The sequence below is a fragment of the Hyperoodon ampullatus genome (assembly GCF_949752795.1).
Source record: "Hyperoodon ampullatus genome assembly, chromosome: 6".
Lineage (NCBI taxonomy): Eukaryota > Metazoa > Chordata > Mammalia > Artiodactyla > Ziphiidae > Hyperoodon > Hyperoodon ampullatus.
Genome location: NC_136919.1, coordinates 56,428,303 through 56,500,391, shown reverse-complemented (window position 1 = coordinate 56,500,391; position 72,089 = coordinate 56,428,303). Strand labels below are relative to the sequence as shown.

Genomic DNA, 72,089 nt, shown 5'->3' with positions numbered 1-72,089 from the left:
GCAGCCACGGGGCTTGGAGGCCTTCGGGGTGCAGCCCAATAGAAGCCTTCCCATATTTAAAGAGGGATGAAGTAGATCAACCTCAAGTTGGTGAGAAATGGCATAGTTTTCAAGGCACACATGGGGTGGGAGACAGCATTGTTGCTGTCCTTGGAAGATAAAATCTGTCAGAGTCTCGCTCTATTTCTCTTGCTGTGTGGTTTTAAGTTGTGTGTTCTGCTCTTAGAACGAAGAGTATGAAATATGTTTTTGTCTTCCAGGAAGTCTTCAAAATCAGTGCTTTTGATAATCTTCTTTCAAGGGACTTGGGTACAAGATGTGTTAACGTTGCTGAGGTTTTTTTTTATTTACTTTTTTTTAATGCTTTGATGCCAGTATTTCTTTTTTTTACCATCTTTATTGGAGTAGAATTGCTGTACAATGTTGTGTTAGTTTCTGCTGTGCAACGAAGTGAATATGTCACATATATCCCCTCCCTCTTGGATCTCACCCCTCCCTCCCCCATCCCACCCACCTTGGTCATCACAGAGCACCAAGCTGAGCTCCCAGTGCCAAAGAGCAGGTTCTCCCTAGCTATCTGTTTTACACATGGTAGTGTATATACATCAATTCTAATCTCCCAATTTATCTCACCCTTCCCTTCCCCCTCCGCCATGTCCACACATCTGTTCTCTATGTCTACGTCTTTATCCCTGCCCCGCAAATAGGTTCACCTGTACCATTTTTCTAGATACCACATATATGCGTTAATATAGGATATTTGTTTTCCTCTTTCTGGCTTACTTCACTCTTTTGCTTTTAAAGAGGTGCAATGTGCCCTTAAACCTTCGGTCACCCTTAAAATCCAGAAGGCACATAAATAGTTTCGTTAATTCTCTTTATGTTTTTGCCGATATTCCAGTAAGAACTGAAAGGAAATGCCATTTTTTGATGCCATTTCTTTCCTGGAAACTTGAACTTGCCACCATGGGAAACCACAACTTCAGCCAGCAAACATGGAATTGCCACACAGAGCCTGTATCTTCTCATGTTTCACTTCTGGATCAAAATGTCACACAGGTGCTTCAGACTGGCAAAGTCTTATTCAAGTGCCTTCATTCTATCTGCAAAGGAGGCTAGAAAATTGCATTGGGTCTCCTACATTGGTAAATTAGTGTTCTATTGATGCATAATTAATAACCTAAAAATTTAGTGGTGTTAACCACTAGTTTATTACCTAACAGTTTTTATGAATCAAGAATTGGAGAGCACTTTAATTGGGCTCCGGATCTCTCATGAGGTGGCGGTCAAGATGTCAGCTGGCCTGTAGTCACCTGAAGGCTGGACTTGGGTTGGAGGATCTGCTTCTAACATGGGTCATTCATGTGACCACTGGCAGGAAGCCTCAGTTCCTCATCACAGTCATCTGAGCCCCTCCACTAAGCTCTGTGATGTGTCCTCACAACATCTGGCTTCTACCAAAGTGAGTGATGAAAACTAGAAGTGGAGAAGGCAATAAGTTGTTTTATGACATAGTCTTATAAGTTACACACCATCACTTTAACCTGTGTTGTGTATTCATTAGAGGGAAGTTGCTATGTCAAGCACATAGTCAAGGGAAGGGACAGGAAAGAGTATGAGACAGTTTGTGAAAATATTTTAAAACAACTGCAATGAAAGAAATAGGATTCATAAGGTAGGCATATCCCTTCACGTAGAAAGGCTGTTGTACAGATGATGGGTGACCATGAGTATGATGTCAAAAGAACAATCTGTGATGATTTATTGGCTATGGGCTTTGAGGAAGTGGGGAACTCAATGATAATGTCCATGTCTCTGTCTTGGGCTGCAGAATGATTGGGACCCATTCACACAAGGAACATAGAAGGGCAAGAAAGTTTGAAAAATATGTATTCAATTTTGAACATGTTAAGTGGAGATATTCTAGATATTCTAGCATGTAGAAATATGGATCTAATGTTTGGAGATGTGACCCTGGGGAAAGACATGCATATGGAGGTCACAATCATAGAGATGACATTTGGAAGTATTTGGGAGGTTGAGACTATATGTGCCGAGAGGATGAAGTGTGGGCCTAGCACAGAATTTTGAGGAGCACCAATTCCCCAAGATGAGAGGGAGCAGTCAACAAAGGAAGGAGAGGAGGAGGAGCAGAAAAGCAGAGGATGGTGGTGACACAGAGACCAGGTGAGCCTCAGAATTTAAGATGGAGGGCGTGGTCAGAAGTGTCAGATGCTTCTGAGATGTCAGCCATAGCTGACTGGCTGATCTCTGACCTCAGTAAGTTGTTTATTGTAAACCTTGGCTGAGCGGTTTCAAGAGAACAAGGGAAGCTGAAGCCACATTATAGTGAGTGGAGAAATTAGCTGCATGTGAAGACATAGGGACAGCTAATCCAGAGAACGTTGAAGAAGTTTGGGTGTGAAGAGAATAACAGAAGCAAAATAATACTAACAAGTGGTCATAGGGCTGAGGAATACTTATGTTTAGGATAAAATGAAAATTAAGCACATTTAATGTTGATCAAAACTAGCCCATAAAAAGAAAGATGTTGATACAGGAGAGAGAGGCTGTAACTGATAAAGCATAAACATCTTATTGAAGTCCCCTCTGCTTTTCTATCAAAGGAATCATTTTGAAGAACGAAGCCTTCTGGAATTGTCCCTCTGGTGTCACAGAGGTTTTGCACCCTGAGGCAGTGCGCCAGGCTGAGGCTTGGAATGGGTAAGAAGGACTTTATTTTACAAAGCGATGTAAAGTCTAAATGTGAGAATGGCGATGGACCAAACTTCCATCTCTCTTCTCTGGCTGATCAGTTTCATCAAGGATGTTTATCGATGCTGAGGATATAAAAAATGTGTTCTTAAAATCTATGTGCCTGCATGCCCCTGGCTAATAATCATGTACCCTCAGGGATACCAATATCTAGGTTTGAACACTGATATATATATATATATTTTAATATTTGTTTATTTAATTTGGCTGCACTGGGTCTTAGTTGTGGCATGTGGGATCTTCGTCGTGGCATGTGGGGTCTTCATCGAGGCATGCGGGATCTTTCAGTTGCTGCATGCGGACTTCTTAGTTGCGTCATGGCATGTGGGATCTAGTTCCCTGACCAGGGATCGAACCCAGGTCCCCTGCATTGGGGCTGTGGACTTTTACCCACTGGACCACCAGGGAAGTCCCACTTATTCTTTATTATTATTATTTTTTAATGTGAAGGCCATTGAACCAACGGTACCCTAACCATGGACTGGTCTAAGTATTTGCATCAACAATTCCTTTAATCAATAACCAGTCTTAAAGAGGGCAGTGAACATAACCACTTGCTGAACTTCGTGACCAGTGAAAGTCTGTGAAGTTCTGTATCTCAAGAGACAAAATATTTTTTCCTTAATCCCTGAGTTTTCCTGTCAACTTGTTAACGAAGAAAAAGACCCCACTTGATTCAAAGGTCTAAGTTATATATTATTTATTTTCCTGTTATCCTTGAAAAGGTCAGAAGGAAGATATTTCTTTTAAATGTAATCTGCTCGGACTTCCCTGGTGGCGCAGTGGCTAAGAGTGATGCTCAGAGTGATAGCACTTCTCGTGTGATGGCTCGGTCAGCAAGGCAGAAGCAGCATTACCTTTTATGACCAAGCCTCAGAAATCACAGTATCATTTTTACATATTGTAGATGTCACAGACCCATTCAGATTCAAGGAGAGAGGAAGTAGACAATATATCTCTTATTGGAGGATTTTCAACATTCTAGAAAAATATGTGAAATGAGGGAAATGTTGTTGCTGCCATCTTTTAAAAGTACCATCTGCTACAGTCCATAAAACGTCACATCCTTTCACATGTAAAATACATTCATCACTTCTCAAAACCTTCCAGAGTCTCATGTTATTATGGCAAAAATCCAGGTCCAGAGTTTCACCATCTCCATCAGATGAAGGTGTGGATGGGGTTCCTCAGGCACAGTTCCTCCAGCACTGCTCCTTGAGTGCCATTCTTCTCCATGTGAAGCCCTGTAATCTAAATAGAGAGGTTATTTGTTCCTTTACTCCCAACATACAGTGGTGAAGCAGGCATAAGATATTATAATAGTCCCATTCAAAATGGGGTAAAGCAGAAAGCACATAGCAGTCACCGGCCTATTGCAACGCAGCTACCTATTAGGGCAGGTGGTGTCAATTTTCAGATTAGGGCTCAGTTCTAAGGCTCTGGGAGTTATTCTCCAAGGCTGATTTTTTCTCCTTTCTGCCTTCTTGGCTCTGCCTTTTAAGTTATCCTTCCTTTCCCACAAGAAGTGCTTATGTTTTACATCGTGTAGACTTCTCATCCTGCTTCCTTTCTGGAAAAGTTTGGGGATCTGAAGCCCTCTTTATTGTGTATGCTATTACTTTCAGTCTAAACTGATATAATTACTGTAAACATTTACTGGGTTTGCCGTATATCTATTTATAATGAATGCCATTGGATAAGAGGCAGACCCACTAATCTCTTCAGATATATACCCTTTTTCACTTTGGGCTACCCATGAGTCTCCAGTGAGACAGCAAGTTGGTGTTTTAGAGCCCTGTCACTTAATGGAGAGAATCTGTGAGGCATTCCCTAGGATCCTCAGAAGGCCTTTTGTTTGTTTGAAAGACTCTCTGAGACACCGCCTAGATCTTTCTGAAGTCTTAAAGGATTTTACACTCATACTCAATCTGATCTGATAAATAGGGCTTGTTTGTTTATTGTTGTAGACCTCCACTCACAATACAAACAAACATAATGTCCCCAGGACTATAGCTTTGAAAGAAATTACTCCAAAATCTGTCACCCAAAATAATAAATGTCTCATCTCACAGATTGTGTGAGCCAGGGGTTCCCACAGGGCACAGAAGGAATGGCTTTTCTTTGCTTCACCATCTCTAGGGCCTCAGGAGCACACTGCACTGTGTGGCTGGGATTGACCTGGCATGTGGTAGGCACTTTCACTTGCCTGTCTGATGCTAATAAGTCTCAGCTAGGACCTCAGCTGGTACTGGGTACAGAAGCACCTCACAATGACTCTCCTTGTGGTCTGGTTTTTCTGTGAGCGTGGTAGACTCAGTGTAGTTGAACTTTTTAAAAGGGGCCTTGGGCTCAAAAGTGAGTGGCCCAGTGAGCAAGCTATTATGACCTAATCCATTGGTTCTCAGTGAGGGCAGTTTTGTCCCTGAGGGGATGTTTGGCAATGTCTGGAGACATTTTCAGTTGTTACAACGGGTGATGAGGGCTGATACTGGCATCTAATGGATAGAGGCCAGGGATGCTGCTAAATACCCTACAGTACCCACAGGACAGCAGCCACAACAAAGAATGATCTGGCCTCAAGTGTGTGCACTGCCAAGCTTGATAAACCCTAACCTACCTTTGGAAGTCATAGAATATTATTTCCAACAAATTTTTTTGAAAAAAATTAACACTCTGTATGGTTAGTCAATTCAAGATGGCTGTTCTCTTGCTCTTTGTGCATCCCGTGCTAGACCATTCCCTGCTTCACTCACACCCCGCTCACACCAACATGCTTGCCCCCTGCCCCACCAAGTGATTGTTCTAAAGCTTAGGCCAAAACAGCTCGACCTGCTAGTTCATAAAAGGGAAATATCCATGGTGGTGATGGTCATTAACCTGAGGGGTTGTGAGAGACCTGCCCCAGCTGCTGGTGTCCTTGGTAACTGATGAGCGAACCTGAGGTCAGTTCTCCCTAGAAATGATAGTCTCCTGTGTCCCGGAGGAGTAGCAAACATGGCTATCAGATCCTGCCGGCAGATTGCTTTTCAAGGCTGGGTGTTCTTTGAGGACCTTTTAATACAGACTCGTAAGACCCCTGTCCAGTAAACCACTGATGTCTCTGCCACCGTCTCTGGGCTCTTTCTTGGGTCTGGAGATTGGGCAGCTATAAGGCTTGCAGGCCTGCAGGGTGCAGCTCAACAGTTGGCGAGCCAGCCAAGAAGCCCAGAGGCCGAGGATAGTCTGGTGAGTGCTGAGATGTCGGGTAATAATGATGGATAACGGGGTGGGGTGGGGTGGGGGATAATCCTAAGGTGGCCATCCACTAGCAAGAGGGACCTGTGGCAGCTGTCTACTATGAGGCATGTCTTTCTCGACCCTTATACTGATGATATCCTGTTAACATCAGAGGCTCTTTCCCGTTTCAAAGCAGCAGCCCTGTGCTTGTGGGTGATCTGAGCGCCCGGGACTGGCTGGTGAAGGCAAAACGCGAGGACCTGGGTTTCCTATCAGATACTTTGGGAGTTATCTGTTTGGGTAATGGAGCGTCCTCCCAACCCAAAACCCCTAAACAGTTAAAAGCCGCAGGCTTTAGGGATATTAACCGAGGACAGGCTTGTGAAGTGCGTGTGGCCACTTCCCCGGCAGGGTGTGGTTTGGGCCTGTGGTGATGGCACAGCTGTGGCAGGGGGCAGAGCCACGATGCAGTGCGTTGGAACAACAGCTCTATGCAGTCTGCAGTGTCTTACAACAGGTGGAAGCCGTTACAGAAGGCTTCCATGATGCGTAGAGCAACGCAAAAGACCACTCTTCAGGACCTAGAACAGCTGTGGGAGAGAAACAGGACTCCCACTGTTACCGGGCCCTTTCCAGCTTCTTGGGCAGCAATACCGTAGAAATGATACCACTTGCACAAGACTCTTAGGCAAGCAAAGATTTTTATTAAAACAGAGAGCTTGTGCACAAGGGAGAAGGCTGGGGTGAGGGGCGGAGGACAAAAAGCAGCTTCCTGAGTGGAAGGGGCGAGTTGCTTTTACAACAAAAGGGAGGGTTTGCCTCATGATCACTGAGCATTTCCAGAGATCCTCACACTTGTTTGTGCAGCAGCAGGAGGCTCCCTGGTGGCTCTCAGGAATAGGGAGCGCTTCTGGGAGGGGAAGGAGTGCGTGGGGAGTTTCTGCAAGACAGCCCTGGAACAGGTAAGGTTGAAACCTGCAGTTGAGCTTCTTCCCTTGTGGCAACTAGGTATACTCGTTAGTGAATCAGAGATGATCTTTTATTCCTGGCAGGCTGTTACCCCCCTCTCTGATCCCACCCCCAAGACTCAGGACCCCTTGGCCTTTGTTCTCTAGCTTGCAAGGCCTGTTTTGCCCAAGGCCGTTGTCTGCTCTTTTTTTCAAAGTGGCTGTACTCTTTCTTGTCTTCCTTTCTCACCATAGACATCGATAGCGACCAAGGAATCCCACTTTCTTGGCCATGCAGTTCAGGAATGGGCTGGAAAACATAAGCGCTGGTATCTCGACCTGCCTTACAACCCTGCTGCTGCCTTGCTAATTGAAAGGCTCCAGTATTTGGCGCCGGCTGTGGGGACTGAGGGTGGACAGGCGGTATGGTACTGCAGGCCAGGACAGAAACCACAGGTACGGGTGGTGTTATCTCAGAATGCTGTTAAGGCTTGTATTTTGCTTACTGGTCAGACCTCCCTGTGTTGTATTGCTAGACTTCCTCGCTAGCCTGAGGGCAGGGAATCGGCTTGCGGACTGGGCCACCGTGGTGGCCAGGCTGCAAAATGAGTCTGATGGCTGCGTGTGCAGCGAGGTGCCATGGGAAATCCACCTGGCTCATGCCACCATAGGGGGGGCAACTGAAGACTCTTGCCTTCTTCCTGCCCTGTGTGCCAAGGGCCTAGCTTACTCTTGACACTTCTTAGCACCTGTTGTGTGTACTGCATTTGTGGTATCTGGTTTTGGTGCACCGCTACGTACCTGACCCCGGGGGTGTCTCGGAAGAGGGGCGGACGGAGATTGTAAGGGTTGTGCAGGGTGTGTAGGGGTGGGGTGTGTGGTCAGGACGCTCAGGACGGCTCTTCTCTTGCTCTTCGTGCACCCCCTGCTTTCCTCACACCCCACAGCCACAAGCCCCCGCTTCCCTCACACCCCACGCCCACCAGCGTGCTCGCCCCCGGCCCGCCGAGTGATTGTTCTAATGCTTAGGCCAAAACGGCTGCACCTGCTAGCTCATAAAATGGAAACCTCATTATCTGCTCTGATGTTGGTCATTCACCTGAGGGGTTGTGATGGAAGGGCCCTGGTACTGGTTTCCTTGGTAACTGATGAGCCAATCTGATGAAAATTCCCGGTATAATAGTAGCTTCCCTCAAATAGGTAAGATGGCTGCCACGTCTTGCTTGCTGTCTATGGGGTGTCGCTGCAGGACCTTTCTCTTAAGATTCCCTGTCCAGTAAGCCATTGATGTTTCAGCTGTCTCTGGGCTCTTTCTTCGGTCTTCATGCTGGGCAGCCACGGGGCTTGGAGGCCTTCGGGGTGCAGCCCAATAGAAGCCTTCCCATATTTAAAGAGGGATGAAGTAGATCAACCTCAAGTTGGTGAGAAATGGCATAGTTTTCAAGGCACACATGGGGTGGGAGACAGCATTGTTGCTGTCCTTGGAAGATAAAATCTGTCAGAGTCTCGCTCTATTTCTCTTGCTGTGTGGTTTTAAGTTGTGTGTTCTGCTCTTAGAGCGAAGAGTATGAAATATGTTTGTATCTTCCAGGAAGTCTTCAAAATCAGTGCTTTTGATAATCTTCTTTCAAGGGACTTGGGTACAAGATGTGTTCACGTTGCTGAGTTTTTTTCTATTTACTGTTTTTTTATGCTTTGATGCCAGTATTTTTTTTTACCATCTTTATTGGAGTATAATTGCTTTACAATGTTGTGTTTCTGCTGTACAACGAAGTGAATCAGCTATATGTCTACATATATCCCCTCCCTCTTTGCCCTCCCCCACCCCCTCCCCCATCCCACCCACCTAGGTCATCACAGAGCACAGAGCTGAGCTCTGTGTGCTATACAGCAGGTTCCCCCTAGCTATCTGTTTTACACATGGTAGTGTATATACATCAATCCTAATCTCCCAATTCGTCCCACCCTGCCCTTCCCCCTCCACCATGTCCACACATCTGTTTTCTGTGTCTACGTCTCTGTTCCTGCCCTGCAAATAGGTTCACCTGTACCATTTTTCTAGATTCCACATATATGCGTTAATATACGATATTTGTTTTTCTCTTTCTGGCTTACTTCACTCTTTTGCTTTTAATGAGGTACAAAGTGCCCTAAAACCTTCAGTCACCCTGAAAATCCAAAAGGCACATAAATAGTTTCGTTAATTCTGTTTATGTTTTTGCCGATATTCCAGTAAGAACAGAAAGGAAATGCTATTTTTGATGCCATTTCTTTCCTGGAAACTTGAACTTGCCACCATGGGAAACCACTACTGTAACCAGCAAACATGGAATCGCCACACAAAGCCTATATCTTCTCATTTTTCACTTCTGGATCAAAATGTCACACAGGTGCTTCAGATTGGCAAAGTCTTATTCAAGTGCCTTCATTCTATCTGCAAAAGAGGCTAGACATTTGCGTTGGGTCTCCTACATTGGTAAATTAGTGTTCTATTGATGCATAATTAATAACCTAAAAATTTAGTGGCGTTAACCACTAGTCTATTACCTAGCAGTTTCTATGAATCAAGAATTGGAGAGCGCTTTCAGTGGGCTCAGAATCTCTCATGAGGTGGCGGTCAAGATGTCAGCTGGCCTGCAGTCACCTGAAGGCTTGACTTGGGTTGGAGGATCTGCTTCAAACATAGGTCATTCACGTGACCACTGGCAGGAAGCCTCAGTTCCTCATCACAGTCACCTGAGCCCCTCCACTAAGCTCTGTGATGTGTCCTCACAACAGCTGGCTTCTACCAAAGTGAGTGATGAAAACTAGAAGTGGAGAAGGCAGTAAGTTGTTTTATGACATAGTCTTATAAGTAACACACCATCACTTCAACCCGTGTTGTGTATTCAAGAGGGAAGTTGCTACGTTAAGCACATAGTCAAGGGAAGGGACAGGAAAGAGTATGAGACAGTTTGTGAAAATATTTTAAAACAACTGCAATGAAAGAAATAGGATTCATAAGGTAGGCATATCCCTTCACGTAGAAAGGCTGTTGTACAGATGATGGGTGACCATGAGTATGATGTCAAAAGAACAATCTGTGATGATTTATTGGCTATGGGCTTTGAGGAAGTTGATAACTCAATGATAATGTCCATGTCTCTGTCTTGGGCTGCAGAATGATTGGGACCCATTCACACAAGGAACATAGAAGGGCAAGAAAGTTTGAAAAACATGTATTCAATTTTGAACATGTTAAGTGGAGATATTCTAGATATTCTAGCATGTAGAAATATGGATCTAATGTTTGGAGATGTGACCCTGGGGAAAGACATGCATATGGAGGTCACAATCATAGAGATGACATTTGGAAGTATTTGGGAGGTTGAGACTATATGTGCCGAGAGGATGAAGTGTGGGCCTAGCACAGATCTTTGAGGAGCACCAATTCCCTAAGATGAGAGGGAGCAGTCAACAAAGGAAGGAGAGGAGGAGGAGCAGAAAAGCAGAGGATGGTGGTGACACAGAGACCAGACGAGGGTCAGACTTTAAGATGGAGGGCGTGGTCAGAAGTGTCAGATGCTTCTGAGATGTCAGCCATAGCTGACTGGCTGATCTCTGACCTCAGTAAGTTGTTTATTGTAAACCTTGGCTGAGCGGTTTCAAGAGAACAAGGGAAGCTGAAGCCACATTATAGTGAGTGGAGAAATTAGCTGCATGTGAAGACATAGGGACAGCTAATCCAGAGAACGTTGAAGAAGTTTGGGTGTGAAGAGAATAACAGAAGCAAAATAATACTAACAAGTGGTCATAGGGCTGAGGAATACTTATGTTTAGGATAAAATGAAAATTAAGCACATTTAATGTTGATCAAAACTAGCCCATAAAAAGAAAGATGTTGATACAGGAGAGAGAGGCTGTAACTGATAAAGCATAAACATCTTATTGAAGTCCCCTCTGCTTTTCTATCAAAGGAATCATTTTGAAGAACGAAGCCTTCTGGAATTGTCCCTCTGGTGTCACAGAGGTTTTGCACCCTGAGGCAGTGCGCCAGGCTGAGGCTTGGAATGGGTAAGAAGGACTTTATTTTACAAAGCGATGTAAAGTCTAAATGTGAGAATGGCGATGGGCCAAACTTCCATCTCTCTTCTCTGGCTGATCAGTTTCATCAAGGATGTTTATCGATGCTGAGGATATAAAAAATGTGTTCTTAAAATCTATGTGCCTGCATGCCCCTGGCTAATAATCATGTACCCTCAGGGATACCAATACCTAGGTTTGAACACTGATATATATATATATATATATATTTTTTAATATTTGTTTATTTATTTTGGCTGCACTGGGTCTTAGTTGTGGCATGTGGGATCTTCGTCGTGGCATGTGGGGTCTTCATCGAGGCATGCGGGATCTTTCAGTTGCTGCATGCGGACTTCTTAGTTGCGTCATGGCATGTGGGATCTAGTTCCCTGACCAGGGATCGAACCCAGGTCCCCTGCATTGGGGCTGTGGACTTTTACCCACTGGACCACCAGGGAAGTCCCACTTATTCTTTATTATTATTATTTTTTAATTTGAAGGCCATTGAACCAACGGTACCCTAACCATGGACTGGTCTAAGTATTTGCATCAACAATTCCTTTAATCAATAACCAGTCTTAAGGAGGGCAGTGAACATAACCACTTGCCGAACTTTGTGACCAGTGAAAGTCTGTGAAGTTCTGTATCTCAAGAGACAAAATATTTTTTCCTTAATCCCTGAGTTTTCCTGTCAACTTGTTAATGAAGAAAAAGACCCCACTTGATTCAAAGGTCTAAGTTATATATTATTTATTTTCCTGTTATCCTTGAAAAGGTCAGAAGGAAGATATTTCTTTTAAATGTAATCTGCTCGGACTTCCCTGGTGGCGCAGTGGCTAAGAGTGATGCTCAGAGTGATAGCACTTCTCGTGTGATGGCTCGGTCAGCAAGGCAGAAGCAGCATTACCTTTTATGACCAAGCCTCAGAAATCACAGTATCATTTTTACATATTGTAGATGTCACAGACCCATTCAGATTCAAGGAGAGAGGAAGTAGACAATATATCTCTTATTGGAGGATTTTCAACATTCTAGAAAAATATGTGAAATGAGGGAAATGTTGTTGCTGCCATCTTTTAAAAGTACCATCTGCTACAGTCCATAAAACGTCACATCCTTTCACATGTAAAATACATTCATCACTTCTCAAAACCTTCCAGAGTCTCATGTTATTATGGCAAAAATCCAGGTCCAGAGTTTCACCATCTCCATCAGATGAAGGTGTGGATGGGGTTCCTCAGGCACAGTTCCTCCAGCACTGCTCCTTGAGTGCCATTCTTCTCCATGTGAAGCCCTGTAATCTAAATAGAGAGGTTATTTGTTCCTTTACTCCCAACATACAGTGGTGAAGCAGGCATAAGATATTATAATAGTCCCATTCAAAATGGGGTAAAGCAGAAAGCACATAGCAGTCACCGGCCTATTGCAACGCAGCTACCTATTAGGGCAGGTGGTGTCAATTTTCAGATTAGGGCTCAGTTCTAAGGCTCTGGGAGTTATTCTCCAAGGCTGATTTTTTCTCCTTTCTGCCTTCTTGGCTCTGCCTTTTAAGTTATCCTTCCTTTCCCACAAGAAGTGCTTATGTTTTACATCGTGTAGACTTCTCATCCTGCCTCCTTTCTGGAAAAGTTTGGGGATCTGAAGCCCTCTTTATTGTGTATGCTATTACTTTCAGTCTAAACTGATATAATTACTGTAAACATTTACTGGGTTTGCTGTATATCCGTTTATAATGAATGCCATTGGATAAGAGGCAGACCCACTAATCTCTTCAGATATTTACCCTTTTTCACTTTGGGCTACCCATGAGTCTCCAGTGAGACAGCGAGTTGATGTTTTAGAGCCCTGTCACTTAATGGAGAGAATCTGTGAGGCATTCCCTAGGATCCTCAAAAGGCCTTTTGTTTGTTTGAAAGACTCTCTGAGACACCCTAGATCTTTCTGAAGTCTTAAAGGATTTTACACTCATACTCGATCTGATGTGATAAATAGGGCTTGTTTTTTTATTGTTGTAGACCTCCACTCACAATACAAACAAACATAATGTCCCCAGGACTATAGCTTTGAAAGAAATTACTCCAAAATCTGTCACCCAAAATAATAAATGTCTCATCTCACAGATTCTGTGAGCCAGGGATTCCCACAGGGCACAGAAGGAATGGCTTTTCTCTGCTTCCCCATCTCTAGGGCCTCAGGAGCACACTGCACTGGGTGGCTGGGATTGACCTGGCATGTGGTAGGCACTTTCACTTGCCTGTCTGATGCTAATAAGTCTCAGCTAGGACCTCAGCTGGTACTGGGTACAGAAGCACCTCACAATGACTCTCCTTGTGGTCTGGTTTTTCTGTGAGCGTGGTAGACTCAGTGTAGTTGAACTTTTTAAAAGGGGCCTTGGGCTCAAAAGTGAGTGGCCCAGTGAGCAAGCTATTATGACCTAATCCATTGGTTCTCAGTGAGGGCAGTTTTGTCCCTGAGGGGATGTTTGGCAATGTCTGGAGACATTTTCAGTTGTTACAACGGGTGATGAGGGCTGATACTGGCATCTAATGGATAGAGGCCAGGGATGCTGCTAAATACCCTACAGTACCCACAGGGCAGCAGCCACAACAAAGAATGATCTGGCCTCAAATGTGTGCATTGCCAAGCTTGATAAACCCTAACCTACCTTTGGAAGTCATAGAATATTATTTCCAACAAATTTTTTTGAAAAAAATTAACACTCTGTATGGTTAGTCAATTCAAGATGGCTGTTCTCTTGCTCTTTGTGCATCCCGTGCTAGACCATTCCCTGCTTCACTCACACCCCGCTCACACCAACATGCTTGCCCCCTGCCCCACCAAGTGATTGTTCTAAAGCTTAGGCCAAAACAGCTCGACCTGCTAGTTCATAAAAGGGAAATATCCATGGTGGTGATGGTCATTAACCTGAGGGGTTGTGAGAGACCTGCCCCAGCTGCTGGTGTCCTTGGTAACTGATGAGCGAACCTGAGGTCAGTTCTCCCTAGAAATGATAGTCTCCTGTGTCCCGGAGGAGTAGCAAACATGGCTGTCAGATCCTGCCGGCAGATTGCTTTTCACGGCTGGGTGTTCTTTGAGGACCTTTTAATACAGACACGTAAGACCCCTGTCCAGTAAACCACTGATGTCTCTGCCACCGTCTCTGGGCTCTTTCTTGGGTCTGGAGATTGGGCAGCTATAAGGGTTGCAGGCCTGCAGGGTGCAGCTCAACAGTTGTCGAGCCAACCAGGAAGCACAGAGGCCGAGGATACTGCGGTGAGTGCTGAGATGTCGGGTAATAATGATGGATAACGGGGTGGGGTGGGGTGGGGGATAATCCTAAGGTGGCCATCCACTAGCAAGAGGGACCTGTGGCAGCTGTTTACCATGAGGCATGTGTTTCTCGACCCTTATACTGATGATATCCTGTTAACATCAGAGGCTCTTTCCCGTTTCAAAGCAGCAGCCCTGTGCTTGTGGGCGATCTGACTGCCCGGGACTGGCTGGTGAAGGCAAAACGCGAGGACCTGGGTTTCCTATCAGATACTTTGGGAGTTATCTGTTTGGGTAATGGAGCGTCCTCCCAACCCAAAACCCCTAAACAGTTAAAAGCCGCAGGCTTTAGGGATATTAACCGAGGACAGGCTTGTGAACTGGGTGTGGCCACTTCCCCGGCAGGGTGTGGCCACTTCCCCGGCAGGGTGTGGTTTGGGCCTGTGGTGATGGCAAGATACTAACACCCTGGCGCTTCTGGGCCCAGCTGTGGCAGGGGGCAGAGCCACGATGCAGTGCGTTGGAACAACAGCTCTATGCAGTCTGCAGTGTCTTACAACAGGTGGAAGCCGTTACAGAAGGCTTCCATGATGCGTAGAGCAACGCAAAAGACCACTCTTCAGGACCTAGAACAGCTGTGGGAGAGAAACAGGACTCCCATTGTTACCGGGCCCTTTCCAGATTCTCGGGCAGCAATACCATAGAAATGATACCACTTGCACAAGACTCTTAGGCAAGCAAAGATTTTTATTAAAACAGAGAGCTTGTGCACAAGGGAGAAGGCTGGGGTGAGGGGCGGAGGACAAAAAGCAGCTTCCTGAGTGGAAGGGGCGAGTTGCTTTTACAACAAAAGGGAGGGTTTGCCTCATGATCACTGAGCATTTCCAGAGATCCTCACACTTGTTTGTGCAGCAGCAGGAGGCTCCCTGGTGGCTCTCAGGAATAGGGAGCGCTTCTGGGAGGGGAAGGAGTGCGTGGGGAGTTTCTGCAAGACAGCCCTGGAACAGGTAAGGTTGAAACCTGCAGTTGAGCTTCTTCCCTTGTGGCAACTAGGTATACTCGTTAGTGAATCAAGAGATGATCTTTTATTCCTGGCAGGCTGTTACCCCCCTCTCTGATCCCACCCCCAAGACTCAGGACCCCTTGGCCTTTGTTCTCTAGCTTGCAAGGCCTGTTTTGCCCAAGTCCGTTGTCTGCTCTTTTTTTCAAAGTGACTGTACTCTTTCTTGTCTTCCTTTCTCAACATAGACATCGATAGCGACCAAGGAATCCCACTTTCTTGGCCATGCAGTTCAGGAATGGGCTGGAAAACATAAGCGCTGGTATCTCGACCTGCCTTACAACCCTGCTGCTGCCTTGCTAATTGAAAGGCTCCAGTATTTGGCGCCGGCTGTGGGGACTGAGGGTGGACAGGCGGTATGGTACTGCAGGCCAGGACAGAAACCACAGGTACGGGTGGTGTTATCTCAGAATGCTGTTAAGGCTTGTATTTTGCTTACTGGTCAGACCTCCCTGTATTGTATTGCTAGACTTCCTTGCTAGCCTGAGAATCGGCTTGCGGACTGGGCCACCGTGGTGGCCAGGCTGCAAAATGAGTCTGATGGCTGCGTGTGCAGCGAGGTGCCATGGGAAATCCACCTGGCTCATGCCACCATAGGGGGGGCAACTGAAGACTCTTACCTTCTTCCTGCCCTGTATGCCAAGGGCCTAGCTTACTGTTGACACTTCTTAGCACCTGTTGTGTGTACTGCATTTGTGGTATCTGGTTTTGGTGCACCGCTACGTACCTGACCCCGGGGGTGTCTCGGAAGAGGGCCGCACGGAGATTGTAAGGGTCGTGCAGGGTGTGTAGGGGTGGGGTGCGTGGTCAGGACGCTCAGGACGGCTCTTCTCTTGCTCTTCGTGCACCCCCTGCTTTCCTCACACCCCACAGCCACAAGCCCCCGCTTCCCTCACACCCCACGCCCACCAGCGTGCTCGCCCCCGGCCCGCCGAGTGATTGTTCTAATGCTTAGGCCAAAACGGCTGCACCTGCTAGCTCATAAAATGGAAACCTCATTATCTGCTCTGATGTTGGTCATTCACCTGAGGGGTTGTGATGGAAGGGCCCTGGTACTGGTTTCCTTGGTAACTGATGAGCCAATCTGATGAAAATTCCCGGTATAATAGTAGCTTCCCTCAAATAGGTAAGATGGCTGCCACGTCTTGCTTGCTGTCTATGGGGTGTCGCTGCAGGACCTTTCTCTTAAGATTCCCTGTCCAGTAAGCCATTGATGTTTCAGCTGTCTCTGGGCTCTTTCTTCGGTCTTCATGCTGGGCAGCCACGGGGCTTGGAGGCCTTCGGGGTGCAGCCCAATAGAAGCCTTCCCATATTTAAAGAGGGATGAAGTAGATCAACCTCAAGTTGGTGAGAAATGGCATAGTTTTCAAGGCACACATGGGGTGGGAGACAGCATTGTTGCTGTCCTTGGAAGATAAAATCTGCCAGTCTTCCTCTATTTCTCTTGCTGTGTGGTTTTAAGTTGTGTGTTTTGCTCTTAGAGCGAAGAGTATGAAATATGTTTTTGTCTTCCAGGAAGTCTTCAAAATCAGTGCTTTTGATAATCTTCTTTCAAGGGACTTGGGTACAAGATGTGTTCACATTGCTGATTTTTTTTTTATTTACTTTTTTTTTAATGCTTTGATGCCAGTATTTCTTAACACCTTTATTGGAGTACAATTGCTTTACAATGGTGTGTTAGTTTCTGCTGTACAACGAAGTGAATCAGCTACACATATACATATATCCCCATATCTCCTCCCTCTTGAGTCTCCCTCCCACCCCTCTAGTTGGTCACAACACTGCTGAGTTTTTAATGTACAATGTCTGCATTCTAGCTATGAGAATATTATGGACAGACCTAAATCTCTGGACCTTTTTTCTTGTCACATTAGTTGAAGGAAAGAGCTTTTCTCAAATCTTTCAGATATTTTTTGAACAGTTAAAAACATTACTTGTATGCATAAAGTAAAAGGGTGCATGTTCCACCCTCACCCTCCCAAAAAATTAGTACCCTCCAAAAAAATTAACACCAAATTCTCTTCTCTCTGACCACTAACAGCACAGATGGAAGACTGTGCTAGTTCTCTCTGGATGCTCTCACGTGACTTTCTTTCCTGGAGTTGTAATGAAGCCCAGCTAGACACCCCAGGAACAGCTGTATAGTTAAACCAAGTCAGGATTCCTAACTTCTGCAGCAAGTGAGAGTACTCACCATGAAGAACCATGATGAGGCTCCGTAGGAAGGAGGGGTAAGGGGATCTGTACACGGTTTGAGCTTGGGTTACCTGATTCTAAGGAACTCAGGGAAGGGGGTATCAGCTCAGGATTAAAATGTTTGAGCTCACGTGAAGTAGTGTTTTTTCTAGAGGTTCTGGGAACACAGAGTGGAGCTTGGGTAGCCCTTGCTGCTTTTTTTTTTTTTTTTGGCTGTGTTGGGTTTTCGTTTCTGTGCGAGGGCTTTCTCTAGTTGCGGTGAGTGGGGGCCACTCTTCATCACGGTGCACGGGCCTCTCTTGTTGCAGAGCACAGGCTCCAGACGCGCAGGCTCAGTAGTTGTGGCTCACGGGCCTAGTTGCTCTGCGGCATGTGGGATCTTCCCAGACCAGGGCTCGAACCCATGTCCCCTGCATTGGCAGGCAGATTCTCAACCACTGCGCCACCAGGGAAGCCCCTTGCTGCTTTCTTACAGTCACTTTAAAGCTGAGAGGGTTGTGTTGTTGGGCACGTTTCTTTAGAAATGTTAGGAAGATCACCTTGTGTTCCCCCATGCAAGGGTACTAAGGAGAATCCCATTCCTATTTTTCTTTGGAAAATATAATGCCAGGATAAATGAGGAATGCAGTGTATGAAAACCCACTGTATGAAGCTTTGTGTCTGGCTTGGGAATCAGGTTGCTGCTCTGTTGTATCAAAGTGACTACATGGCTCAGATCCTTTAAGATGATGATTAGAGATGTATCAGAAAGTAGATAATAGTCTATGATGTGAGAGAACAGTGTTTCTCAGCATTATATTCTGGGTATTAATAAAAGCTATTTTTTATAGGTCAACTTGGGTAGGAGAACTGTTGAGACTGTGGTAGAGGTAAGGTCTGGGGTGTAAAGTCATTCCTATGGGATGGACAAAGGCTATTAAGAGTTAAATTGTAGTAGTGTTGAGATTTTTCTTTTGACCATGCTCTTCTGAAAGCCAGCAGTGGGATGGTGAGACAGTAAAGGATACTAGAGAAAAATTAACCACTCTTTCTATGAAGGGATAGAACGTTGGAGTGGCAGGTTATGCGTTTTTCTGGTGCCTGATACCACCATCTGCAGTCATCTGCACATCTCTCCAAATAGAATGGTGTTGGTCCAGCAACATCACTGATGTAATAACTACCCCAGGGAAGTGAGATTATGGACAGGAGAATAATCAGTTTTAGTGATTTTTTAACAAAACATCCAGCTAGTGACTTGATTGTAGTTCGAGACTGGTTAGTAGCAGTAACGAGATGACCCCAGTTCTACCATTGTCCTGAACGAAGTCCCCTTGCAGCTCCTGCCTCTGCACACAACCAATGCTTCAGCAGACTTAGGTCATTCTCAAAGTTATAATCCTGATCGCTACCTAGATCTTGATAGGGCTTCTTTACTGTGCCCCAACAGATACTCCACATAGGCAGGTTGTCCACTGGGAGCTTTGACCAGCTGCAAGCGACCAGCAGGGTATGTAAAAACCCATTTCTGGACACCGAGTTTGGGGGCTAAGTAGAGGCATCTCCTTGAGCTTGGTCTACACACAGAAGCACTCCCAAATGATAGCCAGGAACGTGTTGCACATGGCTGGTAAGTGCACTATGAGGTAAGTGGTGAGGGTGAACGAGAAATGCAGATACGGAAATTGGAGAAGTAAACTAAGTGGACAATGTAAGTGGAATCCATAACCCACTCCTCTTACAGGATGAAGCAGGAAAAGTTGAGGGCATGGGTTAGCTCATTAATGGAGAGTCAGCCTAGAAAGTTAGAAAACCCTCTTTCCCCGTTCTCTGAGCTTAAGTGATGCCTTTGAGTGTGTCTGTATACATAGGATACATAGAAGGTTTGTGAAATCTGTGTTATCTGGAGAAGGATGGAGGGATTAATAACCAAACACTTTGCCTAGTATGACGAAATGAGTTGTTTTTATGGATCACTAATTCCTGGCTGGAATGTGTTGGCTTCTAAGTGATAAGGTATCCTTCCCAACTAAGATAAAAGTTCAGTCAGTAGAAATTAGACTTGCCCTCCATTCACACATATAGACTCTGCTGATGGGCTCTTAGGTGAAACGAGGCAAAGAATGATAAACCTCTACCTCTATAGTCACAGCCTTCTGGAAGATGGACCAATAAAGAGCTAGAATACTGCATGAACTTAAAATTGGGAAAGGGCTGTATACACAATGAAACATCTGAGCTCAGGTAACAGACCTTAACTGCCGTCAGCAGCTATATATTCATCTTGTTCTAATACTGTATTAAATAGAACAGAAAGAACAAGGAAGGTTATATCTAGAAAAGAACTATTGGCATAAGTGCATTCTTGACAGGCTTCAGGAGGCACAATTAAGAGGTCACCTGTTTTCAATCATATCCATCCTGGGAGAAAGAATACTCAGTATGAGAATATTCTGCTCTGAGACAATGTTTTGGAGATAGAGGAAATGGGTAGTTCCCTAGCCAAGAAATAGACTTTCTTGGAGCCCAGGGATGGTACTAAAAAGAATTTGTATCAGCTGGTCCAGAAGCCACTCTGTATCACACATGTGTGCTTATGTATGTGTTGTTGTCTGGGGTGGATGAAAGCTTTGTGGGTAGAGCAGTGATCTGATCCTAGCATCTGCATGGGCAAACCAATATATATAAGGTCTTAGAATATTATAAGTTAATTAAGTTTACTTATACCTGGATATTTGCACATTAAATTCTTTCTGCCACTGAAAAGATTTACTCTGTTAGTGTGATACTTTGTAAGCTGAAGCTCTTTAGTTTACAATCCATTAAAAAAACCACATAGTAGTGGGTGTGAATGCTTAGAATCCAGATGAAATGTTGCAGATTTTTTATAAAACTCATTATATGAATTTATCAATAAGATAAAGGTCAAAGATATTTAAATCTGTGTTTTTGTGTTGTACCAAAGATACTCTCTTTGGCCAAGATGGTGGAGTAGAAAGACCCTGAGCTTACCTCCTCTCATGAGCACACCAAAATCACAAGTACTTGCAGAACAACCATCAATGAAAAAGACCAGAACCAACCAGAAGAGATCTTCTACAACTAAAGACATAAAAAAGGAACCGCGATGAGAACGGGTTGGAGGGGCAGACTTAGATATAACCATGTCCCATACCCCCCGGGATGGGAGACCCACAAACTGGAGAAGAGTTGTGTTGCGGAGGTTCTCTCCTAGGAGTAACTTCTGAGCCCCATGTTGGGCTCCCCAGCCAGGGGGTCCTGCACCAAGAAGTCGAGCCCCCAGAGCATTTGGCTTTGAAGGTCAGTGGGGCTGTATTTCCCCCAGTCCTTTGGGACTCACAACACTGACTCCCCTTTTAAAGGGCACAGAATCTCCCTGCAATGGGATCCAGGGAAAAAGCAGTAAATTGACAGAAGCCTGGGCCAGACCTACCTGCTGGTCCTGGAGAGTCTCTCTCAGAGAGGTGGCAGTGGGGGGGTGGGGGGCTGCAGCTCACCCTGGGTACATGGGCACTGGCAGCAGCCATACTTGGGAGCTCTCTCTACCACGTGGACACTGGTGCGGGCAAGCACTGTTGTGGGATCCTCTCTCTAGCTCATCAGTGCCAAGACCTGACCCAACCCAACAGCTTGTAGGTGCCAGTGCTGGGACACCTCAGGCCAAGCAACTTACTGGGTGGGAACACAGAAGACAGGCTGTATGAGGACTTCCTAAGCCCACAGCAGCCTTTAGACATGGCTCCACCCACCACTGGGCAAGCACTGGCACTCTAGACCAGCCTTACCCATTAGGGAGGCAGACACCAGATTCAAAACCACAGTCCTGCAGCCAATGGACCCAGCCTACCCACAGCTAGCTACACCCTGCCCTGGGACAAGCTGGTCCCCAGCCTTGCCCACTAGCAGGCCAAAACAAGCTTGGGGACACCCTGGACCCTGTACCCAACTGTGTCAGGAACCACCTCCCCCAATGCCCACTAGTGATCTGACACCAGCTGTGGGATCCCTAGGCCCTGAAGCCAGACTCCAGGACCTGGCTTTGCCTGCCAGTAGTCCAGGACTAACCTTGGGACATGGGCAGGCAACAGCCCCAGAGTCTTCTGGACTTTGGCTCCACCTACCAGTGAGCTAGCACTAGCCCTGTGGCCTCCTGGGGTCTTGCAGTCAGCTGCCCAGTGACAAGGCCCCACTAACAAGCAGCTGGCAGCCTCTGCACCAGGCAGGGCCTGGCAACCAACCACACTGGGGGCTAACCAAGCCTACCAGACCTCCCACAGTCAGCCCACTACAACAGAAACACCCACACAATCCTCATTGGGGGGAATGCCTAGAGCATATAGCATGGGAAATGAGATGGGAGTGCGCTGCTGGGATGCATAAGACATCTCCTACAGAAGGCCCCTTCTTCAAGGTCAGGAAACACGACAAAATGAGGTTGCCGAGGAACATGTTCCAGACGAAGGAAGAATGAAGTGGAGATACACAACTTACCTGAGGAAGAATTCAGGGTAATGATGGTACAGATGATCAAAGAACCTGGGAGAAGAATGGAGGCACAGAGAGAGAAGTTAGAAGTTTTTAACAGAGTTAGAAAATATACAGAACAACCAAACAGATATGAAGAATACAATTACTGAAATGAAAAATATATATGAAGGAATCAACAGCAGACTAAATGATACAGAGAAACGAATCAGTGAGCTGGAAGACAGAGTCATGTAAATCACTGCTGCTGAACAGAAAGAATGAAAAGAAATGAGGACAGTTATAGATACCTCTGGGACTACAATAAGCACACTAATATTTGCATTATAGGGGTCCTAGAATGAGAAGAGAGAGGGGAAAAGGAGCTGAGGACATATTTGAAGACATAATACTTGAAAACTTCCCTAACCTGGGAAAGGAAACAGTCACCCAAGTCCAGGAAGCACAGAGTCCCATAGAGGATTAACCCCAAGAGGAACACACCAAGACACATTGTAATTAAAATGAGAAAAATTAGAATATTAAAAGCAGCAAGAGAAAAGCAACAAACATACAAGGAAAGCCCCATAAGACTATCAAGTGATTTTTCGGCAGAAACTCTGCAAGCCAGAAGAGAGTGGCACAATATATTTAAAATTATGAAAGGGAAAAACCTCCAGTCAAGAATACTCTGTCTACCAAGGCTCTCCTTCAGATTTGGTGGCAAAATCAAAAGCTTCATGACAGGCAAAAGCTAAAAGAGTACAGCACCACCAAACCAGCTTTACAAATGATAAACGAACTTTTTTAGGCAAAAAAAAAGGCCACAATTAGAAACAAAATTATGAAATGAAAAGCTCACCAGTAAAGGCAAACATACAGTAAAGGTAGGAAATCATCCAAGCACAAAGCTAGTAGGAAGGTTAAAAGACAAAAGTAATCAAATCATCTATATCCACAATAAGCAATTAGAAGATACAAAAAACAATTATATGTAAAACATATCAAAATCAGTAATTGTGAGGGGAGGAAAGTACAATGCATTTGAAATTAAGAGACCAGCAACTTAATCACGTGTGTGTGTGTGTGTGTGTGTGTGTGTGTGAGATATACAGATTGCTATATAAAAACCTCATGGGAACCAAAAACCAAAAATCTATAATGCACACACAAAGGAAAACCAAACAACATTAAAGATAGATAGCCATCAAATCATGAGAACAAAAGAAAAGGGGAAAAAAGACTTACAAAAACAACCCCTAAACAATTAACAAAATGGCAATAAGATTATGTTGATAATTACCTTAAATGCAAATGGACTAAATGTTCCAATCAGAAGACACAGAGTGGCTGAAGGGACACAAGAATAAGGCAGGTGTATGTGTATGTATATGTATGTATATATATATATGTATATATATATATATATATATATATATGTATATATATACATACACACTGCCTAAAAGAGACTACAGATTTAGAGACACAGAGTGAAGGTGAGAGGATGGATAAAGGCGTTCCACACAAATGGAAGTCAAAAGAAAGCCATAGTAGCAATACTTATCAGACAAAATAGACTTTAAAACAAAGACTGTCACAAGGTACAAAGAAAGACACTACATAATGATCAAGGGATCAATCCAAGAATAAGATATAATTGTAAATATATATGCACCCAACACAGGAGCACCTATATACATGTAAGACAGATATTAACAGACATAAAAGAAGTCGATGGTAACACAGTAATAGTAGGGGACTTTAAAACCCCATTTACATAAATGGACAGATCATCCACACAGAAAATCAATAAGGAAACACTGGTCTTAAGTGACACATTAGAGCAGATGGGCTTAATTGATATATATAGGGACCATTCCATTCGAAAGCAGCAGAATACACATTCAAGTGCACATGGAACATTCTCCAGTATAGATCACATGCTAGGCCACAAAACAAACCTCAGTAAATTTAAAACTGAAAGCATACCAAGCATCTTTTCTGACCACAGCACTATGAGAGTAGACGTCAACTACAAAGTTGTGTTTTGTGCAAAAAAACACGAACACATGGAGGCTAAACAATATGCTGCTAAACAACCAATGGATCACTGCAGAAATCAAAGAGGAAATCAAAAAATACCTAAAGGCAATTGAAAATGAAAACAATGCAATACAAAATCTACAAGATGTAGCAAAAGCAGTTCTAAGAGGGAAGTTTATAGTGATACAAACTTACCTCAGGAAACTGGAAAAATCTCAAATAATCTTTCTTTACACCTAAAGGAACTAGAGAAAGAACAAACAAAACCCAAAGTTAGTAGAAGAAAAGAAAGATCAGAGTAGAAATACAGACTAAAAAACAAAGATCAATGAAACTGAGTTGGTTCTTTGAAAAGATAAATAAAATTGAAAAACTTCAGCAAGGCTCATCAAGAAAAAAGGGGAGAGGGCCCAAATCAATAAACTGAGAAATGAAAAAGGGAACGTTACAACCCAGATCACAGAAATACCAAGGATCCTAAAAGACTACTACAAGACTGTATGCCAGTAAAATGGACAACCTAGAAGAAATGGACAAATCTTAGAAAGGTCCCATCTCCCAAGACCAAATCAGGAAGGAATACAAAGTATGAACAGACCAATTACCAGTAGTGAAACTGAATCAATAATTTTCAAAACTCCCAACAAAGAAAAGTCCAGGACCAGATGGCTTCACAGGTGAACTGTACCAAACATTTAAAGAAGGGTTAACACCTGTCCTTCTCAAATCAGTCCCAAAAATTGCAGAGGAAGGAACACTTCCATACTCAATTTATGAGGCCAGCATCACCCTGAAACCGAAACCAAAGATACCACACACACACACACACACACACACACACACACACACACACACACACACAATTACAGGCCAGTATCACTGATGAAGATACTTCCAAAAATACTCAAAAAAATATTAGCAAACTGAATCCAACAATACAGTAAAAGGATCATACACCATGATCAAGTAGGATTTATCCCAGGGATGCAAGGACTTTTCAATATCCACAAATCAATCAATGTGATACAGCACATTAAAAAACTGAAGAATAAAAACCATGTGATCATCTCAGTAGATGCAGAAAAAGCTTTTGACAAAATTCAACATCCATTTATGATAAAACTCTAGAAAGTGGACATAAAGGGAACATAAGGTAATAGAGGCCATATATGACAAGCCCAGAGCTAACATATTCAGTGAGAAGTTGAACGCATTTCCTCTAAGATCAGGAACAAGACAAGGATGCCCACTCTTGCCACTCTTTTATTCAACATAGTCTTGGAAGTCCTAGAAAAGTCCAGAAAAGAAAAAAGAAATAAAAGAAATCTGAATTGGAAAAGAAGAAAAACTGTCACTGTTGGCAGATGACATGATACTATTCACAGAAAATCCTAAAGATGCCATCAGAAAACTACTAGAGCTAGTCAGTGAATTTGGTAAAGCTGCAGGATACAAAATTAATATACAGAAATCTCTTGCATTTCTGTATACTAACAATAAACTATCAGAACAATAAATTAAGGAAACAATCCCATTTACCATCATACCAAAATGAATAAAATACCTAGGAATAAACCTAGCTAAGGAGGTAAAAGACCTGTACTCAGAAACTATAAGACACTTATGAAAGAAATTGAAGACGTCACAGATGGCAAGATATACCGTGTTCTTGGACTGGAAGAATTAATATTGTTAGAATGACCAAACTACCAAAGGCAATCTACAATTCAAAGCAATCTCTATCAAAATACTGACAGCATTTTTCACAGACCTAGAACAAATAATTTTAAAATTCGTACGGAGACACAAAAGACCCCAAATAGCCAAAACAATCTTGAGAAAGAAGAATAGAGCTACAAGAATCATGTTCCCTGGCTTCAGAGTATATTAAAAAGCTACAATAATCAAAGCAGTATGTACTGGCACAAAAACAGACACATAGATCAATGGAAAAATATAGAGAGCCCAGAAATAAACTGATGTATTTATGGTCAGTAATCTATAACAAAGGAGGCAAGAATATACGATAGAGAAAAGACAGTCTCTTCAATAAGTGGTGCTGGGAAAACTGGACAGCTACATGTAAAGGAGTGAAATTAGAACATTCTCTAACACCGTATACAAAAATAAACTCAAAGTGGATTAAAGACCTAAATGTAAGATTGGATACCATAGAACTCCTAGAGGAAAACATAGGCAGAACACCCTTTGACATAAATTGTAGCAATATTTTTTTTGATCTGTCTCCTAAAACAAAGTAAATAAAAGCAAAAATAAACAAATGTGACCTAATTGAGAAGATTTTGCACAGCAAAGGAAACCATCAACAAAATGAAAAGATAATTTACTGATTGGGAGAAGATATTTGCAAACGATACGACCTATAAGGAGTTAATATCTAACATATATAAACAGCTCATACAACTTAACATCAAAAAAACTTAACAGCCTGATTAAAAAATGGGAAGAACTGAACAGATATTTTCCCAAAGATGGCTAAGAGGCACATGAAAAGATGTTCAACATCGCTAATCATCAGGGAAATGCAAATCAAAGCCACAGTGAAATGTCACCTCACCCCTGTCAGAATGGCTATCATCAAAAAGAACACAAATAACAAATGTTGGTGAGGATGTGGAGAAAATGGAACCCTTGTACACTGTTGGTGGGAATGTAGATTGGTGCAGCCACAGGAGAAAACAGTACGGAGGTTTCTCAAAAAACTACAAATAGAACTACCATGTGACCCAGCAATACATATCGGAAAAAACAAAAACACCAATTCAAAAAGATACGTGTGGGACTTCGCTGGTGGTCCGGTAGTAAAGAATCCACCTTCCAACGCAGGGGACATGGGTTTGATCCCTGGTCGGGGAACTAAGATCCCACATGCCACAGGGCAACTAAGCCTGCACGCACCAACTACTGAGCCCACACACTCTAGAGCCCACGCACCACAACTACTGAGCCCGCGCGCCGCAATGAAGAGCCCACGTGCTGCAATGAAAGATTCCACGCGCTGCAATGATCCCACGCGCTGCAATGAAAGATCCCACGTGCTGCAATGAAAGATCCCACATGCCGCAACAAAGATCCCACATGCCGCAACTAAGATGCAGCCAAATAAATTAATTAATTAAAAAAGTAAAGATACATGCACCCCAATGTTCATAGCAGCATTATTTACAATTGCCAATATACGGAAATAAATGGATAAAGATGTGATATCTATATACAATGGAATACCTCTCAGCCAAAAAAAAGAATGAAATTTTGCCATTGGTAGCAACATGGATGGACTTGGACGGTATTATGCTAAGTGAAGTAAGTCAGACAAAGACAAATACTGTACCGCTTACATGTGGAATCTAAAAACCACAACAAACTAGAGAATATAACACAAGCAGACTCACAGATATAGAAAACAAACGAATGGTTACCAGTGGGGAGAGGGAAGGGGGAAGGGGCAATACAAGGGATAGGAGATTAAGAAGTATAAACTATTATGTATAAAGTAAGCTACAAGGATATATTGTACAATACAGGGAATATAGCCAATATTTTATAATAACTAAATTGAGTATAACATTTAAAACTATGAATCACTATACTGTACACCTTATATAATATTACACATCAACTATATTTCAATTAAAAAATTTCTTTAATGGAACCACAGGAAAAAAAATATATATATATTTTTTTCTGATTATCTGACCCTCTCTATACACTAAGAGTTACCATAGGGATTTTGTATTCATTTATTTGAGTATCACCTGAAGACTGAACTTTCACATACACAATAAAAACTTCTGCTGGTTTTTGTCATTACTGTTTTTTTAAAAAGCCTACATTTTCTGTAATCCATCTAAATAAGGATTTTGACTTTCCACCAGTAGGTGGCAGAATAACATCAACCCCTAGAAAGTAGTTGTTCAGAGACTGTTACCAAGAAAATAGAGGAACTATCTATTATTAGTGCATTTGGTTAAGGACCACAACTGTAACAGTTCTGTAGTGTATGCAATCAACTTTAGTGAATATCTAAGTCTTCTTTTTTCAACCATCACTCTGCCATTCAAATATATACTTAAAAGTGGATACTAGCAACACAGATAAGGTATCAAAATCGGGGGAGAAACTCCAAAAAATTCATTTTTAAAAGTATGGGGACTTCCCTGGTGGCGCAGTGTTTAAGAATCTGCCTGCCAACGCAGGGGACACGGGTTCGATCCCCAGTCCGGTAAGATCCCGCATCCCGCGGAGCAACTAAGCCCGTGCACCACAACTACCAAGCCTATGCTCTAGAGCCCACGCGCTGCAACTACTGAGCCCACAATGAAGAGTAGCCCCTGCTTGCCGCAACTAGAGAAAGCCCATGCACAGCAACAAAGACACAAAACAGCCAAACATTATTAACACACTCATGTGGAATCTAGAAAAATGGTACAGATTAATTGGTTTGCAAGGCAGAAATAGAGACAGATACAGAGAACAAACGTATGGACACCAAGAGGGGAAAGCGGGGTGTGGGGGTGGGAGGGAATGAATTGGGAGATTGGGATTGACATATATACACTAATATGTATAAAATAGATAACTAATAAGAACCTGCTATATATATAGCACAGGGAACTCCACTTCACTGTATGGTGGAAACAATACAACATTGTAAAGCAACTATACCCCAATTTAAAAAAAATTGTTTTTAATTAAAACAAATAAAGAATACCTCTCTTTAACAAAGGAATTTTAAATTCTAATTCTAGAATTATCCCTATTAAAATTACCTACAAGGGGCTTCCCTGGTGGCGCAGTGGTTGAGAGTCCACCTGCCGATGCAGGGGACACGGGTTCGTGCCCCGGTCCGGGAAGATCCCATGTGTCGTGGAGCGGCTGGGCCCGTGAGCCATGGCCACTGAGCCTGTGCATCCAGATCCTGTACTCTGCAATGGGAGAGGCCACAACAGTGAGAGGCCCGCGTACCGAAAAAAAAAAAAAATTACCTACAAGGCACAATGCCTTGTGTTACAACTATAATCTGCTGGAAGTATTAACCAATGCTTTAAATTATGATACAAATAATATGAAACAAGGTTTTTATACCATGCAGATAACATGACTCTCTAGGGTAAAAAAAGAGAATCCCCCAAAATCCCCCCAAAATGTTAAGAATCAATGAGAGTAATAACAAAAACATGGTAAAACCATGTATTTCCTATTACTGCAGTAGAGTTTGAAATATAATGTGAAAACAAAACCCCATTCAAAACAGCAATCTACATGCCAAGGACAACTTGAATAAAATATCACTATAACTGAAGAAAAAGACCCTAGTTTGCTCATATTATAAATAAGACCTTTATTACTTGATTTTTACAAAGCATAAAAATTCAGTGAGAAAGTAAAGATTACTCAAAAAGTTGTGATGGAACGAGTGGATAATAACTTGGAAACAGAAAACTAGTAAAAAGCTGTATCCATAACAATAACATAAAATACCAGGGTAATTACACCTTCACATGATGGGGAAATTGTGCAAGACAGCATTTAAAAAATGACAAAGGAAAAACTAATTTTACTACATTACAAAAAATACCTTGGGGGCTTCCCTGGTGGCACAGTGGTTGGGAGTCCGCCTGCCGATGCAGGGGACACGGGTTCGTGCCCTGGTCCAGGAGGATCCCACGTGCCGCAGAGTGGCTAGGCCCGTGAGCCATGGCCACTGAGCCTGTGCGTCCGGAGCCTGTGCTCTGCAATGGGAGAGGCCACAGCAGTGAGAGGCCTGCATATCGCAAAAAAAAAACCCCAAAAAAACCTTGTATGTTAAGACATGCACTCAAAGAAAGATGGGAAAATACTTGCTGTAAATAAAGATAGTCTTAATATAAAAGGAATTTTCATAAATTTATTTTAAAAATTCATCTTCATTTCAACCAGAAAAAAGAAAAGCTAGTTGAACAAGAGACAAGCAGTAAATGCTACCTTAGCACGTTAAGAATAAGCACTGACAAAGCAATAGAGTAAAGGACAAGGAATGTGACATCAGTACTATGTAAAAAAACAAAATTATCACCAAAAGGTCAAAATGCAAAAAAAGATATATTTGACTATTAAACTGAATGTGTAAAGGTGGTCAAAAGGTACAAATAAGTCCTGGGGATATAATGTTCAGCATGGTGACTATCAATAATACTGTATTGTATATTTGAAAGTTGCTGAGATCTTAAAAGTTCTCATCACAAGAAAAAAATTGTATTAACTATGTGTGGTAATGGAAGTTAACTAGACTTGTTATCATTTCATAATATATACATATATAGAATCATTGTATGCCTGAAACAAATATTATATCTGAATTTTAAAAAATTGAATAGCCCAGCCCCCATAAAAATGACATAAATTGAGGAAAAAAGTCTTTGTAGCTAATAGGATACTTAAAATAATAGACAGGAACAAATGATTCACATACGAAAAAATGCACATGCTCAATAAACAAAAAATTCAGTGTTTCCAATAATTAAAGAAATATAAATCCAAACAGTAAAATAACTGGAACTGCCAAGATTGCCTTTGAAATAGTCACTAAACACATTCTGGTGGAAATGCATAGTCACACAATCCTGGAAATATTTTTCAAAACCCTAAGAAAGCCTACACTATTTGACTCAGATTTTACTTAGAATTTATCACAGGGTAATAAGAGATAAACAAAATGTTATGAAAGAATATTAAATCTTGCTTAATTTATGATAAAAAATTGGGGGTAGATATTTAAATATATAACCATAGCGAAATGGAAAAAAAATATGAATGCACATTCATGGGTGAAATACTATATAGACATTTAACACTTTCAAATAAAAGAACTTGTGAAAATCATTAAGACAAAACTAAAGTAAAAAATTATGCAATACAATGACAGTAACAAGTATCTTACTAAATGCTTCTCTGTGTATGTTTTATGCTAATCACTTTATAATATTGTCTCCTTCCAATTCTGACATAGATAACAATTAATGCCCACCACCGATCCCATAGACAAATGAGAAAATGAAGCTTAGAGAGGTTAACTTACCCTAAGGTCTTTCAATCGTTGAGCTGCGGATAGAACATTGGTTTTACTTCTGATAGTATGCTTCTGTAGTTTTGAATGAAATTTTCTGTAGGAGTATATTTTGTCTTTATAATCAGAACAAGATAATTTTAATTACAAACCAGAAAAATTTGAATATGATTAAATGTTTGCTTTGCAGGTAATCTACAGAAATACTACTCTTGGCAAGTGGGGAAAAAATTAAATATGGATTTTTATCTGGTTTAAAAATGGCATGTTTTTCTTAATGCACATGCATTTGATAATTAGGAAAAAAGCTCCTTACATATTATTTTCTAATACATACAGATTTTAGAAAACTTGGAGAAAGCCATAATGAAAGCAGTGTGTGCCTTTGGAAGTTGAACTTACTTCCTTTTATCATCCAGATTTTAGCTTAAGTTCTGACATATTTGCAAAGTATTTGACAAATGTCTGTACACATATAAATTCATAATATACCTAGTATTAACATGTTACTTTTGACATGTGGAATCACTGATAATTTACACCCTCTGTTCCCTTTTATTTTCCTGTACTTACTGTAATAGACAGGAATTATTTTTATAATCAGGAAACTTAACAAAAGTTTATTTTTGAACCTATCAGAAAAACTAAAACAAGAAATAAAATGTTAACAGAATGCTTTACATGCTTGCAGCTTTTCTCTTTTAAATATTTTTCTAAATGTTCTGTAAAAAAAACCTATCAGCTTGTAAAATAAAGATATCTTTCCAATCATTTTAGTCACCTCAAATTTCTTTATCTGTAAGGAAGGAATTCCAGATTTAATTAGCATAGCACCAGTCAGCTGTTTTATGATTATCAAGAGTCCTGTCAATTGCAGAAAGTTATACAGTAAAAGAATGAGAGGTGGGATGTGTGAGGCTGGAGGCAGGGGGTAAAGGTGGAGCAGTTAACTTACCTGGCTGAACAATATTTAGTTAATTACAAAGCAACAGAGTCAAATGTAATAGAAGGCAGAAACCTCTTCTCAACAAGGGAAAGAGAAAAGCTTATGCAGAGCAGACATGGGGCAATACCATCTCAGTATGTCAGAATTAGCACCAAAAAACTAATACATCAAAATGATGTAAAAAATAAAGGAACCATAGCAAAATTATACCCAAAAGGTCAAAATGCAAAAAGATGGACAAATTTGATCTCAAAAATTAACTAAACGGCCCTGCCTCTGTAAACCTCTAACAGATTGAGAAAAAAAGTCAATGCAAGCAAATGCCAGTTAAATTATATTTATTATATAAAGAGATCCTATAACTGGATATGAAAAAGGAAGCAACTCCAATAGGTATTACAAGGGCAAAGGATATTAACATTCGATTAAAAAGGAACACAGCTACTCAAAAAACACAAATATTTAACTTCTTTAATAATTAAGGAAATAATTGGGGTGATATTTCTTGCTTATTCAATGTACAAAGTTATTAGCAATTTCTCCTTTTCTATTTCCTAAATGTTCTCAAATGTGCTATTTTTAGTAATAAAAAATTGAATCATTAAAAAAAATAGGAAGTATGAAATTTTCTGCCAATGCAGAAATCATAAAAGCATTAAAATGAATCAACACCTGTATGGGCAGTGAGGTTCAGATCCCTTGAAGCCAATTCCTTTTGTCTTGGTTCCTGAGTTTTATTATGAGGTTGTCAATAAAGAGAAGGTTGTTCCTGATTTACACTATGACAATCTCCCAAGTATAGGGAAATAAATATAAACATATGTATGTAAATGTATATATGTAAATTTTTTCTTCAGGTAGACAATTATTCCAGGGAAGTAACTCTTCAGATTCTACAGAATCACTCACTTTGGAGGACTCCTATGATTCCATTTGCGGTTAAGGTCCCATTAAGATCTCGCCAGGTGGTTCTGAACCAGTAGCGATGCCCTTGGTATTGAAGAGGCTGAAGATCTACTTTAGTACTGCCTGCAAGACAGCAGTGTCCTAGGCTTTCTACAGCTGGCTTCTTAGGGAATCTGAAGTTGGTCCTGTCCTTTAGACATAGCCAAAAGGACATTTTTCTGATCTGATGCCAAACAGTATACCTTCTGCTTGCTCAGATTACAGCCTTGAGGCAGATCACACAAAGCTCAGGATGCACATGGGGTGGAGCAGCACCAGGGCAACCACCTCAAATCAAACAGTCGTGTTAGAATGATTAAGTTGGGAGACTGAACTTAAAAACCTATAGCCTTGTTCAGAATGTTTTTCTTTGTCTTGTTCATAAGTTTTACTGAACAAAAAGGTGGAATGTAGCAGACTCTAAAGTTACTGAGCAAAAGCAATTCTCTGAGACTTGAACTTTGCTAAATAACCTGTATAAAGGCAACTCTACAGAAAACAACATACAAGCAGAAAAAGTGACAAGTTTCATCTGTAGTAACAATTCAGTCAAATGACAAATTTGGTTGTCAATTTAATGTTGTAGTTCTTATCTACATCAATTCAGTAAGACAACATAGACATTTATTCTCTAGTACTAAATTCCCGTTTGAATAGAAATAGCTGCTAGGCGGAAGAAAATAATTTAAATTTAAAAACAATTTCACTATAGCTAAAGTGCCAATTGATTTAAAAATTATATATGTGTATGCATGCATATACATATGTGTGTGTGTGTGTGTGTATTTTCTCTCTCCCTCTCCCCAGAAAGATATGAAATCCTGACTTAGGGTTATACCACTTTTTGAGTTAATATTTTTGAATTTATTATTTCTCTGGTCTGCCTAAGAATCGTCACATATTCTGAATGTATCCACACAATCTGGTGAGTTGGCAGCTGTGTCAAAAACTCTATGAAAAAAGGGAGGCAGCTAATAAGGCTTGGAGACCTTTTTTGTTTATTATTTTAGGTTAGAGCAGGCAGCCTCCCTTTGATGTTTTGCAGTCAAAGATGAAAACTTTCAACTTTGAAGCATAATGAATATAATTATACATTTACTACAATCACCTACACTTTGACTTACACACCACCACAAAAAGACATCTAACATTTTTCTACTTATCTTTTTACATTTGTTAAAATGGCTATGTTGAATACATTTTCAGAATGCATTTGTTAACCATTTGATAAACATACTAAGCCAAGCAATACAAATAACATCAATTACCTTTTTATTTAATAACTGTACCAATCAATGTAAGAAGATACAACTGAAGGGGTTCCGTATGGGATCATCCATGATGCACTGCAAAGGTATTTTACACCTTGGTCCTAAGAATGATCTGAAGGTGCTGAAAGAGGTGATTCTCTGGAAGGTGACCCAGGGTTTTCTTCAGGTGGAAAAACTGTGAGAGTACAAGCTCGAATGCCACCAAGGGACTCTGGAAGGTCAAAAACTTTATGCCACTCATCCTTTTCTGGGTCATATTTCTGGACAATTTCTACCATACAACGATTATTCCAAGAATATCCACCTACGACATAGATTTTATTTTCAAAGACGGCAACTCCGACATCACTCTGACCTCTTAACATGGCAGCAATTGGTATCCACTGGTCAAGGGTTGGTGAATAGTATTCACAGCTTAGAACATCATCATAATCACTTGTTCCTCTGAAGTGATTGCCACCAATGACATAGAGCTTGTCTCCAACTGTACACATGCAATGCAGACCTCTGACTGTAGTCATTGGAGCCTTCTGAGTCCATTTGTCTGTATCAGGGTCAAAACACATGAGCTCATTTTGGAAAGTATCATGAGTAATTCCTCCTGAAATATACATTAAGCCTCCATACACTGTTCCAGCATGGCCATAGTGGGGTTCACTCATTTTTGCAACATAGCTCCACTCATTCATTCTTGGATTGTAACACTCTACTGTGGCCAGCTCACCAGCTGCACTTCGCCCACCAACGGCATACAAATGTCCTTTGAGAGCACTCAAGTGGAAAAACGTGCGCTTTTCATTTAATGAAGCAACCTGCATCCATTTATTATACCGAGGGTCAAATCTGAAAACTGTATCAACGGCAGTTTTTCCTTTTGTATCATAATTACTTTGACCACCCACTACATAAAGAAAGTTTCCAATGACAGCAATGCCATGCTGGTAACGAGGAGCATCCATGGGGGCTAAAGATCTCCACTCTTGCGCCCTTTCATCATACATCCGTAATTCTTTACTGACAACCAGCTGCTGCCTCAAAACTCCTCCTAATGTAACCAGGTGGGTTGAGTCAGATCTAATGGCAGTTCTATCTGACTGCATCACTGGCTGCATATATGGCATCATTTGGTAATTGCTAGCTTCCAAAAGCAAATTCACACAGGTATTGTCTGTTCTCATGAAATCTACTGTCTGCACATAATTGATGAGATCCTGTGGTGTCATCAGTGGAAATCGAATATTCTTCATTAATTTTGCAGCATAATCCATCCGAGGATCTTCCAACCTTAGCCAGCGACAGGCAGCCTTGAAAAGCTCAAGTTCAGTACAGTGCTTAAGACTATTGCTGGAAAGCACAAAGGCAAGCCGTTCAAAAGGGAGTTTTAGAAACTCCCCAGTACTCAATAATGCAGGAAAATTCTTCAGGATGAAATTATTGACATATTTATCTACTTCTATAAGATTGTAGGTGTTAGCAATTCGTCCAACTTCAACACAGTTATCTAAAGAGACTCCTGAGATAAGAAACACTTTACAGAAGTCTAAAACAGGTAAAATTTGTAAAAAGCTGGCAGCTTCAAGTGTGTCCTGAAGATTGTCCATATTAAGAGAAAGTTTTGCAGTATAAATAAAATCAATTATTTTCTTCAGACCAACTTTGTTCACCCCATGAAGCTTAATGCACATTAAATCTTGTTCTTTCATTCCACCTGTGAACATAGCCTTGAAATAATCACTAGCAGACGCCATCATAGCTCTATGAACAGGGAAGATTTCATCTCCATCACCTGGTACCAGGGTCACGTCACAAAGCAATCCTTCTATTCTAAGCTGATCAAAACCTTGCAAAACCACCGAACTGTGAGTATTGCTGGTAAAAAAACGTGTGGTTCCTGCCTTGCAAGGCTGTAAATGGGCGGAGACGCCCATTTCACCGTTACCAAGAGACACTTTCATGTGAAAGCCTTCCTCTTGCACAAAGATGTATGCCGGCCAAAGAGGTTATGACCTGAAAGCTTTAAAGGAAACGAGGATGTCCCAAGAACAAGAGAGCTTGCTTTCCTTATCAAGGGCAAACAGTCACTGTGGCACACCTCAGAACACACCAGTCACTCTCTGAAAATTGTTCTATAGCAGGACCACAGAGGGATGTGGACCCCAAATCTGATTATTATGTAGATGACTCATCACCTGAAGGCAGTTTAGTGACCCGGTTCACCTCGTCCGGCCTGCGTTGCCGCTCCTCCCGCAGTTCCGCTCCGGGCCAAGGGGGAGGTGCGCCACGTCCTGCGGCCCCGCGGCTCGCTCGGCGGCGAAGCTGGGCACCTCAGCGAGCGGCCCGCCGCGCCCTCCGCTGTCCTTAGAGCGTCGCCGCGGCTACGGGCCCGTCCTGGAGCAAGGGCCTGGAACACGGGCCGAGGCCCCGACGCCGAACCGGTCCTTCCGGAAAGGCCTGCTCCCACGATCCCTCGGGCTAGGAGCGGCCGTGGCAACTACTGCGGCTGCGCGGCCGCCTGACCGCGCCAGTGGGCGGTCGTGTGGGGGATGGGAGGAAGTGGGCGGGGGACTGGAAGGGCGGGGTTTGGGCAAGGCGGGGCTGTGCAGGATGGGCCCGCGGGGCCTCTTGGGATACTCTGTATGTGGCAATAAATGGGCTGGAATGGGTGTATGTATATTATGCTTGACGTAAACCTTTCACGGCAGCTGAGCTGTCCCCCTAAATGCATACTTTGAGATTTACACTTCCTGGCTTCTTCCTTTTGTTACTTCTGAGTGACAATGAAATGCGGCTTTTGTAGAAATTGAAAGGCAGCATGGGGGAAAACGCTTAAAGTTTTTCCTCTATAAAAAAAATTTTAAAATTCTTATCCCATAGGGGAATGCCCTGGTGGTCCAGTGGTTAGGACTCGGCGCTTTCACTGCTGTGACCCGGGTTCAATCCCTGATCCGGGAACCAAGATCCCACACGCCACGCAGCCCCCCCCCCCCAAAAAAAAAACTTATCTCACACAATTTAATAGACACTTCAGTTCTAACCTTGGTTAATAGTTTCAAATTTTAATCATTTAAAACATGTCACTTGCCTCTTTTAAAATACCAAATTGTGACTATGCTATGTAAGTAATTTAGCCTGAATTTTTGCCACGCAATGGAATTCCATCATCAGTAAATTTTTCGTGCTTTTGTTTTCTACTCACAAATTTTTAAATGGATACACAATTGTCTAATAACTACACATACTATGTAGTTTCCTTGCCCATCATTTGTTCCTGAATATATACTTTCTTGTTCTCCACTCTTCTATAGAATCTGAGCACAAAACTTTACCTGTTTTTGGATAAATCCTAAGGGCAGAATGCTGATTGAAGACAAATTTTTTTTTCCAAAATATTGTCACCAGCAATGTTTGAGTGTGTATTTCCCTGCTACTGATCTTTCCCTTTATGGATATTTTGCTAACTTACATTTTTAAAATTACTAGTAAATTGGAATTTGGGCATATGAATAAATGTATACTTTGACACAACTGCTTCCAACATTTTCCACAGTTTGAAGTTATTACTGTCTTTTAAATCCTTCGTTTCCTTATGCATATGCCAACTGATGAGAATATAGGTACACTCTTTTATTACACTCTCCCCCTTTTTTAATATAAAAGTAGCATACTATACTCACTGTTCTGCACCTATCTTTTTTAACTTGGAGATCTTCTCATTCATATATAGATAACTGCTTTATCTTTTTAAATAGCTGTACTGTTTCCCATGGAATGGGTGTGTCCTACATTATTTGATTAGTCCCCTACCGATGGACATTTAGCTGGTTCCAATGGTCTTCTGTTGTTTCTGGTAGATGGCAGCAAGGTCCAGAAGGCTCAAATCACTGCTGTCCTCCATCAGATGCTTCAGCAAATCTTCAAACTGTTCAGCATAAGAGGTTGGTTGGAATGAGACTGGCCTGGAGAAGTTCTTCACTGGACTTCATCAGCATTGGCAAGTCCTGGAGACCGGCTTGTTGCAGTAGTTGGGGATGGAAGGACTCCCCTGAGCTGTGAAGACTCCACAATGGCTGTGAAAAAGCACTTCCAAGGAAACAGTTTTTCTCTGGAAAAGAAAGAACAGAGCTGCTACCCCTGGGTAGTTGTCAGAGTAAGAAATCATGAAATCCTTCTCTTTATTATCAAGCTTGCAAAAAAGATTAAGAGCTAAGGAACTAGAGGTATGCTCTTAAAGAAACAATTATGGACAGATACAACTCATTGTACTCCCACATGTTTAGTAATTTCAAAAGACTTTTTTTTTCTGCCTTCATCATAAAATAAACAGATTAAATTTGTCAAAACATTTATTGGTAGTATTAAGCAACTATAAGTAAAAGCATCTAGTTCATAGGGGGCACCAGACCATCACAGATAACCTTATTAATGTACTTATGTACTTAAATATCTATTTTACTATATTTATTATATTTCAGTATTTTTGCTTGTATTTGTGCTAATTACACAAGTGTTCATCTTTATATTTTTAAGTTATTTAAAGTTTTACTTTCAAATCTTTTTGCATTTGTTTATTTTTAAGAAAGTAATACCAAGACTGATTTTGCAACCTCAATTAAAGGATGCGGGCTTCCCTGGTGGTGCGATGGTTGAGAGTCCGCCTGCCTGATGCAGGGGACACGGGTTCGTGCCCCAGTCGGGGAAGATCCCACATGCCGCGGAGCGGCTAGGCCCGTGAGCCATGGCCGCTAAGCCTGCGCGTCCGGAGCCTGTGCTCCGCAATGGGAGAGGCCACAACAGTGAGAGGCCTGCGTACCGCAAAAAAAAAAAAAAAAAAAAAAAGGATGGAACTGCAGTTCATTCATTCATTTAATTAAAGTTAAGTATCTAAATCACAGGTTCTATGACTGCCTTCATAGGATTAAAAAAGTGAAGAAAGAAAATGAAGTGCCAGCCCTCTTGAAACTTCCCTTTTTGCCAAAGGAAACATGAAAGTATTAATCAATCAATTAATTCATTTCAACTACATTATATACTAACACCATAGGCAAAAGAAAAGCGGCTTCTATCACCAGAAACTGGAGGATGCAGAGATTCTAAGACTTGACACTGGATGTACAGTTCTAGAACTTTCAGAGTGCTATGGCTAGAAGTGTTAACCTAGAAGCTGGGTTATCCTGGTCTCTGAAGGCCCAGGAAGGAGTGAGGTCTTTTAGAAATACAGAATAATGGGCTTCCCTGGTGGCGCAGTGGTTGGGAGTCTGCCTGCCAATGTGGGGGACGTGGGTGCGTGTCCCAGTCTGGGAAGATCCCACATGCTGTGGAGCAGCTGGGCCCGTAAGCCATGGCCGCTGAGCCTGCGTGTCCGGAGCCTGTGGTCTGCAACAGGAGAGGCCACAGCAGTGAGAGGCTCGCATACTGCAAAAAAAAAAAAAAAAAAATACAGAATAGGAGGACCAAAAACTAAACATTAGGGACCTTCATATTTTAATGAAGAGAAGAGAATAAGGAGGCTGCAAAGGACACTGGAATGGTATGCAACACAATAGCAGGACAACCAGGAGACAGTGGTGATAAGAGGATGTTTCAAGGAAGAAATACATTTAAAACATGATATCTTATATTCAGGGAAAATGAGGGCTGGTTTGGCAGAGTTAATTCCACAGAATCCGGACTGGAATATACTGACTAAGGTTAAATAAGAGAAAAGGTTTGGGAGATAGAATGAATAGAAACTTCTTTTGAGAAGTTTTCTGTGAAAAGAAGAGAACTAGGGTAGCGCCTGGAGAATAAAAGTGTGTGTTTATATTACTGGATATAATTTAAAAAAATTTTTGCAAACATTTTTGGGGGACAGATTTCAAGAAATGTATGTAGTAGCACAAAGCACATAAAAATCAATATTTTATTTTTTTAAAATAACTGCTTACATAACAGCCTAAAATGTTAAGCATCATTGTTAAATCGTTTCTAAATACTAGTAGGCTAGAATGCCTTTTCATATGCTTTGTTTGCTATTTCTAGTTCTTTTATTTGTGTTTCAGTTTACGACATTAACTAGTTTCGTACTGCCCTTGTGAATTGTTTTTATGTATCCTTAAGTCTTAAAAGTACATATAAACCATTTATGCAGATGGTAGCTATATTCCTATGATGCAACTATTTGTCAATTTTATGTTTACAAATAATAGCTCATTTTCTTTATACTTTCTCCTAATGCCAGAATGTTGAACATGTAGAACCAATCCTCTCCCATTTTCATTCCTCTATTGATCTTATGGATTATCAATTCCCTTTTATGTTTTAAATCTTTCACATTTATTTTTTATAGTACATTAGGATTTTCTTTTTCATCTATAATATGAGATGAGAATCTAAATTGATTTCTGTCTAGGTTGCCAAGCATTTATCCTGTTACCATTTAATGAAACTTTTTTCTTCCATATTAACGTCTAAGATAGCCTTTACTTAATTACTACAGATTATATAACAATTTCTGGGATTTCTTTTCTTTTTTTTTTGCTGCACCAATGTGGCTTGCAGGATCTTAGTTTCCTGACCAGGGACTGAACCTGGGCCACAGGAGTGGAAGCTTCAAGTCCTAACCACTGGACCACCAGGTAACTCTCCTGGGATTTATTTTCTTTATTACTCTGATCACCTAACTCCTTACTGTCACTGTATTTATACTGTTGCTGCTTTATAATACAGTTCATTTTCTGGTAAAGCTATATATGTAAGAATTTTTCCTCTTCTAAACTTTGATATTTTTGCTTGGTGACCTTTCTTAATTAACTTTTGAATTGTTCTACAGAAGTCAGCATTGGGTTTATAAAAATCATGAAAATTTGTGGACTCAAAAATAACCATACTTAAGAATCTGCCTGCCAATGCAGGGGACACAGGTTCGATCCCTGGTCCAGGAAGATCCCACATGCCGTGGACCAACTAAGCCCATCCATGCGCCACAACTACTGAGCCTGCGCTCTAGAGCCCGTGTGCCACAACTACTGAGCCCACGTACCACAACTACTGAAGCCCATGTGCCTAGAACCTGTGCTCGGCAATAAGAGAAGCCACCGCAAGGAGAAGCCCGCACACCGCAACGAAGAGTAGTCCCCGCTCGCCCCAACTAGAGAAACCCCGCACGTAGCAACGAAGACCCAACGCAGCCAAAAATAAATAAATAAATAAATTTACTTAAAAAAAATAATAACCATACTGCAGTGGATATAAACTTCTGAGGAATTTTCTTCATCAGATGGAAAAATGAAACTGGATAGGAGAATTTCTCTTCCACAAAAATCTAAGGTAAAGAACAAAAAATAGATTAAAATCATCAGAAAGTAAAAATGTAGCCACCAAAAAGAGAAGCTCAGGGAAAAAGGAAAAGAATAATTATGCAAGTAAAAATAATTAGATTTTAAAAACCCCACAGAAATCCAACATATTGCTTAAAGAATCACTCATAACTCACTATGTACTATGTGAGGTTCTGCATGGAACCCTTATTCTGCTTGGAGGCAACTCAACTTCCCTGAGTCTCAGTTTTCTCAAATGGAAAATGGAATGAAAAATATTTGTAGAGCTGATGTAAATACATTTTAAAGCTCTTAGAGGGACTTCCCTGGCGGTCCAGTGGCTAAGACTCTGAGCTTCCTCTGTAGCGGGTGCAGGTTGGATCCCAAGATCCCACATGCCAAGGCAGCGCAGCCGAAAACAAAAAGCTCTTTAGAATGGCTCCTTCCTTGGGGTTAACCATAAGTGGTAACTCTTTTCTTCATTTTCTCCATATAAACCTATATGAGAATATTACGTGTCTTTTTCTATAAACTGGTTTGAAACTGTACCATCTCACTCTTGATAGCTGACTGGCAAAGTCAACTGAATTGGTGAGAACCTAGAAGAGTGAAAAATAGGTATGATCATATCAAAGACATGTTTGATTTATATTCAGTCAGCACAATGGCTTAAATCAATATCTGAAATTGAAGGGAATCTCCTAGGCTGGAATGGGAAAAATATACTGTATTCTTTTGCTGATTCTGGTGCCTGGCACCTCTCCCTGCTTTCCTGGATCTATTCTTTGGCTTCCATTTCACAGTACTTTCCTTCTCCTTCAGGGCTGAAATTTCCAGGGAGCCCTCCTCCTTCACTCCCTTTCCTTGCACTGCCCTCTCCTACTTGCACAGCTACCTCCTGTTCTGTTGTGATTTCTGGTTTAAGTTTTCCCAGATGGACACAAATAGAAGGTAAAAGTTGAATGATATATTCAGATTTTGTAGAAACACATATAAGAGAAGTCTTCCTTTTTTATGTTGAATACTTTTGAAACATGAGGACCCACATAGTTCAAAGGAAGCAGAAAGCAGGCCCTCCTAGGAAAAGAAGCCCCTGATGGTCAAGTGTGACAGGGCCAGAGACCAAGTCTGGCAGTCTTCTGGTCTGTGCAGATGTGCTCCTTTTAGGGAATTTTCCTCCAGAGCTGATCAGAGGTTCTTTCCTGGCAGGAACTGAGCCTAATATTGGAATAAGCCTCTTGCCATAGTCTTTGTTAAGAAGAGAACAAGTCTTCAACTTCAGACAGAGCGTGGCTCCTTTGATCTAAGAGCAGGTATGGTGAGAGAAAAAGGAGCCAAAAGGAAGTTCCTTCCTCCAACCTGCTGGGCAGACCCAGGGCTCCTGATTAATTATCTGATCCACATACTGACACTGGGAGGTGGGGAGGCCCTGAAAATCTCAGGGTAAAAACCACAACAGTGTATCTGAGTACAATCTCATATTTGAGGGTGCACTAAATTTCTCTATTAACAGTAAATTCCCAGTTTCACAAATTCATTTTTTATAACGGATCTTTTAACTTTACCATTAGAAAAATACGTTCATTGTAACTTTGCATAAGGACTGCAACAGCCCCTTCTACCCCTGACACAGTAGTAAAAGGTCGCAGTCCTGCTCCATGCCAGCCTCCAAATCCCTTTTTATCACTGGATGCCACAATACTCAAGGATCATTTTTTCCTCACCACTTGCCTTTTACTTTCAACCCACGGAGCACGCAAAGATACTGGAACCTATTCCCCACTTTTTCTTTCAACACCGCCTCCTCACTTGGCCTACACTTCCCAAGTCCATCTTTCCCTCTTCTGTCACCCATGTTTCAAAGACTAACTTCATGGCCAAGGTTGCAAAGCTCCTTGGAAGAAACCCTCAAGCAGATTAGGGAAAAGAAATTCAGTCCCCAGCCTGGATAGCTCTTTCCCTTCACCCTCACCTGTGGCAAAGGAAGGCCAGATGACCATGAGAGGGGCCTGCTCTAATTCTTCTCATAGGCTTGCAGAATTAGTCCCTCAGAGTGGGAAGGATCGCAAACAGGACAAGAATCTATAATCTACTCAGGATGGAGAATACCCTAGGAGACTCTTAGAAGGAGAGTATTAAAGAGAGGATGCAGGAATTTGGGTCCTTCCACATAACAGATTAGTTACCTTGCCCAGGACAGGGAATTAGCAGAGATCCCTGCGAGCAAGTCTCCCCAGTTCGTGCTACAGGCTCCATGAAAGAATAACTTTAAAAACCGGATGAAATGTTTGTGTCAGATGCTTCCTCCACAGAAAACTGGGAAGGTACAGGAAGATCCACAGCACAAATCCATAGTGATGTCAGCCTCTGGTGAGAGCCTAAACCTACTAGAAATGAGAGCAGTGTTTATGGATAAAGTGGGTAGTGAAACTCAGAAGAACAAGTCAGATACTGGTCAGATCCTAGAGAAGAAACTGAGGCTTATGCAATGAATTAAGGAAAGAAAAGACAGTCCACCCATGGAGGAACTCAAGGACCAACAGAGTCCAAAGATAGAAATTCCTGTGATGGCAGGGCCCCTCCTCCCCCAAAGAAAGGTAAGGGCTGAGTGTCACATCCTGCAGCCTTCAAGCAGGTGTGAGGGCCCAAGTGCACCGACCATCCATGCCATTTGTTCTACCCAAACTTCACTACATGCTTTCCAAGAGGTACACACTTTTACCTTTGCTGCCTAAAAACTTCCACATGTCTAAGAAACTGGATTCTTCTTGTACTGAAGGTAGACTCATGAACTGTTTTTGCCTTTTGGCTGATTCCCTGCATACTGGTTATATTTAACTTTAAATACACTTGCTACATGCTGGCTGTCTTCTGACAACCTGCAATGTTTCAAGTACACAATACAAAAAAATGAGGAAAACTGCCACAAAAATTTAATACTGTTCATCATAGAAAGACTAGTCCAGTGAGCTTCCATGCTACCCAATGAAAAGACAAGTGATCTTGGATTAGACCAGTGGAAAGAGTGCTACACTTTATAAGACCATAAATTGAATCACATACACCTAATACATGTATTTCTTTTGTATACTTTTCAAAAGATTCTGTTTTTAATAAGTTAAAATGTGTCCCATTGTAGCCACTTAAGGTAGTGCCAGTGGTGCCTATATTATCCATCAGCTGAAGACACAAGCAGCCCCACAAACTTGACTGGGACCAAAGGCAAAAAAAAAAAGGGTGTATTCAGAAATGGTTGTCTAAGTAGACCAGAACAATCAATCAGAAGAGAAACCCCACCTGGTCTTCTGCCCTATGTATCTGATCATTATGTTATTGTGCCCTTACTGTCTAATGTTATAAACTAACTTTTCATCAGAGAAAGAGAAATGCTTCATTTTTTACTCCAAGAAGTAGCTGATCCAAATGGTCCATCTGGGAAGAGTGGAAAGGCTAAAAAAATAAAAAAAAAATAGCTTAATCTCTTAGCAGAGCCATATGAGCAGGGTTCATTCATTATTTTTAATGTCTGGGGGGTTAAAATAGAAGATCTCATATATTATGCTATTGTAGGTCAGATACCTGGGAAAGCAGACTCTGAGACAGAGATAAGCATGCAAGGAGTTTACTGGAGAATGCGTGGATCAGTCATTGTGGCAAAGAGAATTTGAGCAGAAGTTGAGCTGCAGTGCAGTCACAGCAGGGCTTTAGCCAATCCCAAGGGAGCTCTGACTCTGGGATGACCCTGTGGAGGTAGACAGAAGGGCCAGGCCTTTATATCCCCACATTGACAGGTAATTGGATGCAGGATGACCCAGGAGGGGGAAATAACTTTGGGCTAAATGAGTCACTTTAGCCAAGAGCAGTTTCCAGAGAAGACCTGCATGCTGTCAGCATGAAGCTCTATCAGCAGCTAAAGGGAGTAAGTTCTCAGGTCTTAAAGGGAGCTGTGAATGGTGCATCAGATATCTATTATAAATGTCTTTTTTAAAAAGAAGTTTTGGTTTTTTTTTGTTTGTTTGCTTTGTTGTTTTCTCTCTTCCTTTTTCTTCTTTTGTATGGTCATACTCAAACTTTCAGCTGGGTCCATAATTTGCAAAAATGTCTAACAAGATTGTGATGGACAAAGTATACTCTGAAAACAGTGGCCCTCTGATGTTTATTATAAGCAGTTTATGGATGTGATATTTGTTGTCTCTACCTGAGGGCGTAATAGTAGCAGATGGGGTAACTGGATTGGGTACCTTCCCTGTGAATGGGAAAGATGTAGATACTGGGAAACCAAGGATGGAATGTAGGAGGACACGTTATCTGTCTTCACAGCCCTTCCCTAAGAACTGCCCTGCAGCCCTGATATCCGGACCTGGAAGCTATGAATGATAAAACCAGTGTGAGCCAATCAGAAAGCTAATCTTAAGAATCTGACTCAAGAAAGCCAGAACCTGAGACTCAGGAGCTGAGTCACATGAATGAGAATGTTCTAAGGTTGCTGGAGTTTATACAGTTCTTACCTCTTCTCAGGCTTTATTGTTTAACTTCTACTTGAATTCTGTGAGCTATCACAGTATTCCTGGAATAATTACCTTGCAGCTCATATCAGTGCAGATTGTCACATCTTCTTAGAAGTGTGTGTGTATTTTTTGAGGATGTCATGATGTCCCTTTAATAAAAAAAAGATACAATTTTAAAATGTTTTATCATAGATTATCCATTAAAAAATTTCTATTACAAATGTATACTGTATAATATGCACAGTATTTTATAACTGTAGTACCTAGGTATATTATCAATAAAATAAATACATTGGAGGTGTGTGCTCAACATTTTTTCCAAGCTGGGTGGAAGGTGAAATACCGAGGGCCTATATCTCCATAATCCTGGGGACTCCACTTAAAAACATGGGTGGACAGTCTCTGGGATTCCACATATTTGTTGAAAGTTGAGTTTTGTTTGGGTCACAGGAACAGCAAGTCACCCCTTCTAGAGCCTGGGTTCACAGACAGCCCCTGCCCTGATCACCCTATGTCTCACTCCTAATTCTCCTCTCATCCTATTACATTATCTGCCTGGGTAAGTAGCTAATCTATCACCAGCAATGAGTACAGTAAGATCTCAGGTTCCCTTGAGGAGTCTCAGGGTTCAAGTAGCCTCTAAATATTCAGTGCCAAGTCAAGGCCAGTCTAGGACTTCATACAGGTTTAGTGCCAACCACCTGCAAAGGGGTAAGCAGGACCCACTGGAGGGAAGGGACTCTAACTTATACAACCCACCCGGCCTCAGTTATCTCCTGCCATCTATGAAATGGAGAAGAAAATAATGGTCCCAAATCTGTCTTGTGCTCAAATCTGACTTTGCTCCTTACCAGCTGTGGCCCTTGAGCAAGTCCCCTCCCTTCTTGACCCTCATGCCTCTCCACACCTTTCTGAGCTACAAGAAAGTGGATAAAACTCAAATACTGTGAAACCATCTGCAAAGTGCTATGTGGAAGTGAGTACTATGCTTCACCCCCTCTAACTGATCTGCATTTGAATGCTTCCCAGGGAGTCTGTATCCCCTGGCCTGGGCCAGGGTGCCAGGTCCCTGGATGTCCTTAACTCTGCCCTAGGCTTTGTCTATGGGGGGAGGGGGGGTGACACTTCCAATTAGCCCGATATTGCTCTTCAATAATCTCCTTAGAGGGAATTTTCCCTCCCAAAGATGTTTTATTACATTTAGAGAACATCAATTAGCTCCTATATCACATCCTCTGGTAAGGATGGTCTCTATTTCTCGTCAGCAAGGATAATTATTATTCCCCCATATATGCTTGTTTTTTTCCTAAAGGAGAATGGTCCCATCTGTCTCTGTTGTGTTTAGGGGGAAATAGAATATCTTATGAGCTTGGATTTAGGGAAAGGAAGGGGTCCCTTCAGCTTTTATTGAGAGTGGACTTTGGCTTATAAAATGAGACAAAGGTTAGGGAGAGAAGTTGATGATGGCGTTGCTGACACACCACCATCCTGGTTTCCTTCATTTGTATTTGTGAAGATAGCCCACTTTAAAAATTCATTACTTTTTCCATAATACTCTTATTAGAAAAACAAGTAACTACTCAGCAATCATTCAATGCTTATAAAAGTGAGAAATTGTAACAAAGACTACAGCACAGTATCTGGACCCATCAGTCCTCTCCTTTGCTTCCTCATTACCCTGAGCATTACATAGTAATGGCATGGAGTGAATCAGGTTATACATGCCTCATGGGGCCAAAGATTCCTCACTGAGCATCTAGGAATAGTAAGAGAAAATAAACTTCACAAATCCCCAAAGTGGAACTCAAGATTTTGGAGCAGTGAGCCCCTGAGTTCAGAAGTGTGAGGGAAAAAAAAAAAATCTATGACCATGAATCTATGGTGGGCCATAGCTTCCATCCGCACCAAAGACCCTACACCCTTCCTGATGAAAGTTGCAGTGCTGGGCGCTCTTACTCCCTTCTCAACCTTAAGGAAAACATACAGCTGATCACACCACATCTCCTCTCCTCTCCCCATGGAATGTAGGACATGCCAGTAGGGGACATAGAACCCCTGGCTCTGTGTTTTGGGAAGTGGTGTTGGCAGGGATTGGAGCTCTCAGCAAGGCTGCCGTGGGTGCTGGCTCACCTCCCTGCTTCTGTGAAAAGTGTTCACAGATTACCTGCCTTTCTTTCTTACCTCCACCCCAGAGGGGTGGTAGGAAGCCCTGAGTGGGTGGTACAAGGGCACGGGTGTGTGTAGTCACCACAACTCTCTGACTGTGGGGCACTGTGGCCCCAGGGTTTGGTGGTGCTGCTAAAGCTACATGAGTCCTCTGCTCTTGCCCCTCCCGACAGGAGGTGGCTAAAGGGAAGGGAGAGCCGTGAAAGGCCTCAGCAGAGCTGGAGGGGAAGGAGAATACACTGTGTCCAGGCTTGGGGAGGAAATCTCTACGTACGTTCAAGTAACACTCCCATCACTCTCTAGCCACTGGAGGGGAACTGGATTCAAAGCTAGGGACCTGAAAATGGACCCGTGAGCTGGGTCACCCCACCTTCTGCCCTCCAGGCAGTCCAGCTCTGAAGGGGTTCAGAAACAGGATAAGTTCCCTCTTAAAAGTGGCTTTTTTAGGGCTTCCCTGGTGGTGCAGTGGTTGAGAGTCCACCTGACGATGCAGGGGACACGGGTTCGTGCCCCGGTCTGGGAAGATCCCACATGCCGCGGAGCGGCTGGGCCCGTGAGCCATGGCTGCTGAGCCTGTGCGTCCGGAGCCTGTGCTCCGCAACGGGAGAGGCCACAACAGTGAGAGGCCTGCGTACCGCAAAAAAAAAAAAAAAAGTGGCTTTTTTAGATATGAGAAAAAGTATCCATTGTACAGTGGATGCAGAGCTGGGTGGAGGACAGGGATGTTGCTGTGCTTGGATACTGAGATGGACATGCTAAGGCCTAATACTACGGTAGGTGCTACTTAAACATCTGCTATAGCTGTGATATTCATGTTTTGAAACAAACGTTGAACTCAAAATAAATAAATTCTCCCTGCTGGCTGGTCACCCTGCACAGGGATTCAACTCCTCACTGAGACAGCATGTTGCCTGACTCAATGACATCAGTGCAAGGCATGTGGGTCAAATGGCCCTCAGTGATGGGAATGTTCACAGTGCGGCCACACAGGGCTTGCAGAAGAATGAGGAGACAATGAGGAAAAGGTCAGGATTGAATGTGTGGAAAGGAGGGAAACTAACAGAGGGGAAAGAATGACCCAGTGGGTGAGAAGGAACAGGAGTGTCTATCACTAATCACTAACCAAGCTACTCCCACTCCCTGCCTCACTCCCCAGCTACCTGACTCGGGCGCCACCTGCTGGTGACTGACTAGAATACTGACAAAGTAAGATGGACTTGGTGCCATCCTGGCAAGAGTGTGTGTATGTGTGTCCTTGGGACAAGTAGTGGAGAGGGAGAGCTTGTCTTTGAGCACAAAAACAATGATGCCTTCAGGGATGTTCTGAGGCCTGCCAAAGTCCTTTTTGGCCTTCCTTACAGCCATTCTTTCTGACATTGTGCAGGATCTTGTACTCAATGCAAACAGGTGGCCTATCAGGGTTGAGGTGTCCTCTGTGGTCGTTAGTTATATGCTTGTTACAGTCATGGGATATCTTCCTCAGGATACACAAAGCGCATGCACCACAGGTGGTTCTGCAATTTATGACAAGGGTGCAGTTTTTCTGGGCTCACTTTGGACCACTACTCAGCCCACTGAAGCCAAGGTGGCCAAACATTCTAAAGACTTTCCGTATCCCTCCACATCCAAATGACTTTGGTTAACGCCATTAAAGGGCAGAGTGGGGCTTCCCTCGTGGCGCTTCCCTCATGGCGCAGTGGTTAAGAATCTGCCTGCTGATGCAGGGAACACGGGTTCGAGTCCTGGTTCAGGAAGATCCCACGTGCTGCAGAGCAACTAATCCCGTATGCCACAACTACTGAGCCTGCGCTCTAGAGCCCGCGAGCCACAACTACTGAGCCTGCATGCCACAACTACTGAAGCACACGTAACTAGAGCCTGTGCTCCGCAACAAGAGAAGCCACCACAATGAGAAGCCTGCGCACCGCAACGAAGAGTAGCCCCAGCTCTCCACAACTAGAGAAAGCCCACGCGCAGCAACAAAGACCCAACACAGCCAAAAATAAATAAAGTAAATAAATTAAAAAATAAAATAAATAAAGGGCAGAGTGGAGTGATGGCTGAAAAAGAAGAGCCACTAAGAAGTGGAGTCACGCAAAAGGAGGAGTCCCCATGAAATAGAGAAAGGAGCCACTGAGCCACCTGTTGTGCCATTTGCACCTGGAGGAGAGAGGAGGTTGGGGTCAATGTAGCCACACCAGTTTTTCAGCTGCCTTGGCTCCCATATCCAGGCCCTGAGAATCAACCTTTATCTCCTACAGATAAGTCCACACTTACAGAGCAAGTAAAGCCTGGGGGAAATTACTATCTGCTTTTTATTATATAATTAATAACACTGCTCACTCATTTAAAAAATGTGATTCTCCTAACTTGAAGTTCAGATAGGATGAGTAACCACACAAGTAGAAAATCCAGGACTAGAGAACTCTATTTCTCCAGAGTTAGAAGGTGACTCTAAAGACGGTGACCTTCCTTATGCTCCCATGAACAAAGACTACTCATCCAGAGAGGTAGTGGCTTAGAAGTGCCAATGACTGGCCATGGGCCATATGACAAGTTACACCTGATTCACAGATCTTCGCTTTTCACTAGGAGCTGCTCTGCACTCTGAAGTAATAAAGCAATACAGTCTAGCATTCCACCCTCTGACCTCCACCTTCAGTTTCTAAATTGTCCTCCATTGGCCAATTAGTCAAGGAATTACAGTTCATTGGTCCTGACGGTTTTCCCTTCTCCATCAACAGCCTCTGGTCTGTTCCCTCTCTCTCTCTCTCCACAGATGTTATGGGCTGAATTGTGTCCTCCGCACAAATTCATATATGAAAGTCCTGACCCCCAGTACCTAAGAATGTAATGGTATTTGGAGGTAAGGTCTTTAAAGAGGTGATTAAGTTAAAATGAGGCCCTTAGGGCGGGATCCTAATCCAGTATGACTGGTGTCTTTTTTGGTTTTTGCCGTGCCACGGCATGGGGAATCTTAGTTCCCTGACCAGGGATCGAACCCATGTCCCCTGCAGTGGAAGCATGGAGTCTTAACCACTGGATCACCAGGGAAGTCCCACTGGTGTCCTTATAAAAGGAAGAGATACCAGGATGGGCACACATGGAGAAAGGCCATGTGAGCACACGGCAAGAAGGCAGCCATTTGCAAGGCAAGAAGACAGGCCTCAGGAGAAACCAAATCTGCCTACACCTTTATCTTGGACTTTTAGCCTCCAGAACTATGAGAAAATAAATTTCTGTTGTTTAAGCCACCCAATCTGCAGCATTTTGTTAGGGCAGTTCTAGCAAACTAACAGAGTGGTCTTCATGGTTCATCAGCTAAGCAACATTCTAAACACTCTCACGTCATTCTTGTTTCATCATTCCTGTCTGGCAAAAGTCCAAACTCTCTGCCTCTTCCATGCCTCACCTCTGGTAAGTGGTGGAGACCCACTAGATAAAATCACACAAAAGAGTATATTGTGCTACCGTAGTTCTATGGCCTACAACTAATGGGCATCTCCAATACTGCATGGAATTCATACTTTCATTCATCCTATGTATTTGGTAAGTTCCTTCTATGTGCACTTAGGATACATAAGTAAACAAAAGTGACAAAGCTCCCTGTTTTTTGGAGCTTGTATCACTGGTTCCACTGTCAACTCTCTTATGCTTAACAAAACGATTTTAAACATTCTCCACTTTGACAAACTTCTGTCCCCGAACCTCAGCAGATGTGCTGGATGCCACTTCACAGAGGAGGTAAAAGCCATTAGAAGAGAACTTTTCGTTACCAAACTCAAAGACATTTACCACCCTTCCTCCTTCCTTCCTGTTATAGCGAAAAAAGTTTCCCAGGGGGTAATCCTTCTTTGACTTTTACAGCTGGGAAAGGTGCCTTTACTTCCCAGGCATACATTTTAGTCCATGTTGTGACTTTTGGCTTAATTATCTATTTTCTTCCAGAACAGGTATTCACTGCTCTATCACTAGCTTTAGGGGCTTAGGATTTAGTTGGTACTCAAGAGCCACTTGGGAAATGAATGAGAAATGAGAGAGCTAGCTGGAGAGAGGGCACCCACAGCATGCCCTAGGACAGAGCCAACAGGAAAAACAGGAGTCTGAGGGATGCCCCCCTCAGGCTGTCTACTGGGAACCAACATAGGTTTCACCTCAGGAAACTTGCTCTGCCCCTGGCTTCTGGAAGACAAGAGCTGGAGATTTAGCCTCACATATGAGGTTCTAGCACAGCTTTCTGGACATGTTGGGAACCCTGCAGTGCCCCTGCCAAAGGGACTCTTCTGCCAGCTCCTCTATCAGTGTTCAGCGGGCAGGGCTCAGCTCTGGGGGCCTCTGAGGCTGCTCCAGCCAGGAGAAGCTTGGAACCTCAGATCCCCTAGGCACAGCCTCGGCCTCAGAATGTCTTCCAAGGGCTGCTCGTGGTCTGGGCCTGCTGGAGTCAGGACCTCCCTTCTCTGCTGCAGCTCCATGAAGATAACAGTGGTATTAACAAGTATGATATTTAATACAGAAAACTGCACATTTAATCCCCAAATCTCATCTACTAACTGGAGAATATTCATATATTTTAATAACATAGTCATGGAGAACAGAACAAACAGGTAAGCACTTTATACAAATTTAAGACCTGGCCTTGTTAGAGTTGCCACATGGACTTGGCAAATAACACTGTCCAGAGCCCCCCAGAGTCCCCGTGCCTTAGAAATATCAAGACTGCCTCAGTGAGACCTCAAAGTGGCCCCTTTCCACTAAAGTTGAGGGGTTGGCATCTCAAACTCTCTACAGGACCAATGTTCTTTTTGGATATGCTTTTATATAATTATAACAAAGACATCACTGTACAGTTTATTTCTATATAATATTTATCATGGAAATCTTTCCAGGGCAGTTCACATAGACTGACCTAATTTTGTATTTGGGGTGTGACATAGTTTAACTGACTACTTGACAATTTTTTCAGGTGTTTTTAAACTTAAGGATCAGAGAAGTTAGCACCTCCCAAATGGGAACTCCTGGACAAAGGGTTGTCTGCAGAAATGCGAAGGAGCACAGCCCAGGCTACGTTGCTAAGGCTGTGCCTAGCACAGAGGAGAAATCACACAGCACACCTGAAGCTCTCTCTGGAGCACCTGAATCTTAGCAAGTTGTTTGGCAGATCATAGCTACTCTGTGAAATGTATAAATAAATGATATAAATAATCGTGACTCTCATTTCACTTAGTTTCAGACTACCTCTGGCGATAGTGTTTAAGGTATAGGTAAAACAATGTTATAAAGACAAAGATAACTTGTAAAAAAAAAACAATAAAGTGAGGGATGGGGAAGGGGATGTTCCCTGATTTTCAGACATAATTTTCACCCAAGGAAAATCACAACACTTCATATCAAAAACTCTTTCCAGTGTAGGGATTAGATTTAGGCAAGCTAGAAACTTGCCTCAGATACAAATAGAGAAGGGGTGCCAAGTGACTTAGTAATATGGAAAAGTAATATATTATTGCAATGTTTTAAAAAATTAGAATTAATGATAAAAAACCCTTGATGAACATATAAAAATTATAAATGAAGACAAAATCTGGCACCACAATTACAAAAGCCTAAGAGTTGTATAAGTGGGGGAGGGAGGAGGGCTTCTAGCACAAAGTTAAAGTTTGACAAATTCCATGCATTCTATCCATTTCTCACCAAAGAAGCCTAAATGTACTTACTTGCTAAATATCTGGACACCTTTCACACAACACTGCTAAAACGGGGTGTGATGTGTTTACCTGTGATACTGAAGCTTTTATAGTGAAAAGTTTTGGTCACTTTTCAGTCTCAATACATACAGAAGCACTTGATGAAAATTTTGACTCTGTCAAGAGAAAGAGATAGCCCCATAAAAATGTGCCAACAAGGTGGTTATCATTGTTGTGAATCCAAGAAGAAATATCAAAATACTGGCCTGCCACAGAATCATATTTTCAAACTGTGGGACAGGAAGAATATCCCCTATAATTTGGAAATGCATTAGGGATGAGATGGAGAAAAGAATTAATATAAATCAGAAATTTATATGCTGTTTCTCAAAAACTGTTTCAGTAAGCTAAAATTAAATTAAGATGGTAAGAGCTTCCCTAGTGGCACATTGGTTGAGAGTCCGTCTGCTTAATGCAGAGGACACGGGTTCGTGCCTCGCTCGGGGAAAATCCCACATGCCGCGAAGCGGCTGGGCCCGTGAGCCATGGCCGCTGGGCCTGTGAGTCCGGAGCCTGTGCTCCGCAACGGGAGAGGCCACAACAGTGAGAGGCCTGCGTACCGCAAAAAAAAAAAAAAAAAAAAAAAAAGGTAATTCTCTCAATTGAAAATGAGATAAGGAGTAATTCTGATAAAGTTATTGTTGAATATGCTTTCAAAAGCCCAGTACATTTTAACAAATTGTGGCTTTGGTATAAGTAAAATGTTGACAGCTACAGTAATCTGAATTTTAATACGCCCACTTTTCAATACTTTTTTTTTTTCCCGTTGCGGAGCACAGGCTCCAGACGCGCAGGCTTAGCGGCCATGGCTCACGGGCCCACACGCTCCGCGGCATGTAGAATCTTCCCGGACCGGGGCACGAACCCGTGTCCCCTAGCATCACGCAGGCGGACTCTCAACCATTGCGCCACCAGGGAAGCCCCGACTTTTCAATCCTTTTAAACTACTATAACGTTGTATAAGAAATGAACCATTAAAATTTAATAAAATCATTGTAATAAAATTCGTGTCCAGATTGTAGATGCGTTTCTCCTTTCCCTGAATTCGACTTTCTTCCCAGAAACAGCCCTGAAATCTGAACACGTACCACGACATGCTCTGATTTCGAGCCGTCAATCCCTGCATAAATGGGCAACCGCGTCAACCGGTCTGGCTAAAAGCTCCTACCAGGAAGGGAAGGATGGACGCAGAGGCAGGTGCAGAAATGAAAGGCTCTGTGCGAAGCCGCGGCAAAGCTCCCCTCCGCAGTCAGGCCCGAAAAGGAAGTTTCCTCTCTGCTCTCGCGGCCCCACGCGCTCCCTGGGCCCCGGCGGCGCCTTTCCGGGGCCGGGGCTCCTGCCGACGGCGACGCCCAGGTTCTTCCCGTGGGCGCTACGCCCGAGTTCGCGGAGCTGGACCCGGAAGCGGGTCCCGCTGGGTGGGCGGTGCCCGTCAGTCCGTTGAGGCGAGTTCGGGCGCCCCCTCCCGGCCGCTGGGGCGCAGCGAAGGTAGCTTTGAGGGCTTTGCCTAGCGGAGGACCTGAGCTCCCTTTCACGGTGGTCCAGGTGAAGTGCTGAATTTCTGGACTCCTGATCTCACTGCTGATGGCCGTGGGGATGCTCTGCTCCATCTCTCACATTTTACCCGTTAGTATACATCGTCTTATATTCTTCCAATCATTTCCCATATTCATGTAAGTTGGTAGCGTTAAGTATTTGTTGCCTGAATCCACCAGAGCTTTGGTGGTGTCTACAGAGGACTCCTTGAAATGTTTGTAATCCAATCTGGTGCAGGCGTCAAAACTCTCAAGTGTCTTGTCTAGCACGCAGCTCATAAACTTATGGTGAGAATTAACTGAACAATATATATGAATCATCTTGGACAATTAAATATGATTACTTTATAATTATTAGAATTATTAATTTTCTTGATCACATTTAGGCTCTCAGAAATAATTACCAGTTGATAATTTTATTTTGCTTATTATGTAAAATAATCAGGATACTTTGTAATTTGTTCAACTCATCTAGAAATTTGTAGGTGGACAAAAATTAATGAAAATATAGAGAATTTGTAACAGCGAGGTATGAGACAACAAAGGAATATCAATATGTTACGAGAAAAGTATAGGGCTTTCCAGAAAATAAGGGATGGTTCAACACATGCAGTTTGCACAGGTGTCTATGTAGTGGATAGGGAAGTGGAGTTTGGAATCTGACATATTAGGTTTTGAAACCTGGGTTTGCCACTTACTTATCAGATTGTTTTATTCACATAAAGCCTTAGCAGGTGGCTCTTTGGAAATGAGAATATTAACACTCATCAACTATGTTGGAAAGATTAAGTGAGTCCCTTATAAGGGCTATGGAATTTGTAGTTGCCGTCATCATCATTTTTGATAAAGACTAAAAGTCTGTGTAATTTGTCTGGTAGGCCCTTGGTAATCATGTTCACAGGAGCATTGTAACATTTAATTAGTAATCAATTCAGGATTAATGTGTCGTAAAGAGTGAGGGCAGCATCGAGGAAAGTTTACTCACTGCTCTCGCGGCCCCACTCGCTCCCTGGGCCCCGGCGGCGCCTCGCCCGGGCCTGGGCTCCTGCCCACGGCAACGGCCGGGTTCTCCCCGTGTATGCAGCGCCCGAGTCCGCGGTACTGGACACGGAGGCGGGTCCTACTGGGTGGGCGGTGTCGGTCGGTCCCTTATGGCGAGTTCGGGCGCCGCTCCTGGCCGCTGCGGCGCAGGGAAAGGAGCTTTGCGCGTTATTGAGCTGTAGCCCTGGCGTTGTTTCACTGAAACGCTGAATTTGCGGATTCCTGGTCTCTCAGAGGATGGCAATGGCGATGATCAGCTCCATCCATCACATTTTACAGGGCTGGAGAACATCATCCTCGGAGTCATCAGTGAAGAGGTTGGCAGGCCTCTGGTGAGCTTGGTGATGCTGCAGATGTCTGGCTGTGACGGCCTTTATCCAGCTGTGCTGAAAATCTTCCCGCAAATGAGATTCTTAATTAGGCCAGAATTGTCATTTTCTGTACTTATCTCAATTTTGTTTCCTCGCTTATCTTCTATTTTGGGCATCAGAGAATGTCACATCTTCAATGCTTTTTTTTTTGTATTATTACACTGGAAATTAAATATATTCATGGAAAATGACAGAACACTCAATCCAACAGAATGTAGTCATCTAAGTGTGTCAACTCAGGTTGAAATAAAAACCTGAGGCTCAGTCTAACTCCGTTTTTAAAGTCTAATAAGAGAACTTAGAGGTTTGACCCTGTACTCTATTTTGACACTTCTTAAATTGCACCAAAATATATCTAGCCACACCTCTCTGCATTTCTTTTTTAAGGGTCTAATACATAAGATTTGAATTCTTCCACAATTATTTACAGAACTATAGCTCTCATTTTCTGACATAGTCTGCAGATAATGGTGGCATAATACTGAACAACAAGGGTGAATTCATGCAGTTCTCTTCATTCTGTCACCAAAAATGTTCTGACTGCACATATATGTGACAATGTGCTTGGCAATGTGGATTCCAGGAAAGTAAGGCAGGGATGGTGACTGCCCTCCAGGGAGCAGGGAGGACAGACACTAGAGGCAGGATTAGGATGAAGGAAGCACCACGTGCTCAGTGCAGCTGAGGGCCAGTGCTCAGAGCTGATGAACAGGAGGGCCTGGGAGCAGCAGAAAGCTCCACTCTGACAAAGGTCTGTGGCTTCCGAATTTAAAAGACATCAGACTTTCACTTCCTCTTTTAAAAAATTGAGTCAACACAGGACATTGCCTAGATCAAATAAAATAAAGTCTGCAAGTTACAGGCTAAGAATCCGAACAGAGTGAATGATAGCAGGCTTTTGTATTAATATAACAAATGGTAACCTGTATAGTCCACCCTCAGCCCAGCCAAGAGAAGCTCTGACTGCAGGTCCCTTAACACTGTCAGGGGTCTGCACGTTGAGGCCCCAAGTGGACACTCTAGAAGGATTGCCTGCAGGACCGTGAAGGAGCAGAGCCCAAGTTTCCACCCTTAGAGCAGTGCCCGGTACATTATGGAGAGAAATCCTACGGCAATTGAAGCTCTTTGCAGAGAACCAGCATCTAGGAAAGTCTGATAAAACATAGCTGCTCTGTGAATACTGTAAATGAGATAAGCAGTCCCTTTCCTCATCCTGAGTTAGTTTCAGACCACCTCTGATGCTGATTTTTAAGACAGATTAAATTATACTTCAAAAACAAACTCATAGAAAAAGAAATCAGATTTGTGGTTACCAAAGGGCAGGGGGTGGGGAGATAGGAAATCAGATGAAGGCAGTCTGAGGTATTTTTTTTCTTAAAAAATAAAGAGACACAGATTTTTAAAAAGAAGATTTAGAGAGAAGGAAAATGGTTAAAATGTATATATATGGTCTGCATGCTGAGTCCCCCAAATGCAAACTCTAGGAGAGGGATTGCCCACAGGACTGTGAGGCAGTCTTAGAGAGGTGCCTGGTACATTATGGAAAGAAATCTTAACAGCCCTTGAATAATTTTGCAGAGAACCAGCATCTAGGAAAATTGTCTCACACACACAAAAAATGACTACTCTATGAATAGTATAAATGAATAGTACCTCATCCTTAGTTAGTCTCAGACCACCTCTGGTGATATTATTTTAAGACAAAGATTGTTTTAAAAGTTAAAGAGACCAGGAAATTGGTTATAAAATGTAGATGGGTGAGAGGGTGACAGGACTTTCCCCTATACTTTCATCCAGGGAAGTACATTCTCAACGGTACTTCAACAGTTATTTCCTAGGTTAGTTTTAGGGTTAAGTGAAAAGGACTTTCTTTAAGCATGGAATGCAAGAAGGCACCAAATCTAAGATGTCAAGATAAATAATATTTTAATTCAATATTGAAAAATGAAAATGACAAAACATGCCTGCTGAACAAAACATCAAAATTTTAAATAAAGACAAGAAATGACCCTGCATTTGCATGACTGTGAGTGTCTTACAAAGGAAGGTTTCACGTTGCCAATGAAATCTGGGCAATTTTCCTTTAATCTACGAAATTCTTACCAAAGAAAATGAAAAGATCAGACCTGGTAAATGTCCTCAACGCTTTGTACAGCACACTAATTCTTCTTTGTTCGTTCGTTCCTTCCTTCCTTCCTTCCTCTTTCTTTCCTTTTTCTCTCTCTCTTTCTTTCTTCTTTTTTGGGTGCACCACACTCAATGCGGGATCTTAGTTCCCCCACCAGGGATCGAACCCACACCCCTTGCATGAGAAGCACAGAGTCTTAACCACTGCCCTCTTCTTTCTACAATGCAATCAAGATGGGGTCCTGGGAGAGGTGTTTCAGAAACCCGGGTTAAATAAAAATTATTTAAGACTGTCACAGAGTCACGAGAAATTGTCAAGTATAGAAGTGACCTTGAATATATTGAGTTTGCTTCCATTTGCTAAGAGAGTAAAATTATATTCTTGTTTTAGTATAAAGAAACTATAGTTTAAATAGAGTTTAATAAAATGCTGTTTTTTTGATACTCATATATATTTTAATAACCTATATCTAATATTTAAAATATTTTCATAAAAGTATTTCAAAATATAAAAAATTTAAAAATATTTAAGTTACACATAATATAAATTAAATTAAATTAAATATAAATTTAATTTAAATTTTTCAAAATAAAATGCTGTGAGTTTTTAAATATTCCCACTTCTCAGTTATTCAGTACTTCCTCCCCCACGTTAACGCTGTAACCTTGAAAGACACCATGAAGTCCCAGAGCATCTACAGGGGCGTTCAGCTCCCGCGTCCTCGGCCCCGGCGGTGGCCGCGCTCCGACTCACCCCCAGGGCGTCCCCACCCCGTCCGGGCGTCCCATCGCCGCCGCCGCGTTCCCGTTTCTCTGGGCCGTCGCAGCACAGCGCCAGAAACGAGCCCGAATCTGTAAAATTGGCCCCAACTCGCTCTGATTCCCAGCTTCAAACCCCTCAGAAAACGGTTTCTTTCTCCAAAATGGACTCGCTCAAGTTTCTGTGCGAAAATAAAGCACAAAACTCAGGGGCAGCCCCGAAAATGCAAGGTTCCAGCTTCCAACCAGACAAACATGTCGCTGGCGCGGCCGCGACAAAGTTCCTTCCTCAGTCCTCTGGGCTTCCGAAATGAATGTTTTTCTCGCACTATTAAAGCAGCACAAAGTTGGTCTCTGAGGCTTCAACGCCTTTTCTCTCGAGCTGCCAGACCCGCTGAAAACTGCAGACTCTCAGAAATCGGCGTTTCCCTAACAAAATCGATTTAAAAAAAAAAAGGCATCCTGCGCCCTCTTGCGGCCGCCTAGAGAAGCGCGCTGTCCCAGGACTCAGGGAAGGAACCTTTTGCTGATCGTTTAGCAGTGCCCACAGTGCCCTGTGGCTCACTGAAATTCTCAATGGCCCAGATCTATTTGCTAGTGGCAGGAGTGATGCTCTGCTCCATCCCTGCTTGCTCTCTTGGCAACAAAGAAATCTTCATACATTTAAGACAGATGAAGAGTATCCCCTTTCAGTCGTGCCTAGAGGACAGAACCGACTTCAATCTTCCTTGGAAAAGAGAGAATATCACCCAAATCCAGACGACTCAAGGCACCCGTTTATTGTCAACTGATGCTCCAACAGAACTTCAACCTCTTCACCACGGAGGACAGCCATGCTGCTTGGAACAACACCCTCCTCGATAAACTTCTCTCTAGCCTTGATCAGAGGCTGGACCGACTGGAGCAGCTGAAAAAAGGCAATCTAGATTGTCGCGATTTGGGACTTGCTGCCCGGGAGTATTTCCACGGAATCCATCTCTACCTGAAGGCAAAGGAAACCTCCCTGTGCCTGGGAGGTTGTCAGAGTGGAAACTGAAAGGTCCTTTCCTTCATGTAAGAATCCTCAAACAAATGTCAACAAATAAAATGAAAATTATATTTGTGACACTCTCTAATCAGATTAGTGTTTGCTTAGTGTTCCAAAGCAATCTCGACTCATATTTCCTCACAAGCTGATAAATGTCTGAAATGAAAATCATACTTTTACAAAAATATATTTAGACAGAAGAACACAATCTCTTTTCTTAAATAAACAATTTCATAATAATAAAAGATCTGTTTAGGTTTTTTGGGGGTATTGCTATTTTCAACCTATGAAGTTTATTTTCTTTTTGTGGAAAAGTTTTTAGGATAGTATGTTGTTAAAGGTATTTGTCAGTTAACTTAATGCTGGCTGCTGTAACAGGTAAACAGCAAACTGTCAGGAATTTGATCATAATAGAAATTTATCTTTTCTTCTTTTAAGGGCACAATGCAGGCCTTCCTGATCAGGTGAATATTCTGGTTGGCTCTGCTCCAAAGAGTGATTCGAGGACATGGGTACCCACTGTTGTGTGGATTTTTCCATCATCAACAGGTGACTCCAAATTTGTCTGTAGTACTTGAATCTATTCTACTCAGTGGTAAAGGGAAAAAGTCTGGCAGACCACATGGATGTTTTCAAGGGCCAGCACTATACAGGGTAAGAGCACTTCTGCTCATATTACATGGCCTGGATTTATCTTCATGGTAATCTAATTGCAAAGAAGTTGGGAAATTATTGGATGACTAATGGATGAGGAGACAAGTTCAGGGCATGAGACCACTTTTCATTTTTACACTATTTGTCCTAGTGAAGTTCTGGGTGGGGTAGAGAGGAACAACTAATGTTCTTGCTTGCACACACTTCATTAAAAATAATCTGACACAAATTCTTATTCCACAGTTTCAGCTTGGGGAAGATGATATGGATGTGACTCAGAGTTCACAGCATCATAGACTATTTGAAAGAAACATTCAAGTTGATGCCCAAAGGCATAGCCTATGAGGAAAATATCCACAAGTGTAGACACATTACAAGTTGTTTCCTTACTTCCTGAGGGAGACAAGAAAAGAATGATCAGTCAGCTCCTTGCAAGTACTTGAGAATCACTGAGTGGAGAGTGAGTCTTCCACTCACCAGATCTTCCAAACATTAGAAATGCAAACTTGAAGAAAATATTCCTGCAAACAATCTTTAAAAAAAATACCTCACACGGGCTTTCCTGGTGGCACAGTGGTTAAGAATCCATCTGCCAATGCAGGGGACACGGGTTCAAGTCCTGGTCCGGGAAGATCCCACATGCCATGGAGCAACTAAGCCCGTGTGCCACAACTACTGAGCCTGTGCTCTAGAGCCCACGAGCCACAACTACTGAGCCCACATGCCACAACTACTGAAGCCCGCGCACCTAGAGCCCATGCTCTGCAACGAGAAGCCACCGCAATGAGAAGTCTGCGCACCGCAATGAGTAGCTCCCACTCGCTGCATCTAGAGAAAGCCCGCGCGCAGCAATGAAGACCCAACGCAGCCAAAAAAAACCACAAAAGAACAAAAAAACTCACACAATATTCCAGTATCACTTCCCCTGTAGAACCATGAAGAACCTTTAAAGTATCTTATTATTGTCTTCTCACATCATATCTATCTAATATATGTTGGTATAATTCTTTCTCCTATCATTACCATCATTGTGGACTGATGTTACATGAATATTGATTGAGCTCCTGAAATGACAGGGACTGGACTAGCTGTCTAGGAAATGGGGTTGTGTAAGATGGTGTTTCTCCCTTTAGGTATTTTACAGACTTCTGGGAGGTATTCTGAGGATACAATAGGTCAGGTCATGTCTTACTATTTGGACTTCTTCAACAAAAGAGCATAGACTAGGTAGTTTGTAAAGAGCAGAAATGTATTGCTCACAGTTCTAGAGTCTGGAAATCCAAGATCTGGGTGTCAGCGTGGTCCAGTTCTGGTGAGAGGCTGCTTCAGGTCTCACACTGCAGAGTTCTCCTTGTATCAGCACAGGGCAGAAGAGGGAGGGATTTATTCTGACCTGTTTATAATGGCCCTAATTCCATTTGTGAGGTCTCCATCTTCACAGCATAATCATGTCCCAAAGGGTTCGTCATCTGATATCACCACTTTGGTGGTTAGGACATCAATATATGGTCTTTAAAGGTCTTTAAAGGTTACACGCATCTAGAAGTAAGAATATAGTCATACTGAGTAAAAAAGAATGAGCAGGTTAGCAGGCAAAAAGAGTAGACCAAGGACTCAGAATCCAAACTCTCGATTTACAAACTGCCATAATGCTTTAATTATTATATGTCAAATATTGGAAATCAAACTGAAAAGGAGCCCACTGTCTCATGGGATGGAATGAAAATACAGGATGAAAATGATATTCATCATTTTTTGTAAGGAGTCTCCAAAAAAATCTCAGGATAAATGTAATAATGATCACATTAGTAAAGATCCATGCAAGAGTAATGTGGTAAATGTCTGGTTGCTGTGAGCTATGAGGATCAGAGAGAGTTTGAGTTTAGATCCTTGGCTCTGTATATGACACCAGTCTAGTTATTTTCTATTGTGACATACTAGTGGACAAATTAGAGACAAGGCCATCCTTGTGTGTTTAATATAGTTCCAGGCATAGGCTGAAAATTGTGCTGCTCTTGCAACTTGAATCCCCAGCCATATGCACCTTAAAGGAAAGAGAATCCAAGTGATTTTAGCAATAAACTCAGTAGGCATTATTGATATCAGCAGGAGTAGAGTGGAAATGTTAGCCATTGTCTGTTATAATCCCAGTAAACATGGCTGTGAAGAAGCAAAATAGATTGGTCGTTCGTAAATGTCTGCCAGTAGGAGGAGAAAATCTCAGAAAGTGCTTTAGTAAAATTACTTGTTGAGTCAAAAACTACTAGAACTTATGAATTAATTAAGCAAGGTAACAGAATACAAGATTAACATACAGAAATCTGTTGCATTTCTTTACACTAATGATGAAATATCAAAGGAAAAAGTAAAAAAGCAATCACTTTTAAAATCTCAACAAAAAAATAATAAAATACTTAAGAATAAACCTGACCAAGGAGGTGAAAGACTTATAACTAAGAACTATACAACATTGATAAAGGAAACTGAAGATGATACAAAGGAATGGATAGTTATCCTATGGGCCTGGATGGGAAGAATTAATGGCCATATTACACAAAGCAATCTACAGGGCTTCCCTGGTGGCGCAGTGGTTGGGAGTCCGCCTGCCGATGCAGGAGACACGGGTTCGTGCCCCGGTCCGGGAGGATCCCACGTGCCGTGGAGCGGCTGGGCCCGTGAGCCATGGCTGCCGAGCCTGCGTGTTCGGAGCCTGTACTCCGCAACGGGGGGGGGGGGGGGCCACAGCAGTGAGAGGCCCACGTACTGCAAAAAAAAAAAAAAAAAAAGCAATCTACAGATTCAGTGCAATCCCTATCAAATTACCCATGACACCTTTCACAGAAGTAGAACAAATAATCCTAAAATCTATATGGAACCACAAAAGACCCAGAATTGCCAAAGCAATCCTTAGGAGAAAGAACAAAGCTGGAGATACAGCCCTTCCAGACTTCAGACAATGCTACAAAGCTAGAGAAATCAAAACAGCATGGCGGGCTTCCCTGGTGGCGCAGTGGTTGAGAGTCTGCCTGCCGATGCAGGGGACGTGGGCTCGTGCCCCAGTCCGGGAGGATCCCACATGCCGTGGAGCGGCTGGGCCCGTGAGCCATGGCCGCTGGGCCTGCGCGTCTGGAGCCTGTGCCCCACAGTGGGAGAGGTGACAGCAGTGAGAGGCCCGCATACCGCAAAAAAACCAAAAAAAACAGCATGGAATTGGCACAAAACCAGACATATGGATCAGTGGAACAGAATACAGAGCCCAGAAATAAACCCACACACCTACAGTCAATGAATCTTTGACAAAGGGGGCAAGAATGTACAATGGAGAAAAGACAGTCTCTTCAGCAAGTGGTTTTGGGGAAGCTGGACAGCCATAATTAAATCAATTAAGTTAGAACACTTCCTCACATTATATACAAACATAAACTCAAAATGGCTTAAAGACTTAAATATAAGACGTGACACCATGAAGCTCCTAGAAGAAAACATAAGCAAAATATTCTCTGACATAAATCGTAGCAATATTTTCTTTTCTTTTTTTTTTTGCGGTACGCGGGCCTCTCACTGTTGTGGCCTCTGCCATTGCAGAGCACAAGCTCCGGATGCACAGGCTCAGCGGCCATGGCTCATGGACCCAGCTGCTCCGCGGCATGTGGGATCCTCCCGGACTGGGGCACGAACCCGTGTCCCCTGCATCGGCAGGCAGACTCTCAACCACTGCGCCACCAGGGAAGCCCCAATCCTACAGTTTTTAAATGATTTTTTAATTGGATGAGGTGAGAAATTTAAAGATAATTAATTGGATTAATTAACTGGATGAGCCTAGCAATTTAAATAAATTCAATACACAAGGCAGTGTGGCTGACTCTGAAGTTCAAGCCAGACTCTCCCTGCTAAGGAGCCCTTTAGAAACCTTCACTGTTCCTGTCTAGGAATCACATATGCTCTTCCATCTTGGTCATACATAAGACCTCTTCAGTACCCACATCTTAACCAGTGGTTGGAACAATAGAGAGAAGAGATTCTTCACTGGACTCTCTCAGTAGACAGCAGGATGTCCAGTCTGGGCTGGAGCTGAGAAATGGAGGTATCTTCATTGAGAATGAGAACAGGAGGCTGACCTGAAGTGGTATCCTGGGAAGAGTGAGGTCCTGAAGGAGAAAAGTCAGAGCTCATATGGCTGGAGATTCTTAGGTGCTTTTTCATCCTCCTTAAACTCACAAGAAAATTCAAGACAAAAATGAATAGGTCCAGGGACCTGCAGTTGTTTAGGGTTAGTGAAGATATTTTACTGTATTTCACTGATGAAGTCACTCATAAAACTTCTTTTTTTTCAATTGGCAAAAAATCTACTCCCTTCTAACTATTTAGTAGTGATTTTTTCTACTTTTCCTTAGAACTTAAAGTCTATTCCGTTGACTCAGACCACACCCTGTGTTGCCCTACAAAACAATAGACAGCAATCCTTTGGCATCTGAAGTGGAATTAAGGATCCTTCGTCTACAAAGCTACAGTAATCAAAACAGTTACTGGCACAACAACAGAAATATAGATCAATGGAACAGGAGAGAAAGTCCAGCAATAAACCCACAGACCTGGTCACCTACTCTATGACAAATGACATAATAATATACAATGGAGAAAAGACAGCTTCTTCAATAAGTGGTGCTGGGAAAACTAGACAGCTACATGTAAACAAATGAAATTAGAACACTCTAACACCGTACACAAAAATAAGCTCAAAATGGATTAAAGACCTAAATGTAAGATGAGATACTATAAAACTCTTAGGCAAAAACATAGGCAGAACACTCTCTGACATAAATCGCAGCAAGATCTTTTTTGATCCACCTCCTAGAGTAATGGAAATAAAAACAAAAATAAACAAATGGGACCTCGTTAAACTTAAAAGCTTTCACACAGCAAAGGAAGCCATACACAAAATGAAAAGACAGCCCTCAGAATGAGAGAAAATATTTGCAAACAAAGCAACCGACAAGGGATTAATCTCCAAAATATACAAACAGCTCATGCAGCTCAATATCAAAAAAACAACCCAATCAAAAAATGGGTGGATACTTCCGGGTAAGATGGCGGAAGAGTAAGACGCGGAGATCATCTTCCTCCCCACGGATACACCAGAAATACAGCTACACGTGGAACAACTCCTACAGAACACCTACTGAACGCTGGCAGAAGACCCCAGACCTCCCAAAAGGCAAGAAACTCCCCACATACCTGGGTAGGGCAAAGCGGAGAGATTCCCGCACAGAGGATCGGTGCCGAGCGGCACTCACCAGCCCAAGAAGCCTGTCTGCTCGCCCGCCGGGGCGGGCGGCGCTGGAAGCTGAGGCTTGGGCTTCGGTCAGAGCGCAGGGAGAGGACTGGGGCTGGCGGCGAGAACTCAGCCTGAAGGGGGCTAATGTGCCACAGCTAGCCGGGAGGGAGGCCGGGAAAACTCTGGAGCTGCCGAAGAGGCAAGAGACTTGTTCTTCCCTCTTGGTTTCCTGCTGCGCGAGGAGAGGGGATTAAGAGCGCTGCTTAAAGGGGCTCCACAGACGGGCGCGAGTCGCGACTGAAAGCGCGGAGCCCAGTGACGGGCGTGGGACGCTGGGGCTGCTGCTGCCGCCGCCAAGAAGCCTGTGTGCGAGCGCAGGTCACTGTCCACACCGCCCTTCCGGGAGCCTGTGCAGCCCGCCACTGCCGGGGCCCCGGGATCCGGGGGCGGCTTCCCTGGGAGAACGCACGGCGCGCCTCGGGCTGGTGCAACGTCACGCCGACCTCTGCCACTGCAGGCTCGCCCCGCACTCCGTGCCCCTCCCTCCCGCCCGGCCTGAGAGAGCCAGAGTCCCCGAAGAGGCTGCTCCTTTAACCCTGTCCTGTCTGAGCGAAGAACAGACGCCCTCTGGCGACCTACACGCAGAGGCGGGGCCAAATCCAAAGCTGAGACCCGGGAGCTGTGAGAACAAAGAAGAGAAAGGGAAACCTCTCCCAGCAGCCTCAGAAGCAGCGGATTAAAGCTCCACAATCAACTTGATGTACCCTGCATCTGTGGAATACATGAATAGACAACAAATCATCCCAAATTGAGGAGCCAGGAGTCAGTGCTGTGCCTCTGAGGTGGGAGAGCCAACTTCAGGACACTGGTCCACAAGAGACCTCCCAGCTCCACATAATATCAAACGGAGAAAATCTTCCAGAGATCTCCATCTCAACACCAGCACCCAGCTTCACTCAACGACCAGCAAGCTACAGTGCTGGACACCCTATGCCAAACAACTAGCAAGACAGGAACACAACGCCACCCATTAGCAGAGAGGTGGCCTAAAATCATAAAAAGTCCGCAGACACCCCAAAACACACCACCAGACGTGGACCTGCCCACCAGAAAGACAAGATCCAGCCTCATCCACCAGAACACAGGCACTAGTCCCCACCACCAGGAAGCCTACACAACCCACTAAACCAAGCTTAGTCACTGGGGACAGACACCAAAAACAACGGGAACTACGAACCTGCAGCCTGCAAAAAGCAGACCCCAAACACAGTAACATAAGCAAAATGAGAAGACAGAAAAACACACAGCAGGAGAAGGAGCAAGATAAAAACCCACCAGACCTAACAAATGAAGAGGTAATAGGCAGTCTACCTGAAAAAGAATTCAGAATAATGATGGTAAAGATGATCCAAGATTCTATTTCCAAGATCCAAAATCTTGGAAATAGAATAGACAAAATGCAAGAAACAGTTAACAAGGACTTGGAAGAACTAAAGATGAATCAAGCATCGATTAAAAACACAATAAATGAAATGAAAAATACTCTAGATGGGATCAATAGCGGAATAACTGAGGCAGAAGAACGGATAAGTGAGGTGGAAGATAAAATAGTGGAAATAACTGCTGCAGAGCAAAATAAAGAAAAAAGAATGAAAAGAACAGAGGACAGTCTCAGAGACCTCTGGGACAACATTAAACGCACCAACATTCGAATTATAGGGGTTCCAGAAGAAGAAGAGAAAAAGAAAGGGACTGAGAAAATATTTGAAGAGATTATAGTTGAAAACTTCCCTAATATGAGAAAGGAAATAATTAATCAAGTCCAGGAGGCACAGAGAGTCCCATACAGAATAAATCCAAGGAGAAATACGCCAAGACACATATTAATCAAACTGTCAAAAATTAAACACAAAGAAATCATATTAAAAGCAGCAAGGCAAAAACAACAAATAACACACAAGGGAATCCCCATCAGGATAACAGCTGATCTCTCAGCAGAAACTCTACAAGCCAGAAGGGAGTGGCAGGACATAATTAAAGTGATGAAGGAGAAAAACCTGCAACCAAGATTACTCTACCCAGCAAGGATCTCATTCAGATTTGATGGAGAAATTAAAACGTTTACAGACAAGCAAAAGCTGAGAGAGTTCAGCACCACCAAACCAGCTTTACAACAAATGCTAAAGGAACTTCTCTAGGCAAGAAACACAACAGAAGGAAAAGACTTACAATAACGAACCCAAAACAATTAAGAAAATGGGAATAGGAACATACATATCGATAATTACCTTAAATGTAAATGGACTAAATGCTCCCACCAAAAGACACAGATTGGCTGAATGGATACAAAAACAAGACCCATATATACGCTGTCTACAAGAGACCCACTTCAGACCTAGAGACACATACAGACTGAAAGTAAGGGGATGGAAAAAGATATTCCATGCAAATGGAAATCAAAAGAAAGCTGGAGTAGCAATTCTCATATCAGACAAAATAGACTTTAAAATAAAGACTACTAGAAGAGACAAAGAAGGACACTCCATAATGATCAAGGGATCGATCCAAGAAGAAGATATAACAATTGTAAATATTTATGCACCCAACATAGGAGCACCTCAATACATAAGGCAAATACTAACAGCCATAAAAGGAGAAATCGACAGTAACACAATCATAGTAGGGGACTTTAACACCCCACTTTCACCAATGGACAGATCATCCAAAATGAAAATAAATAAGGAAACACAAGCTTTAAATGATACATTAAACAAGATGGACTTAATTGATATTTATAGGACATTCCATCCAAAAACAACAGAATACACATTTTTCTCAAGTGCTCATGGAACATTCTCCAGGACAGATCATATCTTGGGTCACAAATCAAGCCTTGGTAAATTTAAGAAAATTGAAATTGTATCAGGTATCTTTTCCGACCACAATGCTATGAGACTAGATATCAATTACAGGAAAAGAGCTATAAAAAATACAAACACATGGAGGCTAAACAATACATTACTTAATAACGAAGTGATCACTGAAGAAATCAAAGAGGAAATTAAAAAATACCTAGAAACAAATGACAATGGAGACACGACGACCCAAAACCTATGGGATGCAGCAAAAGCAGTTCTAAGGGGGAAGTTTATAGCAATACAATCCCACCTTAAGAAACAGGAAACATCTCGAATAAACAACCTAACCTTGCACCTAAAGCAATTAGAGAAAGAAGAACAAAAACATCCCAAAGTTAGCAGAAGGAAAGAAATCATAAAAATCAGATCAGAAATAAATGAAAAAGAAATGAAGGAAACGATAGCAAAGATCAATAAAACTAAAAGCTGGTTCTTTGAGAAGATAAACAAAATGGATAAACCATTAGCCAGACTCATCAAGAAAAAAAGGGAGAAGACTCAAATCAATAGAATTAGAAATGAAAAAGGAGAAGTAACAACTGACACTGCAGAAATACAAAAGATCATGAGAGATTACTATAAGCAACTCTATGCCAATAAAATGGACAACCTGGAAGAAATGGACAAATTCTTAGAAATGCACAACCTGCCGAGGCTGAATCAGGAAGAAATAGAAAATATGAATAGACCAATCACAAGCACTGAAATTGAAACTGTGATAAAAATTCTTCCAACAAACAAAAGCCCAGGACCAGATGGCTTCACAGGCGAATTCTATCAATCATTTAGAGAAGAGCTAACACCTATCCTTCTCAAACTCTTCCAAAATATAGCAGAGGGAGGAACAGTCCCAAACTCATTCTACGAGGCCACCACCACCTTGATACCAAAACCAGACAAGGATGTCACAAAGAAAGAAAACTACAGGCCAATATCACTGATGAACATAGATGCAAAAATCCTCAACAAAATACTAGCAAACAGAATCCAACAGCACATTAAAAGGATCATACACCATGATCAAGTGGGGTTTATTCCAGGAATGCAAGGATTCTTCAATATACGCAAATCAATCAACGTGATACACCATATTAACAAATTGAAGGAGAAAAACCATATGATCATCTCAATAGATGCAGAGAAAGCTTTCGACAAAATTCAACACCCATTTATGATAAAAACCCTGCAGAAAGTAGGCATAGAGGGAACTTTCCTCAACATAATAAAGGCCATATATGACAAACCCACAGCCAGCATCGTCCTCAATGGTGAAAAACTGAAACCATTTCCACTGAGATCAGGAACAAGACAAGGTTGCCCACTCTCACCACTCTTATTCAACATAGTTTTGGAAGTTTTAGCCACAGCAATCAGAGAAGAAAAGGAAATAAAAGGAATCCAAATTGGAAAAGAAGAAGTAAAGCTGTCACTGTTTGCAGATGACATGATACTATACATAGAGAATCCTAAATATGCTACCAGAAAACTACTAGGGCTAATCAATGAATTTGGTAAAGTTGCAGGATACAAAATTAATGCACAGAAATCTCTGGCATTCCTATATACTAATGATGAAAAATCTGAAAGTGAAATCAAGGAAACACTCCCATTTACCATTGCAACAAAAAGAATAAAATATCTAGGAATAAACCTACCTAAGGAGACAAAAGACCTGTATGCAGAAAATTATAAGACACTGATGAAAGAAATTAAAGATGATACAAATAGATGGAGAGATGTACCATGTTCTTGGATTGGAAGAATCAACATTGTGAAAATGACTCTACTACCCAAAGCAATCTACAGATTCAATGCAATCCCTATCAAACTACCACTGGCATTTTTCACAGAACTAGAACAAAAAATTTCACAATTTGTATGGAAACACAAAAGACCCCAAATAGCCAAAGCAATCTTGAGAACGAAAAATGGAGCTGGAGGAATCAGGCTCCCTGACTTCAGACTATACTACAAAGCTGCAGTAATCAAGACAGTATGGTACTGGCACAAAAACAGAAAGATAGATCAGTGGAACAGGATAGAAAGCCCAGAGATAAACCCACGGACATATGGTCACCTTATCTTTGATAAAGGAGGCAGGAATGTACAGTGGAGAAAGGACAGTCTCTTCAATAAGTGGTGCTGGGAAAACTGGACAGGGACATGTAAAAGTATGAGATTAGATCACTCCCTAACACCATACACAAAAATAAGCTCAAAATGGATTAAAGACCTAAATGTAAGGCCAGACACTATCAAACTCTTAGAGGAAAACATAGGCAGAACACTCTATGACATAAATCACAGCAAGATCCTTTTTGACCCACCTCCTAGGGAAATGGAAATAAAGACAAAAATAAATACATGGGACGTAATGAAACTTAAAAGCTTTTGCACAGCAAAGGAAA

The 72,089-nt window shown here is 42.5% G+C and overlaps 1 protein-coding gene and 1 long non-coding RNA gene across 2 annotated transcripts; both read right to left on the bottom strand.

Annotated features, from left to right (window-relative positions):
• Positions 1 to 34,315: 34,315 nt before the first annotated feature.
• KLHL9 (kelch like family member 9) lies at positions 34,316 to 36,258 on the bottom strand. Its single transcript, XM_079707207.1, has one exon. It carries the CDS (start codon positions 36,217 to 36,219, stop codon positions 34,366 to 34,368), a length of 1,854 nt encoding a protein of 617 aa, XP_079563333.1. The 5' UTR covers positions 36,220 to 36,258; the 3' UTR covers positions 34,316 to 34,365.
• Positions 36,259 to 41,304: 5,046 nt separating this feature from the next.
• On the bottom strand, positions 41,305 to 55,232 carry LOC307054346. Its single transcript, XR_013810935.1, has 3 exons — positions 55,143 to 55,232; positions 46,140 to 46,216; positions 41,305 to 41,564 (listed from the first exon to the last, which is right to left on the bottom strand). It is a non-coding gene; the product is annotated as an uncharacterized lncRNA (long non-coding RNA).
• Between the last annotated feature and the right edge of the window lie 16,857 nt (positions 55,233 to 72,089).

Coding starts and splice junctions, on each gene's coding strand:
- KLHL9 (XM_079707207.1), bottom strand. CDS start 36,219: ATGAAAGTGTCTCTTGGTAACGGTGAAATGGGCGTCTCCGCCCATTTA.